Source organism: Myotis myotis, unplaced genomic scaffold, assembly GCF_014108235.1.
Source record: "Myotis myotis isolate mMyoMyo1 unplaced genomic scaffold, mMyoMyo1.p scaffold_m19_p_3, whole genome shotgun sequence".
NCBI lineage: Eukaryota > Metazoa > Chordata > Mammalia > Chiroptera > Vespertilionidae > Myotis > Myotis myotis.
This window is the reverse complement of record NW_023416335.1, coordinates 62,608,141-62,680,229: the sequence shown is the minus strand read 5'-3', so window position 1 is coordinate 62,680,229 and position 72,089 is coordinate 62,608,141. Positions and strand designations below refer to the sequence as shown.

General features: G+C 38.4%; 1 protein-coding gene and 1 pseudogene across 1 annotated transcript; both read left to right on the top strand.

The window, feature by feature from the left end:
* Positions 1–29,816: 29,816 nt before the first annotated feature.
* Positions 29,817–65,575, top strand: LOC118650423 (dnaJ homolog subfamily C member 2-like; the record flags this gene model as incomplete). Its single annotated transcript, XM_036298898.1, is given in 6 exon segments — positions 29,817–30,004; positions 52,067–52,300; positions 52,497–52,769; positions 62,415–62,497; positions 62,500–62,811; positions 65,202–65,575. Coding segments are annotated over 6 exon segments (1,410 nt in total), but the record flags the coding sequence as incomplete, so codon positions are not given.
* Positions 52,437–52,756, top strand: LOC118651149 (annotated as a pseudogene).
* Positions 65,576–72,089: the final 6,514 nt, after the last annotated feature.

Genomic DNA, 72,089 nt, shown 5'->3' with positions numbered 1-72,089 from the left:
TAACATAAATGAAAAGAAATGTTTTATTGTGTAGAACCATAATAAGTGTGTATTTATATAATTCTCTAAGTAAAGTATGTTTTCCTGGTGTGTCATTTCATTCTTTTAGAAAACAGAATAGACCACCAACTTACACCATACACAAAAATAAACTCAAAATGGATAAAGGACTTAAACATAAGACAGGAAACCATAAAAATATTAGAGGGATTCACAGGCAGCAAAATCTCAGACATATGCCGAAGCAATATCTTCACCGATACAATTCCTAAGGCAATGGAAACTAAAGAGAAAATAAACAAATGGGACTACATCAAAATAAAAAGCTTCCGCACAGCAAAAGAAACCATCAACAAAACAACAAGAAGCCCACTGCATGGGAGAACATGTTTGCTAATGGTATCTCCGATAAGGGTTTAATCTCCAACATTTACAGGGAACTTAACAAAAGAAAGATAAACAACCCAATAAAAAATGTGTAACGTACCTAAATAGATATCTTTCAAAAGAGGACATAAGGAAGGCCAAGAGATATGTGAAAACATGCTCAAAGTCACTAATCATCCGAGAGATGCCAATCAAAATGACAATGTGGTACCATCTCACATCTGTAAGAATGGCTATCATTAACAAATCAACAAATGACAAGTGATGGTGAGGATGTGGAGAAAAAGCAACCCTTGTGCACTGCTGGTGGGAATGCAGACTGGTGCAGCCACTGTAGAGAATAGTATGGAGTTTCCTCAAAAAACTAAAAATGGAACTCCCATTTGATCCAGTGATCACACTTCTAGGGATAGATCCCAAGAAACTAGAAACACCAGTTAGAAAGGATATATGCACCCGTATGTTCATGGCAGCATAATTCACCATAGCTAAGAATTGCAAACAGCCTAAGTGCCCATCAGTAGATGAGTGGATTAAAAAACTGTGTTACACCTACACAATGTAATACTACACTGCAGTAAAAAAAAAAAAAAAGAAGGAATTCTTATCATTTGCAACAGCATGGATGGAACTGGAGAGCATTATGCTAAGTGAAATAAGCCAGTCAGAGAAAGATAAATATCACACGATCTCACTCATTTATGGAATATAATGATCACTATAAACTGATATACAAAGACAGATCCAGAGACAGAGAAGCATTGATTAGATGCTCACACCTAAGAGGGAAGGTAGGGGAGGGTGGGAATAATGGGGAGAGATCACCCAAAGGACTTGTATGCATGCATTTAAGCCTAACCAATGGACACGGACAACAGTGGGGTGAGGGCATGAGTGGGGGTTGGGGGGCCTTAGGGGGATAAGGACACATAGGTAATACCTTAATGAATAAAGAAAAAATAGACAAGAAAAAAAGAAAGAAAACAGAATGGGATTAAAAAATGTAAATATTGCTTTCTGATATGATTTTCTAAATAAATGGTTTAATGCTTACAAAGGAGTTAAGTTGGAGGCTTCCAGCCAGAAAATGTAATTCTGAATGCCAAGTGCATGGTATGTAAGCTCTTCTGCTTTAAATGTCAGGGCTGTTCACCTGTATCACGTACTGGACTGATAAAAGCAGACAAGGAAATGGAAAACAAAAATGAAATCAAATATGACATATGGAAGAACAGAGCAGAGTACTGTGAAAACTTACATCCTTCATGGAAAAAAATACTTAAATTTCTGAAAATGGGTTAAATTATTTTTTACATTTTGTATTTATCAGGACATAAAGTTATAGAATTATATTAATAAAATAGATTGTACAAAACTTGATTTTTAAAAAAATGAAATTTAATTCTTTTTATTGTGCAATCAAAAGTTAAAAACAAGTTTTCTAGGAAAGAAATATATAATAATTATTTTGTTTTTTAATTAACTATGATTTTCTTTCTTGCCTTTTTCTCCTCTTTCTTTGAACATGAGAAATAACACTTATTTTATCAAATTTTTATGAGATCAGTACTTATCTGGCATACTGCTGATTGGCAACATATTTCCCTTTAGTAAAAAAGATCAGAGAATGTTTACTCATTATATAGCACCACTTCAAGTGGGATGTATATCTTGTGATATAAACTACAACCTAGCCATTCAATATTTTTTATACATAAATTACGCCTTAGATGTTGGATCACAAAGCTTATTTTTAGTATTTTTTTCATATGTGTTCCTGACAATATAACACGTGAGAAAAATATTGAAGGAGAAGAAATGGAAGACACATTTGAAAGAGTGGTGTAATCCACTCTATGAATATGTGGGTGATAAAACCAGAAAGAAATGGGAACATTTTCATTCACTTAGAAAAATATAAAATCTCAAGTATAATCTCCATACTTACTTTATATCCTATATAAGAAGATATATTATCCTCATCTATCCTATATAATAAAAGGGTAATATGCAAATTGACCCTAACAGCAGAACGACTGGGAATGACTGGTCACTATGACATACACTGACCACCACGGGGCCAGATGCTCAATGCAGGAGCTGCCCCCTGGTTGTCAGTGTGCTCCCACAGGGGGAGCTCGGCTCAGCCACAGCCAGGCTGACGGCTGCCAGCACAGCAGTGGAGGTGGGAGCCTCTCCCACCTCCTCAGCAGCACTAGGGATGTCTAACTGCAGCTTAGGCCCGTTCCCCTGGGAAGCGGACCTAAGCCAGCAGGTGGTCGTCCCCTGAGGGTTCCCAGACTGTGAGGGCACAGACCTGGCTGAGGGAAACCCCCTAGTGCACAAATTTTTGTGCACCAGGCCTCTAGTTATATATAAAAAGCCTGTGGTCATCACGGCCATCACACTGTAATGACCGATCAGCAGGAGGCTGCATGCACAGGGTGGGCGGGGCTGCATGCTAGGCGAGGCCCATGCAGATGGGCGGGTATTTGACTCTGGAGGACTTGACCAGAGGCGTGGGTGGGTTTCTGGGTCTAAGCTGGCAGTCAGACATCCCTCTGGCAGCCCAGCAGCCCTTGGGGGATGTCCACTTGCCAGCGGAGAGCAGACCTAGCTGTAGTCAGACATCCTTAGCGCTGCTGAGGAGGCAGGAGAGGCTCCCACCACCACCACTGTACTGGCATGTTAGCTCTGAGGCTCGGCTCCAGCTCTGAAGCCCGGCTGGCTGAAAGCAGGTTTCTGGGGTTTGTTTAGCTTCTATAATTGCAGCATAGTTGCTTAGAGTGCAGCTCAGAGCTGGGCAGCGGCAGGCTGGGAACCTTGGCTTCCTCCATCACTGGAGCAAGCAAGCCTCCTGTTCGCTTCAGCTGCGTGGCTGCCAGCCGCCATCTTTCTTGGCAGTTAATTTGCATTTCACCCTGATTAGCCAATGGGAAGCATTTTGGAGGTACGGTTAATTACCATGTTTGTCTATTATTAGATAGGATAAGATAGGGAAGGTCCAACTTGAATTAAATATATCTTCAAGTGAGACAAGTTGCTTATTAGACATCCCTATTTTATCCTTTTTGTTTTTTTTCTGGCAGCACAGAGTTCCATATATATGTTATCATGAGGATATTAAATAAGTAAAATTTGTATGCAAGCTTTATTTTTATTTCTTTAACATTAATGATGACCTAGTGAATGTGCATGAAAGTGGAGGATTTAGTAAACTTTACTGCCTCCTTTTTCCTCTCTCTTTACTTCAAACATTTAGTGGTATTTGATTTTTTGTTCACTCTCAAATAATATATTTCTTTTTCCCTCAGGTAGTTCTCTCTTTTCTGTCTTTTCTTTCACTCACTAACAAAAATTAACCTCTCTCTCCCCTCCAACGCCTGCCCCCAATCCAAATGTCTGGAGTTCTAAGTTCTTTTTCTATGCATGTTTTTCTCATAGTAAGACACCTTTCACAGAACTTCCATCCACCTAGGTTTTTGAATGCCAGTTTCTTGTCCTCAACTCAGCAAGTCCACAAAGATCACCTATGCACCCACCTGCACTCCAGAGAGCAGAGCGTCCTTCCTGACAAAAATTGGAGCATTCATAAGGTTCCCTTCATGTGTCCTCCTCTGCTCAGGGTTCACGGCAATTGCTTCTTTTGCGCAATGACTGAAAACTGTTGTTTCATATATTTTGTCCAATTTCTGTTTGTTTAAGATTAAAGGTTACATGTAGTCCCTGTTACTTCATCATGCACAGAGCAAAAGTCCACATTAATTTTTCAAATTTCACCACAGAATTATAATGTATAGTTAGCATTAAGAATCATTCAATAAGTGCACTTTCTTTCCAAATAAAGGAATTTATATTATGCTAAAATATGAGATACATTAATTTTATAGCTATCCCTTCAAATTGTATCCAATTTCATCTTATCTCAAGAGGGTGATTTAGGGATGTTTTTCTTTGTTTATTTTATTTTTTTTAATTTAATTAAACTTTTATTTCTTTTAACTGTGTAGTTTCTTATTTCTTGAAGTTCAGTCATTATGTTAGCAGCATTGGCATTAACTGAGAGCTTATTAGCAATTCAGAATCTCAGATCTGCTGAGTTGGACTCTGAACATTCACTAGATCCTAGGGTGAAACCTGAGCACCTTATTTTCTGAGAATTTGTGATTATATATATGGCAAAACTAATGAAAACTAAGCAAAATTGACATGTGAGAAATTAAGATAATTAATAAGACCTTTAAAAGACTGACTGAAGGGTAAAGTTGTGTGTGTTTTGGCTGTGCTGATGGTGTATGTGCTCCTGCTCTAATGTTCTACGGCTATTTATAGAAAAGTTTCCGCTAAAGTGATAAAGTGGTTATCAAACTAAATATCACATTGTGGGGAGGGAGCTCTAGCTCCTGCATTTTATTTTGAGTCAGTTCCATTGTATAGCCCAACAGAAACATGCTGTCTTTTTTTTTTTTTTAATATATTTTATTGATTTTTCACAGAGAGGAAGGGAGAGAGATAGAGAGAGTTAGAAACATCGATGAGAGAGAAACATCGATCAGCTGCCTCTTGCACATCCCCCACCGGGGATGTGCCCGCAACCCAGGTACATGCCCTTGACCGGAATTGAACCCGGGACCTCTCAGTCCGCAGGCTGACGCTCTATCCATTGAGCCAAACCGGTTTCGGCAACTGTCTTTTTCTAATAATAATTTATTCTGCCATTTAGTTCCATTTAGTGTCAGGTTGTGTTAGAATTGTTAGAGTACACATAAGCCAGTTCAAGGAAAGAATAGTCATTCCTTAGAAATAATTGACAAAAAATAAACCTTCTCCACTTTGCAGGAAGTCAAAACACATCAATAGTTATGTCACTTCTGCAGTGCTTCTGAAATTTTTATGGAATACTGTAAATGAATAGGAGACATCATATTCATTGAAAGAAAAGTAAAATACTTTTAAAAGATGAATGGAAATGTATTCTTTATTGTAAAGGTAAATTTAGCGGGGTTTTTTCGTACATAGTTCTTTCAATTCAACAAATTAAATAGTTAAACATGTTTTAAATATTTATTTGGAGCAAGGTATCTGTTGGGGACTGATATGAAGATATATAGCATAATAACAGTTACTTTATCAAAAAACTAACACATTGGTAGGAGAATATGAGGTATCAACAAGAGAAAATTCAATGCAAAGTAAAGCAAGTGCCATTAAAGAATATAGATGGATTTTTAAAAAGTGTCATTTAGCCTTTTTTAAATGTATATTTTTATTGATTTCAGAGAGGAAGGGAGAGGGAGAGAGAGATAGAAACATCAATGATGAGAGAGAATCATTGATCTGCTACTGCCTGCATTGCCCCCCCCCCCCCCCCCCCCCCCGCCACACTTCATTTAGCCTTGACATTAAAAGGAAATTCATGGAGAAAAGCTAAAATGTGACCAGGTGCTAATGATACCAGGTTGGAATTCCTGGTGGAGAGTATAACATTTGGAAAAGTCTAATGGTAGGAAACCACAGAAATGGTTTACCTGGATGATTATATAGGAACTAGGGGGAAGAAAAATTCTAAATGATATATTGGGTAGGGCTAAATTAGGGGAGGGAGAATTTGTATGCAATGTCATTGGAAACTTTTTGACCAAGGGAGGGACAAAACAGTGACCTGTTCAGTAAGCTAAAACATTATACAGGATGAGTTAAAGAAATATGGAGATATTTAGAAGGCCTGCAGTAATCTTTGAAAGATAATAATTAGAATAGAAAGGAGGAATTATGTATGAGAGCTGTGGTAGAGGTAGATGCTACACCAATTTAAAAATAATTGGATAGAAAGAAATTCTTAAAGCATCAAGAGTCATTCAAAGGAATCTAGTCATTTTTCTTAAGAGAGTTCCATTTGTAGATATTGGAAAGTAAAGAACTGATTGCACTGGAAAAGAAATTTGGGGCATGCTGAATTATGATGCTGCTGGAACATTTAGGGAGAAATTTGGAAGAGGCAGGTGAAATGTATGTCTAGATTTAACAGTAAAATTAAAGATGTGTCAATTTAATTTTGCTTATTTCTGTAATGTGCAAAGTCTGTATGTACATAGAAGAGGTAATAGTTAAAGACATGGGATTGCATGAAACCAAGGAAATGTATGAGAGATAGATGGAACAAAATAAGAAGTAAATTATAAAGCATAGTTTTAAAAATATAAAAATGCAAACAATAGAAGGTAGTAAGGGGAAAAAAGTGTGTTCCAAAAGATAGAAAAGGGTCAGGGAAAAAGCAATGAAACAAAGAAAGAATTGCAATATGTATTAATAGTTTCAAGTATTTCAAAAAGATCAAGGAGAACTAGATAAAAGAGATTATTATTGAATATAGACAAGTGTCAGGCATGTGTTTGGACTTCCCCGATAGTATCTCTGAGATAAAATTCCTAGTATTCAGGATAATCTCCCACTTTACGGTCAGATTATTTCATCAATAACCTTATTTCTCTGTGCAATGTTTGGTTCTAGCAGTACCAAGATTTATGTTTCAGTGAATAACCCAGCTATGGGAATCTAAGGGAAATTATCCTCAGAATTCTGCTTACCACAAGTTAAATATTTTTCTTTCAGGTTTATATAACTTTTTGTGTCCATATTATGTTTCATATTCCATCTCCAGTATTAGGCAATCAATTTCTTATTTCAGATACCTCATTTTCAATATCTAAGTGAACATTTGTTCATGCGGTCTTTCTAAGTCATACTTGGTACTAAAAGACTAAGGAGGACAGCTACTTCTAATAAGTTTACAAAATGCTCTCTGCTTCAAGTTGTAAACCTAAGATTGACTTTCTTAGCATAAGGAGTTCAAAGACATAGTTGTAGTTTCCTACCCCAAACGGGGTCTCCTTTCTCCGTGACCTGTTCAGTGAACTATGGACTTACCACACTCGGCAAAGAGAATTGCCCCAAAGACTTCTTATGAAGTAAACAAAATCTAGTAAAAAAATGTATTTCAAATGCATTAAGAAAGACTCCATGGTTGGTGTTACCTCCCTCCCCAAAAACAAAGAAAACCTTTCAGTAAAAACAGTGCTTCTCTCTAACTGGACCAGCGTGGAGTGAGTTAAGCCTTTACGTTCCCACATCCTTCCCTGAGGCCCCCTGCAGTGTGTGCACCTGCTTAATCAGGGAAGTTCCTTATGGAGGGAAACGTGTCTTAAATTAGGGTCTGAGAGATTCCAGGAGAATGAGGTTGGGAATACAAGGCATGCCTTCCTGGTATAAAAATATCCACATTCTCAGAAAGTTCAGCAGAGAAGAAGTAACATTTCATCATGGGGAAAGTGTAGCTTAGCTACTCTGTCCACAGCAAATTATAGCCTCTACGCCATTTATAGGTCTTGCCCCATTATTAAACAGCAGTTTTCCACATTACGTCCTCTCATACAAATTTGCTGCTCTGCATATCATTTTGCTAAAATCCAGTTTCAGAAAGAGAAGAAAATAAACAGCGTATCCAAAGTTGCCATGACAAACTCTTCTTAATAAACATATAGATGTTCATTTATTCCTCTACTGTGTTCTTGGTCTCACTTACTGCTTCACCCAAAAATTCAACTTCATCTTACTATTCACCATATGGCTATTCCCTCTACCTATCATCTGACAACCTCACATCTTATATGATAAGCAACAGTAGCAGTTCTACTTTATTTCTTTCACAGTGAGAGTAGAAAACCAAGGTTAAGAACATTCTAAATCCATAGAATATCCCCAAAATGAAGCTGAAGTCATAGACCATGAAAGAAAGTGGGGAAAATATTTATTAATAAGTCAGGTATTTTATCTGACATCTATAAGCTAGAACTAAAAAAATGAAGACGTATGGAAAGTATTTTATTTAATGCAACAGCTAATTTTGAGTACTTATTATGTCTACCAGGGGTGGGCAAACTTTTTGACTCGAGGGCCACAATGGGTTCTTAAACTGGACTGGAGGGCCGGAACAAAAACATGGATGGAGTGTTTGTGTGAACTAATATGAATTCAAAGTAAACATCATTACATAAAAGGGTACAGTCTTTTTTTTTTTTTTTTTTTTTTTTTTTTTTAGTTTTATTCATTTCAAACGGGCCGGATCCGGCCCGAGGGCCGTAGTTTGCCCACGGCTGGCGAGACACTGCAGTTTACTAATATCAGGAAAGTTAATCTTTCCAACAAGCAGTTTATAATCTAGCTGTTGAGAAAAGAAAGGAAGATAATTCATAATAACAAATGAGGAGCCAAATAAGGAAAGGAGAAAAAAGTCAAATAATAGTAAATTTGTTGGGAATGACAATGAGAAAAGATGGTTCCAGGATATTTAGAACTGATTCTTCCAAAAAATATATCTTTGAGGATTCTTGCTAAGTGGCCAGTATCCATTCTTGCAGCCTGCTCCTGCAAGTCCTTTTGCAACAATAGAAATTAGACAAGTGCAGCTCTGATTAAAATAGAAATGCTTTATAATTTACATTCTGCCTACTCCTATACAGAATGAAGAACTTTCCAGAGCAGTAAAGAGAGGTTTCAGAGGCTGGCAAAGACATTTAAAACTTTCAAGGGATGTTGTTCATTTTACTTGTCCCAATATCAAGATATTTTCCAATCTAAATTATCGGTCTGTGGTGAAGATCAAAATTAAAAACACAGTCCTCACTTGTGTGCCCTGTGGTTAGAGCATCAGCCCACACACAGAAGGGTCTCCAGTTTGAATCCCAGAAAAGAGTATGTACCTGGGTTGCAGGTTCCATTCCTGGCCCCTGTTGGGGCCAGTGCAGGAAGTAATCAATTGATCTCTCTCTCTCTCTCTCTCTCTCTCTCTCTCTCTCTCTCTCTCTCTCCATCCCTCCCTCCCTTTCACTCTGTAAAAACCAATGGAAAAAATACCCTTGGTTGAGGATTAACTATATACATGTTACAAGGTGCAATGTGATGTCCAGATAGTTTTATTAAGGCATTTCTCCTTTTGTTGAACCTGTAAAGCCTTTACATATAAATTTAAATTGGCAAATTTAAAATTGAGTATCAATTACATATTAAGTAAAATTGCTATGACATAATTCTGGCACACCAGTTTATAAAATTAGGTCTCTTGATAATTTGATGGATGTAATTTTGTTCTCTACATATTGTAATTTATAGAAATCTGACTTAAAATTATTGGATGCAACTGATTAATGTAATTAGACCATGAAAATGAATGAAATCTTCTGATATATTAGGCAGTAACCTACTTAAATGAGGTGCCTAATTTGTTAGCTTCCAGAGTCAGATCAATTTTAGATAAGTAATTTATATTACTGAATTATATTCCAATTTATGAGGACAAAAATATTAAGTGCTATGTAGTCTGTTGAGGGACTGCCAAAGAATCATGGATTTTAGTGCTGAGGTTAAGTTCATAAATGTTTAATGACCTATACCGACAAGCCAAGAATTTTTAATGCAATAAAAATAAATGATATAGGTCAAAGCAGTGACAATTGCTAATTTATGAACTATTAAACCCCACCAGTGGGACTAGGTATTGCCAGGTATATTCTTCTAATGAAGGCGGTCTTTTGCAAGTCAATAATATAGTTGGAAGCTACTTTTAGTAATGTATTCTAATGGATTTGTACCAGGAATTCAAAATGTCATTTTCATTGGTAATGAAAAGAGTGTTCGTTTATAACTGAGCTACAGGGATCTATCTATAACAACTTAACTACTCACTGAGGCTTGTGGATGTGTATATAATATATTTATACAAAAATAAAGATACTCCAAGGGAGAATGATTTGTCACTTAGTCAAGACACTGTCTCTACCTGTACACAGGGCGGAGCATGTATCTCTCATTGTTCATCAAGCGGTAAGCCAACACTTGCTTTGGTACGCAGTTCCATTCTCAGTTGGAATGCAGTCCCTGTGCAGCCTATGAAGCAAAGTGACAATTGCATATAGCTGCAAACTATGCCACCGCAGAGTCTAACACTAAACCAAATGATAGCCCGAGTCTACAGCGAGAACTGCTGATCGCCAAGCTCACCTCTCAATCACACATCCATGGGGGTGAGGAGCCCGCTATCAACTTTTGGTTTGAACGTCAATGACTATTTAAAAATGTATAACTGCCCTGCTGTTCGAGACATCTAACAGAGACTACACATATTTCTGTTTATGTTTTGAAATAATTTTTTAAACTACAGAAACTTCAATTATTAATAGGCAGTTTTCTTGTTATTTAATAGACACTTGGGCTCTTGGACACGTTGAGACAAATATTTTAATGAGTCTACAAAATTTTGCATTTCAACGAAGATAAAAATGCCTTTGTATCTTAAACACTACTTGCTAATTGTTGTTACGTACATTAATTATTGTATTATGTAGTAAACACTAAAACTAAGAGTGATATGTATTATTTGAATATTAAAATACCTTTTCTTAGAATCTATTAATATTTTAATAAAAATATGTTTTACCATGTTATCAGAGCATGCATATCTTTGGGGAGGAGTAATATATAAATTAAACATTTTGTGGATCTTTTAAACTAATACATTTATGTGTCCAAAGCCATGTATATGATTTTCTCATATCATGTGCAAATGATTTAAAGTGAAGATTTGTTCCATATGCTTACTCTCATTCTTTTTAGGGACAGGGATTTAATATGCATTATTTTTTCAAACACTCAAGTCCTTCCATACATGGCAGAAAACACTCCAGTTTACACAAGAGGCGACTGTCCATCCAAGGGCAGAATACTATTGATCACCCTGGGCCAAGTCCAGAATCCTTGCTTTCTAAAGAAGCTGTATTTTATTTTTATATCTTTCAACTGAAATGACATATTTGCAATTTCAAAGAACCATAATAGTTCAAAGAAAATTTTGGGGGGCTAGATATATGAGAATGTTAAATTCTTTTTCAAGGAAAGAGTTTTCATTTTGTTTTGTTTTCTGTTTTAGATTTGGGAAAGCAGGGTAGAAATAAGAGTGAGATTGAAATTAAAAAAAAAAATCACCAGATAATAGCTGCTACCTATGTTTGTAACAGGCACCATGAACAGTATGTTTTAGCTGTCAGACTTGGTACGATAGGAAATGTTTCCAAACTTTGAAGCCAATAAGTGCCAAGATGATTTCTGACTCTGAGGCTGGTCTTTAGAGACATTTTGTTTTCTCTTTTGTATTTTTTTATAGAATTGCACAGAAAGACTCCACAAAACATAAACACATCCATACAACGAGGGACCAAAGATTACTGAAAGAAATAAATTGAAGAATATGATTGGATATTGGTTTTATAATCGAAAAATTAGATTATTAGTTTATATCACTATCAAAATGAGTTTAAATTTCTTGTAATTTAAATTACTTTATGAAAACAATCATTTAAGTACTTATAAAAGCATAATATATATCTATATTGATATCTATATATCCACCCTCATTGGAGATTAAATGCCTACTACATTTATCTCAAATCTTGTCCTATGTTATTAAAATGTTCTAGCTTACAACTATTGAATTAGATGTTTCTAATTTAGGAATAGTAAAAGGTAAAGGGGTCAAATATATAGTGACAGAAGATGATCTCACTTTGGATGGTGGTCACACAATGCGATATACAGATCATGTATCATAGAAATGTACACTTGAAATTGATACCATCTTATTAACCAACTAAAGGCCTGGTGTACTAATTCGTGCACCAGTGGGGTCCCTTGGCCTGGCCTGTGGGATTGGGCTTAAACCAGCTCTCTGACATCACCCAAGGGGTCCCGGATTGCAAGAGGGTGCATCATCAGGGCTAGGAAGGGATATCATTCAGAGAATACTATCAGCAGTATCATCTATAAATTTCTTTCAAAAGAACCAGTGAATAAATAGTATTATTGTTGACTTTGTTTGCTAATGTAATTGAAATATTTTCCTGTGCATTTATTAGCTATTTATCTTTAATCCATCAATTACTTCTCAATTCCCTTGCCTTTAAAATAATTCAATTTTTGGTATTATTATTATAGGTATTTTGCTTTTTAGGTCATAGCTGTTACTTACTAACAAAAATTTGTCAACCTAATTTTACATTCTGTCCTATGTATATTGTTTATTAATCATAGAAGCTCCTTTAATCAATCTGTTTCATCTTGCCAGGTCTTCAGAAGTTGCAGGTGTCAAGTATATGACAGCCTAAAATGTTATTAGGCAACTGATGCATACAATAATAAGTAAGGCATTAGAAAAGTAATTTTAGGTGCTTGTATACAATGTTAAAATATTTCAACAATACTCAAGAATTGAAAATATTTCAAAATTGTAAACCTAATATTGTTTAAAATTTATATATATATATATATATATATATATATATATATATATATATATATATATTGCCAAAACATATAGAGAAGTAAGGCTGTCTAGAAAATTTGGGACTCAAGAAACAACACAAAAACATTGTGGGTTTTTCTTTCCCTCATATACCTTAGACTTAAATCTAAACAAGCTAGTAACCTGAAAATGCCAATAGCCCAGACAAAAGAATCCTCCAGCAAAAGCTATTCTCTCTAGCTGAAGGACAAGGAAAGAGATAGCCTAGCAAGACATATTACTTAATAACAAGTGTTCTAATCTAGTCAAGCAGCACAGGAAAAAAAAAAAAAAAAAAAAGGTTCTATCCTCATCCACACAAGCAGAGGGCAAGCAGGGAGTCTAAATTCCACACTTAAAAAGCTGAACAAAATTCCTCAAGTGAAATTTTTAAAAATACATGAAACAGAATGAAAATGAATATACAACATTTAAAAACTTTGGGGCAGAACAAAGAGCACTATTAACAGGGAAAACAGTTGTAGTAAATACATAAGAAAATAGGAAATGTCTTAAAACAATTACTGAAGTTCCCACCTCGAGTAACTAGAAAAAGGAGAGCACAATAAACATAAATAAAGCAGAATAACTAATAAAGATAACAGCAAAAATCATTAAATTTATAATTGATAAAGTTAATGAAAGAGTTAGTTCTTTGAAAAGATCACTGCAATTGACAACTCCCTAGTAAGACTGATAGGAAAAGAGAAAAGACAAATTACCAATATCAGAATTAAAGAAGTGAATTCACTGTAAACTTTGCAGACATCAAAGAATACTAGTGGAACACTATAAACAACGTTACAAACAAAATTGACAACTTAGACAACATGGTCTAACTCTTTGAAAAAGACAAACTCTTATAACTCTCCCAATATAACATAGATAATCTGAATAGCCTCCTAACACCATGAAAGGGAATTGAATTCATAATTTTAAAATCCCCTCAAAATAAATCCCTAGGCCCACATGGTGTCTTTGGTGAATTATATCTAATTAGAAGCCCAGTACATGAAATTCATGCATGGTGCGGTCCCTAGGCCTGGCTGGCGATTGAAGTACGAACATCTGGCGTGGAAGGGCAGGTCCCAGCTGACCTCAGGGCCCTGAGCAGCACCTGGGCCCCCAGGCCAATGTGCGCCGTGCTCCGCCTGAGTCATTGGGCCCCTGCAAGGCTCCCTCAGCACCTGGGAGCTGAGCTGGGTGGCAGCCCTGCCCCCCCACCCCTGCTGCTCACCATCTGCAGGGTGATTGGTGGAACGATTGGGTCCCACTCACACCCACCTTGGCCTGGTGCATTCGTTCATATGCTCCACCATCTCGCCACTGTACTGCTCTCATCAGGGCTCATTAGGGCCGGCAGCACCTCCACTGCCACCCTCTGCCAGCACCACATCACCTATGCCCACCAAGTTACGCACCGCCCCCTGGTGGTCAGCGTACATATAGCGAGTGGTGGAACTCCTGGATGAGGGGACCATTTGCATATTAGGCTTTTGTTATATAGGATGTTTAAATAAGAATTAACACAAATTCTACATTATTTCTTCCAAAAAGTATATAAAAAAGACTTTCCAATTCACTTTATAAAGCCATTATTACCTGATACCAAAACAAAATAAAGATAGCACAAAAAACAAAAACTATAAATTAATATCTCTCATGAATATAGACACAAAATTCCTTTAAAAATATTAGGTCAACTGTGTTTATCGTGTTGTTTAACTTTTCTAATCCTTATTAATTTTATATTCACTTATTTTATCAATTATTTCAAATTGATAAATCTGAATTAGCAAAATCGCTAATTGCAGGTGTGGATTTGTGTATTTCTCCTTCAGTTCCTTTGGATTTTGTTCCATGTACTTTACAGCTTTGTAATAGGTGCAAGAATCTTGTGGATTATTTTATTACCCTAATGAGCATCCTTGATGCTCCATGAATTCCAGGGCTTTCCACTCTGGCTGGTGGTAACACAGATTATTATCAGTCCTCTCTGAGCTCAAAGGGATTTTTCTTTGCACTTTTTGTGTGATTCATTTTGCCACATCTGGTAGCTTCCTTATATACAGGTTCTGATCAATACCTTGCTGAAGACTCCAGGGAGACCCTTTGTTGATATCTGGTGCAACTTTCTTTCCCCTGGTGCTTTGTCTTGTAAATTCCAGCCACTTTGGCTTTCTGGTTCTCCTAGTTTCATCTCTTCATCTCAGAGAGCTGACTGGGCTCCATCACGATCCTTCTAAGGCAGTGGTTCTCAACCTGTGGGCTGCAACCCCTTTGGGGGTCTAACGACCCTTTCACAGGGGTTGCCTAAGACCATCGGAAAGCACATATATAATTACATATTATTTTTGTGATTAATCACTATGCTTTAATTATGTTCAATTTGTAACAATGAAATTGGGGGGTCACCACAACATGAGGAACTGTATTAAAGGGTCACAGCATTAGGAAGGTTGAGAACCACTGCTCTAAGGCCTAGGTCTTCCTTTAAGCCAGCAATTTTAAACCTTTTTTTTTTTTTATCTCAGAGCACACATAAACTAATTACTAAAATTCGGTGGCACACCAAAATAAAATACCTTAATTTTTGTGATGTGACAAAAAAAAAAAAAGTATAATTTTGATTCACTCATACCAAAAAGCTATTGTTGGGTTGCTTGCTCTCAATTTTTTTTTGTATTTGATAATCTAAGAAAAATGATGTCAGTGCCCCTAACTAAATAGTCAGGTCTTAAAAATTCTGTGGCACACAGGTTGAGAATTGCTGTTTTAGGCAGTAAAATGATGCAAACATGGGGCTTATATTATTACTAGAGGCCTGATGCACAAAAATTCATGCAAGAGTAGACCTTCTTTCCCCCAGCTGCCGGCACCAGATTCCCTCTGGCACCCAAGACCCAGGCTTCGCTCCTCTAGCTGCCAGCAGGCACCCAGGACCTGGGCTGGCTTCCCTCCGGCTGCCCACTGGCAGGTGAGGACTAAAAAGATAAATACATAAATAAATAAATATAGGTGCATCACATCTTCCATTATGATCATTCAACTAATTAATAATTTCCAATAATAGAAGTAAAGCCATTGCATGGCATTTAATTGATGGAGAATTTTTTAGTACAATAACTGTATTTAATTCTATACAAATCAGTTATAATCCAGAGGAACAGCCTCTAACAACTATGATGAAATACATACAGAACATTTCAGTTACATAACAGTGATCCTGTGATATGTGTGTTCCTGTACAGTCAAACACTAAATGTGACATTGCTAAAACAATGAATCTGGACAGTATGAATTAGTGGCTATCAATAGTTTAGCAGAAAGATAGGTAGAACAAAGTTAGAACATTGTTATATCATAAAGAACCATTCATTCCATGCTAACAGATTTGTTTCTCCCATTCTGACAAATTAAAAAAGATCACTATAAGCACAAAAGCATTAACATTCTGGCATGGAAGTTTAGATGAAATTTGGAACATTGCCAGATAGATTAATACATTGTTTGCCAGGTTTTGTACATTATTGTGCCAATTATAACTCATTATATTAAGAATTTATTGACATAGAAAAAAAATACACTCCTAATCTTAAAAATTAATGCATTTGAAATTTCATATAGGTCTATCTCTTATTGAAAATAAATGCATAAATAAATTTAGGAAAATCTTTACGAAAATACAAGTGTCCATATGAGTCTTATGAATATAATTTAAAATTTTGTTTTTTGTAATCTTATTGATTTTATAAAAGATACTTTAAATAATAAAAATCCTGCATTAAAATAAATTATAGGTTCCATATGATGTAAACCTTATTAAAATAAGTTAACTGTAAAAACTCTTAGAGATAATTCCTCTTTAATTATATTTATTACAATTAATTAGAGTCAAACTTTTTAGAGTGTAACATGAAATTGAAAGCTTATTAAGGTGGCATCTCTGCAGTAGTAAGGTGATGATGATAACAAGGAGGAGGATCAATTATTAAGAACTTTGGCACTAAGAGGTTAAAAAAATTTCTTTGTTTTCAGGCCAAATGGGAAGCCGTTGGTTGGCATGTAAACTAATGACCATACTGGCTGGTTTTGAGTCTGATTCGATATCATCTTGTCAGCATTCTCCTCTCCTGACAATATAAGAAACAGAGCAATTCTCTAAAGAAGCAATAACAATGAACAAATTGTTTCCTTGGTCAAATGGTACGTTGTCATCAGGTATCCATGGTCAAAGTGAAATGGACAGCTGATACAAAGCTGTGAAGGACAAAAACGATTTTCTAATAGCTCTTGCCAGTGACATGGATGGCAGAGAGTGCAGCTGTAAAAGATACTGGAGTTTACAAACAAAGTGTTTGCTATATGCATTGTTTGAGTAACAATCCAGCTCCCCCAAACAATCCAGGATATTAAATCTTTCTCCTTCAAAGTAATAAGAAACATTAATAGATCTTTCAAAATCATTCTGTGAGCGAAAATATGACAAGAGAAGGAATGTTCTTTGATTTAGAAATATTCAGCAGGTGACTACCACCAAGGTAATATACCACTTTAAGTAAAGTTGCCCATGTCTGAACTATTCAAAGATCAATTTATTAAGCTATCTAGCTTCATATAACTTTAGCAAGACTGTTACCTAGTATTCTCTCATTAAAGAACATCCTTGGAATTGATATGGGCAAATACAAGTCAAAATAAAATGTCTGCATTACATAGAAATGCTTAGAAATAAGAGAATTTTTAAAATATTCCAGGTAGTAGTTAGGAAAGTTTTTCTGACCTTCTTTCACCTTCTCTATAGATAAAATGACAGGCTTTAAATCCATGCCTAGCCCTAAATTACTTTTCACATTTTTATCATGTACCAGCTGTAGGCTCAGAATAAATTATTTTTTTTCTAATATTTGTGTGTTTTTTTAAATTTTGAATTACAGAAAAGTTGTGAAGAGAGTTACAGTTCCCATATACCCACACTTAATTTCTTGTTATTAATATTTTACATTGGTATGGTACATTTGTCACAACTAATAAACAAATATTGGTGCATGCTTATTAACTAAAGCCCATCCTTTATTTAGGTTCCTTTAGTTATTTTAGCTTTACCTAATGCTCTTTTTTCTTTTTTTTTTTTTTCCTTCAGGGTCTCATCCAGGATACCACATTACATTTAGCCATCGTGTCTCCTCAGCCTCCTTTGTACCTTGGCCCTTTCTCAGACTTTTGTTGTTTTGATGACAAGCTTTGAGGAGTACTGGTCAGATATTTTATGGATATTTCCTCTCTGTATATGTTTCTGTCCTGAGTAGGCTGAGATTATGGGTTTGAGGAACGGCCCAGAGATAAAGTTTCATTCTCATCACATCATATTAAGGGTACATTCTAGTAACACTGATGTTGACCTAATTTCTTGGCTAGTGTTTGTCAGGTCTTTCCACGATAAAGTCATCCTTTCCCCCATCTTTTTATCCTATACTCCTTGGAAAGAAATCCCTATGCAGAGTCTATACTTAAGGAGTAGAGAGTTATGCTTCTTGAAAGCAGAGTAAATGCAGAAATGTCTGGAAATTCTTCTGCACAGGAGATTGCCTCCTCTTCCCCACGCATTCGATCATGTGTATGTATCATTATGAACTCAAGTATATTCATTTTATACTTTTGGTATAAATTCTACCAAATTCTACTTACTTTGTTTTGTTGCACACATTTTTCCAACTTTGGCCATTCAGGGTATTTTGGTTGCCCCCACTGACATATTCCTACTATCACGGGACTTTTTCATTGAACATGTTCTTGCTTCCTGATCTTACAAGATGGAACATCTCTTTACTCCCTGCCCCAGTCCTAGGTTCAGTCATTTCAAAAAGAGCTCGAGTTTCTTTTATTGGACAATGATATTAGTAACCAAGATGTGGCTGCCTGCTGTCAGCACAATTTCTAATATTTTGGATGATTCAAGAGATATATGAGATTTCCATAAAATAAGATAAAAGGAGCAGATTATAGAGGATCTTGTATATTTGGTAAATGATATTGGACAGGATATTATGGCCTATAAAAAGTCAGGGTCTTTTTTAATGAAACAGATAAACGATATAAAAATAATATGGACTAATACAACATGAACATTATGAACATATCAATAAAACTTTATGCATAGATATATATTTAATGGACTCAAACATAGGACTTAGAAGTTTACTCTTCCTTGGTATAGCTTATTGCCTGCTAAAGAGAATGACTGCTTGCACAACCTGATTTTTTAAATTTAATCATTCAAGCAGCATTATTTCATTAATGTATTGATTCAGATTTTTAAAAATTCTTTATTGTTTGAAGTATTACATATGAATCCTTTTCCCCCATTGACCTCTCCTTGCTCGTTCCCACTCTCCCAGAACATGCCTTCACCCCCCCTACTGACTGGGTCCATGGGCTATGCTTATATGAATGCATACAAGTCCTTTGGCTGATCTCTCACACTCCCACTCCCCCCCCCCCCCACACACACACACACTCATTCGCCTTTCCCCTGAGGTTGGATGGTCTGTTGGATGCTTCTATGTCTCTGGATCATTTTAGTTCATCAGTTTATGTTGTTCGCTATATTCCACATTATTCAGATTTCAAAGAACTATTTGTTGGACATTTATTTATTCATTTAACAGTATTCACTAAGAACCTTATGGTTGCTTGGAAATTGCACATGAAATAAAATTTTTAAAAAACTTTCATACTCCTAAAACCATATATTTTATTGAAAAGAAACAAAATAAGACAATAAATAATGGCAGAGAGGATAAAGTTGCATGAAATAAAACAAAAGAAGCATTCTATATGCCAATAACATCTCAATAAAGCTGGGAATCAATGATTGTGCAAAAAAACTCTTTTGGAAAGGATGGACAATCAAGACTTCTCTGATGATGTTATGCTGAAACAGAGGCCTAATGTGCACATGAGTCATGGTTCCTAGCACCTGAAACAAGAACTGCAAAGGCCCTGGTGTAGGTGTCTGTTGGTTGGTTCAAAGACCTTACTGAAGTTGTAAGACATGAACCAGAATAGGAACCAGATCACTGAGAGCTTTATTTATCTTTGAAGTGTGATTGGAGCAGACTAAAAGCATTTGAGGAGAGAAGCAATATGATAGGTTTATATTTTTTAGAGGAACACTGATTTCTGAGAAAATTCTGTAGAGATTGGAAGTCAGAGGGAAGCAGACTATTTAAAGGGCAATCCCAGTAACTCAGGCAGTCCATGGTAAAGGGCTGGATTAGCATGTGTAATGGAAAGGGAGTGAAAAGAACTCAGATTTGTAATTTATAGTGAATATTTTAAGGAAGATCTGCCTGTAATTGCCAACAGTTTGGCTAAAGGGTGAGACACAGAGGAGGCACAGGTTTGGGCCTAATTCTCTGTCCTAAAATGAGGAGAACTGGGCACAGACCAGGTGTTGCGGATAGCATATTCTATGCACCAGCAATTGTATTAGCCCCAATTGCACTAACCACACAAAATAAATAACCAAGCACACGATAATTTTATCAGGATGGAACTCACCATCTGGAGCAGTGGTTCTCAACCTTCCTAATGCCGTGACCCTTTAATACAGTTCCTCATGTTGTGGTGACCCCCAGCCATAAAATTATTTCGTTGCTACTGCATAACTGTAATTTTGCTGCTGTTATGAATCGTAATGTAAATATCTGATATGCAGGATGTATTTTCATTGTTACAAATTGAACATAATTAAAGTATAGTGACTAATCACAAAAACAATATGTAATTATATATGTGTTTTCCGATGGTCTTAGGCGACCCCTGTGAGAGGGTCGTTCGACCCCCAAAGCGACCCACAGGTTGAGAACCGCTGATCTAGAGAGTAAGATGCTGTTTAAGAATAGGCAAATGGAATAAGTAATGGGCAACGATGATAAGAAGGAGGAGGGAAGTTACATAATTTAAATCAGAAAGTCAGATGATGCCTGTCAGGAAATGACTTTGTAGTTGAGCACTAGCAAGGGAAAGATTGGGAAAAGGCTATGAGTGAAGGCTGTGAGGCAGTAAAGGGCATGGCTAGAGGCTGATAAGCAGGAGGATGAGGCTGAAGTGCACTTTTAGTGAAATTAAAAAAAAAACAACACACCTCATTACATCTGATTTTATGTGGGTAAATTTAAGATGGAATGTGTGTATGAGTATGTGTGTTGAGTTATCAATGTAATTGAAATCTTGATGGAAGTAGTGAATCTTTAATTTTTTTTTTCAAAATAACTTTAACAGGGTCTTTGAAAATTAATTTATTCAATCTCCTTATTTAAAACTCAATATTTTTCTTTCATTTTTCTATTAGCCACTAGCTGTCTAACTGTACTAATTAAAATAATAAATGATAATTATCATGATAATTTTTGTGCTCTCTCTCTCTCTCTCTCTCTCTCTCTATATATATATATATATATATATATATATATATATATAAAGCATGAAAGACTAAGTAAATACCCTCACGTGGTCTCCTCTAACCTATATTCAAACAACCAAACATGAGCAAAAGTAACCCAACCAGGAAAACAATAACTAAATGATGATTTATGTATTTTTGGCTTTGTGTATATGCTTCTGAAGTAGGTGTGTTTCACCATGAATAAAAACTGATCCATTAAGCCACTTTATTACTTGCAATATCTCAAATCTAAAGATGTAAAATTTTGCAATGCTTTCTGTAGTGTATAGAAAGATTGCAGTAGGATCAGATCTGAGCAGATAAAAGTGACATGGATCGATTTTTGAAGTCCTCTGGTAAATATGCCTTTAAAATGGATGTGTAAGAAAAGTCATCCCTTATGTAACACCTTTCAATTGCTGACACCTTATGCCCATTTTGCTCAATATATCTTACGTGAATGACCTGCAAGAAAACTCAAATCATAGAAAAGTGTCAGGCAAGTTCCTAATCACTAAAAATATTCCATTTGTGAGAGCCAGTTTCAAGGTATTGCTGAGACTGTAGTTGGGATTGCTTAGGAGTAAAGGGATAATGAAAGCTCCTGAAAAGATGAAATGTTTTCTTCTTATAGGTTTTCCCAATAATTTTCTTGTTTTACTCCACTCCTCGCCTCGAATTATGGAGATTGTGACTTCTGCAGTTTCATAAATAACATTTGTTTTGCAGACAAAGAAAGCAGATTCTTGCCGTTATTCAGGTTCCACATGGAGGTGAGTTATTACTACTGTAATGATTCTTGGAAAGCAGTGGTAATTCAAATTTCCATGTTCATCAGGGCCTGGATAGGGAGAAATACAAGTATAATATATTATATTTATATCTTATTTGTAATATATATATATTTGTATTTCTTCAAGCAGAGCTCACCTCCTTATCAAGGATTCTATGAAAAACTTACCACAAAATTCTGAGTACCTTATACTATAGGAATATCAACCAAACCTAATTTCTGGTAGATTCCAACAAAAGTTAGATTCTAATAGGAAAGTTGTCTTCAAAGATACATCTTCAGGTTTTCCTTTATGCTCAGAGGTTTCCTTTGATTCTGTAATGCAAAACTTCTCAGAGTTCAGGCCATGAGATACAGAACAAAAATAACTAAACATATCCTTTCTTATGTGACAACTTTATTTAAGGAAATCTCTGGGCACTGATTTTGTTAACCTAAACATTGAGCTATTCTTATATTGATACTTTCTGTAAATAGAGATAGATTGATTCTTTTCATTTCTAATTGGTATGCTTTACCCATTACTTATCTTGCTTAATTACATTGATTAGGAATTCCAGTGTGATGTTGAATCCATTATGAGGAAGGAAATTATTATCCTGTTTCCTATCTTATTGAGAAAGCATCCCATTTTTACCACTAAGTATTATATTAAATGGAGAGTTGAGAAAAGATAAACATTTCTGATCATCTCAAAAGATATAATAGTCCTGGCCAATGTTTGCTCAGTGTTTAGAGTGTCAGCTGGAGCACTGAAGGGTCTTGGGTTCTATTCCCAGTCAAGGGCATATACCTGGGTTGCAGGTTTGATCTCTGGCCCTGTTTAGGGCATGTGCAGGAGGCAATCAATGATGTGTCGCTCTCACACTGATCTCTCTCTCTCTCTCTCTCTCTCTCGCTCTCTCTCTCTCTCTCTTTTTCTCAACTTAGCATTTATGTGATAAATTTATACATAAGCACTGTTATAGATGCATCCTGTCAATTTTGATATGGTTTATTTTTATTTTCAATTAGCTCAAAATGGTTGTTTTTTGTTTGTTTGTTTGTTTGTTTTAATTTCCCTTGACACTTCCTTTTTGACCCATGGATTATTTAGAAGTGTGAAGTTGAATTTCCAAATATTTTGGGATTTTCCAGGTATCTGTTATAAATTCCTAGCTTAATTTCATTATTTTCAGAAAATATATTTTGTATACATCTTATTCATTAATATTTTTAAGTATTTTGTTCTTAGAATATGGTATATCTCAGTGGGTGTCTTAGGTGTCCTCAAAAAGGTGTATTCAGTGTGTTCTTGATAATAATGCTGTTGTTGGATGAAGTCCTCTGTATATATTAGTTAGGTTATATTGCCTGATAGTGCTATCTATGTGTTTCATATGTATACCAATTTTCTATCTTCTATTTAATCAATATCTGAAAGAAGAATGTTGAAGTCTAGCTAAAACTGTGTATTTGGCTAGTTTTGCCTTTCAGTTCTAGTGGTACTTCCTTCATGTTATATGATTTTTTAAAAATTTTATTTTATTGATTTTTTACAGAGAAGAAGGAAGAGGTATAGAGAGTTAGAAACATCGATGAGAGAAAAACATTAATCAGCTGCGTCCTGCACAACCCCTACTGGAGATGTTCCCGCAACCAAGGTACATGCCCTTGACCGGAGTCGAACCTGGGACCCTTCAGTCCGCAGGCTGATGCTCTATCCACTGAGCCAATCTGGTTAGAGCATGTTATGTGATATTATGTGATGTTATGGCCTCTCATGTCATGTCATCTCATGATATATTAAAGTTCTATAGTTCTGTTGTTAGGTAAATAAGTGTTTAAGATTTCTATATCTTCTTGGAAATTTGACCCCCCTAAATTGTTGTTTTTTGTTTTTAATCCTCACATGAGGATTTTTTTCATTAATTTTAGAGAGACAGCACTGGAGAGAGAGAAACATCAATGTGAGAAATATCGATTGGTTGCCTCCAGCACATGCCCTGACTGGGATTAAACCCACACCTTGGGTATGTGTCCTGACCAGAAATTGAACCCAAGACCCTTTAGAGCACAGGACAATGCTCCAACCACTAAGCCACACTGACCAGGGTTGGTCCCCTATGTTGTTATTTCATACGTCTTTTCATTCTTAATCCTAATTATTTTCCAGTCAAATATTAATGCAGATACTCTACCCTTTCTTTTGGTTAATGTTAGAATGGTATATATTTCTCTATCTTTTTTTTTTTCTTTTCATGTTTATTGTGGTAATTATATGTAACAAAATTTACCATCTCTACCATTTCGCTGATATTAAATACATTTAATTGAACAATTCATTGATATTAAATGCATTTATAATGTACAGCATATCATCACCATCCACATCTATAATTCTTTTCATCTTATAAATTGGATTACACAATGACTCCATTCCCCCTCCCCCAGGTCCTTGCAACTAGCACTCTATGTTTCTATGATGTTGAATACTTTAATACCTCATTCCATCCTTTTTTCTTTGACTTGTTTTTATATTTAAATCAGGTTTACTTTAGACAACATATAATCCAACCTTGCTTTTTCTTTTTCAATTTAAATCAAATATGACAAAACTATTTTTTAATTGGTGGATTTATACTACTCTAATTAAGTATATGTATAGATATGATTTCATTGAAATCTACAATCTTGCTAGTTGTTTTCCTTTGTTTCCTTTGTGCTTCATATATTTTATTTTCTATTTATGAATTTTTGTAGTTTGATAATTTTCTATAATTCAATTTTATCTCCACTATAGACTTGTTATTTGTACTCTTTTTTTTAAGAAATATTTTCAATTCTAATTGGCTGAGCATTTAGAATATGTGTTTTCATTTAATCAATGTTTATCTTAAAATATCATACCCTTTGACATGGAGTATAAAGACTATATACTGTATATTCCATAAAGACAACACTACATTCCTAATTCCTACCTCCCATGTGTTATGCCATTTTTATCATATATTTTCACTTTCACAAATGCTACAAGCTTACAATAAATTTGTAATGATTTTGTAAAAGTCACTGACCTTTAAGAGTGATTTAAATTTTTAAAATTATCTTTATTTCCAGTGTTTTAATCTCTTCACATTGATCGAAGTTTCTGTTTTGGTTTCATATTGTCTTTTCATGAAAAACTTTTCTATAAACATTCTTGTAGTAGATACTTGCTAGCAATGAGTTCTCTCAAATTTTGTTGGTACAGGACAGTATGAATTTCTCCTTACATTTTGAGGTTTTTTTGCTGGATATTCTGAGCTGACAGGTTTTGTTTTGTTTTGTTTTTGCACACCCCCCCACCCCCCAGCAATTTAAATACATCATGCCACAGTTCATGACTTGCATGTATTTTGATGAGAAGTACATTTACCATTATTACTAGAGGCCCAGTGCACGAAATTTGTGCACTCAGGGGGGCCCTCAGCCTGGCCTGCACCCTCTCACAGTCCGGGAGCCCTCGGGGGATGTTCGACTGATGGCTTAGCAGTGCTGCAGAAGCGGGAAAGGCTCCCGCCACTGCCGATGCACTTGCCAGCCATGAGCCAGGCTTCTGACTGAGTGGCGCTCCTCCTGTGGGAGCACACTGACCACTAGGGGGCAGCTCCTGCGTTGAGCATCTGCCCCCTGGCGGTCAGTGTGGGTCATAGCGACCAGTCATTCCACTGTTCGGTGGATTTGCATATTAGCCTTTTATTACATAGGATCTTTGTTTGGCTATTTGCCATGTGAGATTTTTTTTTTCCCTGTGCACCTTCACTTTTTTTTTTTTTTAAGTATATTTTCATTGAGAAGAAGATAGAGATATAAGCATCAATGATGAGAGATGCCCCCTACTGTGGATCAAGCCCACAACCCAGGCATGTGACCTGACTGGGAATTGAACTGTGACTTCCTGGTTCATAGGTCGACACTCAATCACTGAGCCACACTGGCCTGGCGCACCTTCAATATTTTATTAGTCTTTTCTTTAAAGCACAATGAATATGACATGCCTACATATATTTTGTTGTTACTGATCATCTTTCTTGGTGTTCTTGAGCTTATTTGATTTGTGAGAATTCTCTGTTATTAATTTTGGCAAATATTTAACTACTACAATTCAAATATCTCTGCCTCTTTCTCCCTCTCTTATCCTTCTGGGATCTTTCTTACAATTGACTGATTCTTTTCTAGGCTAGATCAAACCAACGACAGAGTCATTGAAGGCTCTCTTTACCTCTGTTTCTGTGGTTTTTATCTTTTGCATTTGTTAGGATTATCCTTAAAGTTTTCATTTCTCTGCCTAAATTATTCATCTTATCTTCATTTCTTATCTGCCATTTCTATTTGAGACTTTAACATGTTAATCACAGATATTTAAAATTCCCTGTTAGTTCCAAAATGTGTTTCATATATAAGTTGTTGTGCTGAGTACTTTGTTTCTTGAAAGTGTGTTTTCTTGCTTTTGAATATGTTTTGTCTGTTTGTTTTTTAAAGCTGGACATCTTGTGTGGGGGGAAAAAGAGCCTAAGGTGAATAGATTTCATGCTTTAAAAAGGGCACATCATTCCTCCATCAAATCTTAAGTGTGAAGGTTGGGATTCATCTAGTGGGAAATGTGGTTGGGTTTGCTGGGTTTTAGGTTTATGGCTACTATTGTTATCCTCGGGTCAGCCCAGGCTTTAAGTTCCTCTGTTTAGCATTAACACAGAGTATGGGTACATTTGCCAGGTTTTCTCAATCATCTCCATCGCCAGCTGTAAGTCTTTGCCTTGTCCTGTGTGTCAGGGAGATTTGTTCATGCACTTCAACTCTCCTGGCAGTATTGTGTGCTCACCTGTGCTTTGGTGCTTGTTAGCTTAGACAGGGGATGATTCTCTGCTGTTTTGATTAAGACTCAGACTTCCACAGGCACTATAATCCTAGGTGTCAGGATGGTGGCCTTCTCAGCAGCCCTGAGTCTCCTCAGCTAAAGTTCTAGGCCAACATATATTCCTGGTCTGCCTTCAGGACTAAAAGTTTCTTTCATTTACTTCACTCAGCTGTGATAAGGTTTTAGCAGACTCCTTAGGGAAACAAGGTATGTCTCCTTTGCTCTATCGATTACTGATTTTGTTTCTGGGAGATGCATCAAAAACTGAAAAATCTGACATTGTGCCCTACCTAAAACTACCAGATTACATCACCTCCTTTCCTGGATGCTGGCAGGAAATGTGAAAACCCTGGGTCAAAGACAGAGGCTGCTTTACTCACAAAAGAGCAAGCAGCATGACCTTCAGATTCACATTGGCTCCCTTTGCTTCACTCCCCTCCCCTCAACCTCACTCCCCAGTCCCAAGGGACAACACAGTATTAGGCTAGTGTCACAGGTAAGGAACTTGAAACCTAGGAATCTATAGTTATACTAGAGGCCCGGTGCATGAAATTCGTGCACGGTGGGGGGGGGGGCCCCTCAGTGCAGCCTGCACTCTCTCCAATTCTGGACCCCTTGGAGGATGTCCCTGAGATCAGCCCTAAACCAGCAGTCAGACATCCCTCTCACAATCTGGGACTGCTGGCTCCTAACTGCTCACCTGTCTGCCTGCCTGATCACCCCCAACTGCTCCCCCGCTAGCCTGGTCACCCTCAGCTGCCCCCCTGCCAGCCTGGTTGCCCCCAACTGCCCCCCTGCTGGCCTGGTTGCCCCACAGCCTGCTGTTCAGTCATTTGGTCATCCCTCACTAACCCCCCTGCTGGCCTGGTCACTCCACGCAGCCTGCTGTTGGGTCATCCATACTGTTATTTTGGTCATGACAGCCCATGGCTTTTTATATGTTAGGATGAGGTTCTGCAAGCAAACATTCTAATCTTTGCCACAATAGGATCCTCGGCTTCCACTCCTGAGGGAGACACTGTATCTTCTAAGGCTGTTCACTATAGATTTTATTGGAAAGCAGTCCAGAACGAAAGGATATTTGTTATCTGTGCCTCTACTTGCAAGATGTGTAGAAACACAGAGATTCATGAAAAACTTTTCTCAGCAATAGGAAGATAAAGGAGAATGGTTTAGACATAATTTAGCTTCCCTTCCCCAGCAGCTGCTGTTCTCTTAATCCAAGCACCATGAAGGGACTTTCTTAAGGAATCTTGCCAAGGGAGATTTACGGCAAATAAAGCTTGCAAAAAAAAAAAAAAGATAATTTGTACTTGCAGCCCTCAGTCTCCATCGTCTTCCCCTAGCCCACAATCATTGTCCATCAACTTGTGAGCTATTATTCTTGCTGAATTTTCCTTACTGGGTGCAGACTGACCATTTCAGTCCCAAGTAAGAAAATGCTCACACCCTGTATCTCTCTTCAGGCTGCTGTCTCTGATTGCACGCTAGTTGCCTTAGCTCTAGTGGGCTCAAGAAAACCTGTGGGCTTGCAGATTATATTGCTACTTTGTTGTGATTATAAGAGTGGCAACACACTCTTTCTAAGCTCTCTTCATTGACGAGCAAAACCTTCAAGTCTTATTAGTTCAAGCTGTTTTAAAAGCAATTGTTTGATTTAAATTTACATCTATTCTTTCTATCACATTGGCAGAATGAGTTCAAAGAACATTAAAAATGAAAAGCTTCCATTAAGCTTGAACTTTTAAAAAACCTAACGTGTGCTCATATTCTATTATTGTTATATTTTCAGGGGTTTTTAAAACCTCTTATACCTAGACATTACCACATTTGTTTATTATTTAGTAGTAGACAATAATAGTCAGTTGCTTATAACCCAAGCTATACTTTCTCATTTGAACAATTCTATACTATGAGATAAGTCAACAGAAGCCTATTATTTTATTTTCATATCTAGTTAGGGACTAACATTCTGCCTCTCTAGTCGGCTACATCACATGCCAAAGGTTTATGCAGATTTTTATCTTCTACTTCTTCAACTGTTTTCTCAAAGCCTCATTGTTTTCACACACAAAAAAAATAAAAAGCAGTATCTGGGATTCTAGCCAAAGGAATCAGACCGAGCAGAGAGTTTTGGTCCTCTGCCCACCAGGAATACTTGGTAAGACTAGCTTAATTTTTCCTGTGACAGTCCATGTTCAAAACCTGGATCTAGTTGCTTTAAAATACATGTCAAATGTATAATCTTTTTGTTGTATAGCCATGGACAAATGGTTTAATAACTCACTATATAAGAAAATGAAATGTAAATGTATAGAGAAAAAATTAGCCTACTTAACTTGTAACATGTGAACAGCAATAATTTTAAATATGAAAAAATAAACTTGCATATAAATAGCATAACGCATATACCATAGCAAAAGCCCTAGAGCAGCCCTAGTATTTTCTTTATGCTTCTTTCTTAGCTTAGGAATGAATTTTTTTGTTTTATCAGAAGCAACCTATTTCCTATTACTTTTAGAAGGAAAGTACAGTTCTTTAGATTGTCAATTTTTTATGGATTATGTCTAATTGAAGTAGCAATTTATGAGTACCTAGTTTCTGAACTTTGACAGCAGCTATTTCCTGACTTGGGAATATACTTTTAAAATGATTTTCATTAATTTTCTTTGTGAGTATTTTATTATATCTACTTTGATGAACAAAGGAAAAGAGACTTGTAATTTTCAGGAGTGATAATGTACAAGTCATCACCAAGGAGGGCTGAGGAGAGGAGAGGAGGGAAGGGAAGGGAAGGGAAGGGAAGGGAAGGGAAGAGAAGGAGGAGGAGGAGGAGGAGGAGGAGGAGGAGGAGGAGGAGGAGGAGGAGGAGAAGGAGGAGGAGGAGGAGGAGGAGGAGGAGGAGGAGGAGGAGGAGGAGGAGGAGAAGGAGGAGAAGGAGAAGGAGAAGGAGAAGGAGAAGGAGAAGGAGAAGGAGAAGGAGAAGGAGAAGGAGAAGGAGAAGGAGAAGGAGAAGGAGAAGGAGAAGGAGAAGGAGAAGGAGAAGGAGAAGGAGAAGGAGAAGGAGAAGGAGAAGGAGAAGGAGAAGGAGAAGGAGAAGGAGAAGAAGTTTCTTTAAACTGTTGTCACAGACTGGGAAGTTCTACAGAATCGTGTGAGGGACAAAGGTTACTCAGGGCGTTAGCACTCTGCCGTAGCCAATGTTCATTGATCTGGGACGTCTGACAGCAGAAATTTAAAAATCAAATATAATTCTTTCCCAACATTATAATGCTGCCTTTCCTGGTGACTATACATTATTATGGTAAATGTACCAGTAGATGTTATATCCATTTCACTATATGAATGCAAGGTTTACTCGACAATGATAACATTGATTCTTTTATTGAGCACCTAGTTATCTATTTTGCTTGATGCAAGTGACAAAATCTTGTTTTAGAGTAATTTGGACTATTCCGGGCATATTAACAAACGTAATGAGGTGGTGTTACCGATAAAACCATTGGGATTGTTTTAAGCGAGATAGATTTATTTCAAGAAATATTAATTAAATAGTTAGCAAGAATGTCTGTAAGGCAGAAATGCAGATTTAAAGGGCATTTAGGTAAATCTGCATATGATAAGTACACAATGAGCATACATGTTAATATTAAAGTAAATATTGTCCTGGTACAGAGTAGGCATTTAATGATTATTTGATTCAGGTATGCATTTTTTTAAAAATAAAACAGAGAGAAAATACCATAGGGTTTAAGAGTTGAAATTCAACCACTTTTTATGGAGAGGGAGTAACTTAGGTGAACTTTGAAGAATTAAACAAAAGGTGATATTCTAAAGAAGGATGTGGATAGTGGAAATGAGAAATAAAAGTGGAATGAAATGTCAAGAGAAGTGATTAGTCTTGAAGTGATCAAGGAAGGTGGGAGCCAGGATTACAGAAGACACTTAGAAGTGAATGACAGATCTTCCAAGAATAGTGACAAGGAATAGGGTGAAGGCTAAAATCTTGAAAACAGAAGCTGTGTATCGGTCAATCCTTTATTATTAGTAGTATTTGGCCCTGTGCCTAGCACACAATAATAATTCAAAATCATTGTAAGGGCAGATGGAAGGAAGGAAGGAAGGAAGGAAGGAAGGAAGGAAGGAAGGAAGGAAGGAAGGAAGGAAGGAAGGAGAGAAGGAAGGAAGGAAGGAAGGAAGGAAGGAAGGAAGGAAGGAAGGAAGGAAGGAAGGAAGGAAGGGAGAGAAGGAGAGAAGGAAAGAAGGCTATAAAATTCCTTGTGATGCTACAGGTTGTCATGTCATGAAAGATCTTCAAAAGAGAGACTATTTGTGAAGAGGGAGGTGGCAGAACAATTACTGAGATTGAGGAAAGTGTGGGTGACATGGACAATACTAATGTTTCCCTTTGGCAGGAATATTTGAAAAGAATAGCTTACATTAGAGAATGTACAAAGAGACATTCATTTATGCAATTAAGTTTCAGTTATCGAAATGAAGTGAAATAATGTATAACAATTAAATACTAAACATAGATTAATTAACTGTGCCTCTTCTCCACTTGAGCACTCATTCAGCAAAACTATTAGTTACAACTTTCATAGCTTGGCAATATTATTTGAATCCATATTCAGCAAATTGTTAGATCAGTTTTCTCTCTGACCAACAAAATAAATGTTTAAACATCACAATATCCTAATTGATCCTAAGCTGACATTACTGGCTCAGCTGAAAATACAACTTTTTCAAACACACTGTAGGGGAGGTCCCATATAAGTTAGGCTGATGATTCAACTCCTTCAATCATGTGCCTGTGAATTCTTTCCCAAATCCCAGGATGACTTTATTATCAAGTCACAGGTGCTACACCATTTGTTATAAGAACAGTATTTGTAAGTTAAAGAAAATGCTTTGACATTTGGGTACTTTGACATTTAGTACTGATATTAATGATGCTATAAAATTGTCATGCAGAATACTATTTACCCATGGTGTGATGCTTATTAATTACAAACATTATGTCATCTGTTTTAGATGTAAAAGGTTATGTGTTCTTTTTATTTTGCATTCTTAAGAAATATAAATCAGCACAGAAGCAGAACCATTATAAACTCAAATGTGAACTTTAAATAGGATTTTAACCTCAGGGATTTGCATGTCAGAATGAATTTCAAACCCTTGAGAGAATCAGGAATGAGATATATTTTCTGTAAGCAACAGCATTACTTTTGCAAATCTCATATCTCCCCATATATACTAAGGAAAATACAAAGGTGAAAACCTTCAGATTACTGGCATAGGGGATTTTACCTGAATATATGATTTAATTAAATGCAAATAGAAAAAAAATGGTGCAAGAATATGCATATTTAACGAGACAATTTTAAAGGAGAATTATTGACACTGTGTGTTTCAACAGCAGCTGACAAAGGGGCTTCAGCTGCAAAATGATTCCAATCCAAAGTGGACAGAGTCTCAAGACTTGGGAAATACTACTCTATAAGTACTTTGAATTTATGCAAATGAGAACATTATGATGTTTATATTTTCTTTAATGCTCTGTTCTCTGTTATACATAAACATAAAAATATATTTATACACAGTGATTTCCTCACATATAATATATCAGTGTTCATTTTGGATTAGTATACATCACCATGTTGACATGATAAGAGTTCCATTCATAAGGTTGAATAGCATACAGACTCACATATAGACTCCAGACTTGGAGCTTGATTTTTTGGGAGCACATACTCATTATATTTAAAAATCCATGCTTATTTGAACAGGGGAGTCAATGTTTTGGTCTCCCCCCTATGTCTTCCATAAAATAAAGGGTGAAATCTGGTTGTAAAAGTTTTTTATCATTCTGCTTCTGGTATTATTAAAACATAAAATCGTTCCATGTTTAAGTCTAATAAACGTTATATTTAACCTGAAGCATCCCAAATACATGGAGTTATAGAACAGTGGCTTATGAAGGAAATTTTTTTAAAAAAACAACTCATTTTTCTTTTCTTCACTAAAAGGAAAGTGAGGCCCAGCTGTGTTAATTGAAATTTAAAAGATATACTTTTTAATATTCACAGTAACTAGTGGTTTGACTGAAGAATGACATGATATGACCTATATTAGGTGTTACATTTCATATTGATGAATTAGACTATTCCATAGAACTAATTACTAATTGTACTTGCTTACTTTGTTTCCTCCCATCAATATTGTTGAATTTCCTTTTTTATGATTATGTTAAAAGCAAAAGAAATGTAATTGCATACATTACCTCATTTTATCAATTAGAGAGAGAACTAGAGAATCAAAAGAATGTTTCCAAAAGTTGGGGCCATTTACTGCTGCCATTTAATAACATGGTGGTGAAAATGGTAAGGTTCTTCTGTATGTATTTCAAAAATACAGCCATCAGGTTTGATGATGAGCTTGGAGTTGGCAAATAAGAGAGAAAGTAAACAAAGTCAGTATGAATTACTGTGATGAAGAAACTCAGTCAATAGAAATATATGTTGTGTTCTGGCATACATCAAGGAGCAGTTTCCATTGACTAATATGAAGAAAGACGATTTCTACACATCAAGAAACGTTAATAAAGTTTAAAGGGATTTGTAATAAAGCAAAATTATTTAAGCCAAAAATATTTGTATATGAGAAGTTATTAATGCAGAAAATCTCTAGTTTGTATACATCAAAAGGCTATCATCTGGTTAGGTAGATGTGTGAAAGCTAAGAAGGCTATTTATGTGGAGATTAAATATAATTTCTAATGATGATGTTAGGTTCCCGGAAAAATATGAACACAATTATAACATAAATAGAATAAATGTGTGTTTCAAAATGTACTGATAACTTTGCATATGTCACCATACATTGTGATATTGTAACTGAGATTTTTATAAATTAATTTGACTTTTTTCCAGCATTCCAACTTAAAAAAACCCATTTGTAGAATCTCTCCAAAGTTTAGTTATTATTGTAATTAAACATAGAAACTAGCCTAGACTGGATAGACTGTTAAACAAATGTTTTATTTCTCACAGTAAATCTTATTGCAAATTATTGCATTGGGTTATTTGTATATGTAAAAGTGGAGAAAGATGGGATTAACAATTACTGAGCAACTAATACATAACAAAGGTTTCAATATGTGACATTTTAGTTTTCATAATAACCCTATGTTTGTATTTAATAATATCTCCATATTAAGATGAGAAAATTATATATGGAGTTCAGAAATATTTAATTAACTTGTTTTTAGTTTTTTCTTATAATAAATGGTAGAATCAATAGGTAAAGCCAGTTTGGATCCACTATGAAGGCTCCTTTGAGTAATCTTGGCTAATTAAACAAATTAATTTTCCAATCATTCCATTTTTCATATTTCAATTTTTCAGTATTCTGCCATTATAGATAACCAGAAAAAAAATGCTATTTTGATATTCTTCTTCATTGATATATCATTCTTAGAAAGAACAGGTAGCTAAACTGTTAATTAAAAATGAAAATTATCAGTAATTGTTGAATAATTATATTATCTTATTTTGCTCCTTATCCTCTGTTTATGCAGCTTGAAAAAATTAATTTATCCTTACCTATTTTCTCATATTCTGAATGATGTGTCAAGCTGAATGATTTCACCAAGCTGTTGATAACATTATATGCCACCGTACACTTGGGAACTTACTATTGTCTACAATTTAATTACTGAGTTATCACATATTTTCCATGCATATGTTCATAAATTGAATCTATTGTCAATCATTTATTTTTCCTTCTGTGTCAAAAAAAATCTATTTCTACCATATGTTGCTGAAATAATTTTTCTTCTTTGTTGCCTCTAGGATTACAAAACGTTGTCTTTATTGTTTGTCATTGTTTCCAAACACATTTGGAAACATCAGGAAAGCCTTACTGGTTTGATAGCTCTCATTCTGGGAAACAATAATTTAAAATGATGAGGGAAGCTAAAATTAACTTTAACTTCGTTTTCTTGTTCAATGATTTTCATTCATGTCTTTATTAAAGACTTATATTACATTCAATTTAAACCACATTCAATAAGACGCTGGCTGCTGGCTCATCCCCCTCCCCCAGTATAGCTGATGCTGTATTGCCAAGATATTGCTTTCTAACAAGCAGACTCTGGTTAAACTGGATGCAAAGGGGAAGCGGGTCGTCATGAGAGTGGAGTTTAATATTCCTATGAAGAACAACCAGATAACATAACCAGAGGATCAAGGCTGCATCCTAAGCATCGCATTCTACATGGACAATGGAGCCAAGGCATTTCTTATGAGCCACCTGGGAGGCCTGATGTTGACCCCATACCCGACAAGTACTCCTTGGAGCCAGTTGCTGTAGAACTCAAATCTCTGCTGGGCAAGCATGTTTGTTCGTGAGGGACTGTGTGGGCCCCAAAGTGGAGAAAGCGTGAGCTGACCCAGCTGCTGGATCTGTCACCCTGCTAGGGAACATTTGCTTTCATGTGGAGGAAGAAGGGAAGGGAAAGGATGCGTCTGGGAACAAGGTTACAGCCCAGCCAGCCTAACAAGAAGCCTCTGAGCCTCATCTGCCAAGCGAGGGGATGGCTATGTCAAGGATGCTTTTGGCACTGCTCACGGAGCCCACAGCTCCATGGTGGCAGTTAGTCTGGAGACACTTTTTGTGAAGATGGAGCTGAACTACTTTGACAAGGCCTTGGAGAGCCCTCCCTGGCTATCCTGGGTGGAGCTACAGTTACAGACTAGATCCAGCTGAGACCACTAATACGCTGGACAAAGTCAATGAGATGATTCTTGGTGGTGCAATGGCTTCTACCTTCCTTAAGGTGCTCAACAACATGGAGATTGGCACTTCTCTGATGAAGAAGGAGCCAAGATCATAAAAGACCTGATTCCAAAGCTGAGAAGAATGCTGTGAAGATCACCTTGCCTGTTGAACTTTGTCACTGATGACAAGTTTGATGAGAATGCCAAGACTGGCCAAAGGACTGTGACTTCTGACACACCTGCTGGCTGGCGGGGCTTGGACTGTGGTCCTTAGAGCAGCAAGAAATATGCTGAGGCTGTTGCTAGAGCCAAACAGATTATATGGAATGGACCTGAGGGTTTATTTGAAGGGGAAGCTTTTGCCTAAGGGACCACGCCCTCATGAATGAAGTGGTGAAAGCCACTTCCGGGGGCTGCCTCACCATCATAGGGGCTGGAGACACTGCCACTTGCTGTGCCAAATGGAACATGGAGGTTAAAGTCAGCCCTGTGAGCACTGGGGATGGTGCCAATGTAAAGTGTCTGGAGGTAAAGTCCTTCCTGGAGCGGATGCTCTCAGCAATGGTTAGTACTTTCCTGCTTCTGGTTCCTGGGCACATCCCTTAAGTCAACTCTGTGCTTTCCACATCTCCACTTGGTATGAGCTAAAATCTTCCTCCACGTCAAGATCCACCTACTGACCAAGAGATGCAGCCTCAGAAACAGCATCTCAGCTCATCTTTACTGCATCCTGGCCTTGCCTACATTCTGCAAGATCGCACTTGACTCTCTTCGTGCATTCTAAAGTGCATATATTTATATTTTGTCAGTTAAGAGAAAGTGAGCTGTTAACTTAATTCTCTTTTTGGAGTAGCTTATTCTGATGAGCTTGGTCATTGTCTTACTACTCAGCGTGGAAACAAGATGGAATTCTAATTGCAGGGAGATGAAGTTTGTGATTGTTAAATAAATAATAAAATTGTCCATTGAAATTGGGGAGAAATAAGCCATATTTAATCCACTGTGACAAGTTCTGGCCAAATTTTCTAAAAATATAAAACCATCTTTATCAGAAACAGCTTTCATTCTATATTATGATAGGTGAGAGATGTTTTTATTGTATTCAAACCAAAACACCTCATATTTTAGCAATCTGACTCTGGGAGGTAATATATAAAAGTAAAGTGGATTTTTAAAATCAATCTGAATTTTGGAGCATAAATTAGACTTTTTAATTTTTCTCATCGATGAATAACTACCTAATAATATTACACAGTGTTGCGGGTGATAGTATTGTAAGTAGCTGCTCTCCCTTCTCTTTTTGTCTTCTTCTAGATACACAGGAGAACATTAGCCTCTGAGTCCTTGATACAAGACTAAAGAAGCTGCTCAGTCACGTAATTTATGGCTTTTTCAGAGAGTGTATGATGTCATCTTATATTACCTGTTAAATTCTCTAGTCAGGGCTTCTCAGGTTAGTCATTTAATAAAGTTGTATTTTACTTGAAAGTGAGTTTATGAATTCAGTTGTTATTATAAATTGTGTTGCTTTCCTAACAAAATTTGAGAATTCAGGATAAATGAGACTACATTGTTTCAGGTTAAATACAGTATTTTTGACCTTACAATACAGTAAAACTTTCCTCCTGAAAACCAAATGATCAACACATATAACACAAGATCAATGTTAAGTGAAAGTACTAGTATTTCAAGTAGCCTTTTAGAATTGTAATTTATCTGAAATAAGTTAAACATGACAGGTTATAACTAAGGGTAAAACCACCAGTGAAAGAATTCTTTCAACATCTTAAAACTGAAGAAGGAGCTACGGCATGACCGGTTTTGTGATAATCTTATATTTGCCATATAAACCTTTTCAGGGAAATGTGGTCTTATTGCTGTTCTTGTCTCTCACTATATTATACACAAGGTGGGGGACGGGCATTAACTTGAAAGCAGAAATGACTATTTAATCTGAATACTTGAGATTTCTTCTCAGAAAAGATACCTATTTCTTTGGATAATGTCGTTGGAAAGATCACCATATGTTTATGTCTAACCCTCCATTCTAGGCTTGTTCAAATAAGATAATTTAACTAAAACCCCAGTGGTGGCTCAGCATCAGAGAGTTTATTGAGACGACATTATTTTTGTTCCACATAGAACTAACTTCGCTTCCATCCCATCAGCCTATATTGACAGACACTGAATACACATCCCCATGAAAGTCATTATTGAGTTTCCTGTAGAACTGTTGTTGAGGCTGTCGCTCATTAATTGTCCTCTGTGTGGTGACTGAGGACAGACAGTTCTCTCATATTACTGTGATGTATTCCTTGTGAATTCCGTTTTAATCTTCAAGTCATTTCTAGTATGCATTTTTCATATTAAAATTGATATTTATTTGATAAGTGTTATCTTGTTATCCTATTTTCCATATGCTTATTTTCTTGGCACAACTATATACACTAAAATCTTTTGTATACTTTCAACAATTTAATTCAAAATAATCATGAAGCAAATAGCAGCATAATTAATAAATAAATAGCAAAAAGATAGAGAGTTTGTAAAAAGTTAGTTTTTATGCCACTCATGATAAAAATTGAAACCTGTAATTCTTAAACATATAATTATTTTTATGGACAACTCAAATATTGAGTACCCTGGGCATCTTAATTTGTCCAACTTAATAGCTTTTCATGAGATTTCAAATAAATCCCACTAATATTAGTGGGAAATTGAATTTAAATATATTTACCAATTGAATTTATCTTACTTAGGGATTTAGAATGCTTTTTAGTATTCAGATTTTTTTTTTATCTGCAACATATACATAATAATATCTTGCTATCCATGATTGCTGTAGGGACAAGATAAGGTAATAACTTAAAATAAATTTACTAATAGTAAAATAAGATCCAATCAGTAAGTTGAAAGTAATATTTTTGAGTGACCATAGGCTAATCAGTAAACTAGAATATTCTGGATGTACATCAGTGGACAAACAGACATAGTTCTTGTCAACCATTAGTATAGCCAAGGGTACATAACTAAATCATTAAATATGTAATTATAAATTGTGATAAGTCATATGTAAGAAAAAGAAGGTGTTACAAACTAAATAGTTACAGTATGCCTCTGTGAGAAAAATGATGCAAATATTGATACCTGGTATAGGAGAAATAGGTAAAGAGGTGGATATTCTAACCACATGCACAACATTCACAGAGAGAAAAGGAACTTGGCATATGTGAAACATTGCTGAAATGACTACAGTAAGAGAGGCAAAAGGGGGAGTAGGATGAAATTAGATACACAGGCAGAATTCTGTTCCTCAAAAGCCTTACAGTTCATGTTAATGATTTCAGATTTACCTCTGAGAGAATGTAAAGCCAATGAGATTGTTTGTGGTTGACTTATTTTTAAGAGACATTTTAGATTGAGAGGAAGGTACAGAGATTTTCCATATACACCCTTCTCCCACTCATGCATAGCCTCCCTCCATGATCAACATTCCCCGCCAGAATGGAACATTTGTCATCATTGATTAACCTCATTGACACATCACTCAGAGTCGACAGTTTACATTACTGTTCACTCTTGGTGGTGTACATTCCATGGGTTTGGGCAAATGTATAAAAATGTATATCCATCATTATGGTATCATACAAAGTATTTTCACTGCCTTAAACATCCTCTGTGTTCCCCTATTCACCTCTCCACCCCACCAACTCCCAACAATCGCTGGCTTTTTTGCTGTCTCCATAGTTTTGCATTTTTCAGAGCATCATAGGGTTATAATCACAGTATCTAACCTTTTCAGATTGGCTCCTATCACTAAGAAATATACACTTCAGTTTCCACCATCTTTTTATGGTTTGATAGCTCACTTCTTTTTAGCACTGAATAATATTCCATTGTCTGGATGTACTACAGTTTATTTGCCCACTCAGCCACTGAAGGACATCTTGCTTGCTTTCAAGTTTTGGTCGTTATGAATAAAGCTGCTATAAACATCTAGGTGCAGGTTTTTGTGGGGACATAAGTTTCAACTCCTTTGATTACTCAATTACCAAGATGCATGATTGCTGGATCATATGGGAAGCATATGTTTTGCTTTACAAGAAACATAAAAACTATCTTCCAAAGTGGCTGAATCATTTGCATTCCCACCAGCAATGAATGAGTTCCTGTTGCTCCACATCCTCGCCAGCATTTGGTGTTGTCAGTGTTTCTGATTTTGGCCATTCTAATAGGTGTGTACTGGTATCTCATTGTTGCTTTAATATGCGCTTCCTTGATGACATATGGCATGGAGCATCTTTTCATGTGCTTACTTGCTATCTGTATATCTCCTTTGGTGAGGAATCTGTCAAAGTCTTTGGCCCTTTTAATCAGGATGTTTGTTTTCTTAAACGGGAGTTTATGAGTTCCTTGTATATTTTGGATAACAGTTCTTTATCAGATACGTCTTTTGCAAATATTTTTTCCCAGTCTGTAGCCAGTCTTCTCATTATCTTGATATTGTGTGTTGCAGAGCAAAAGTTCTTAATTTTAATGATGTCTAACTTATAAATTATGCCTTTCATGGATTAAACATCCTGGATTTTGCTTTTTGTGTTGTATCTAAAAAGTCATGGTCATGCCCAATGACATCTAAGTATTCTCTTATGCTATTTTCTAGGAGTTTCACTATGTAGATGTTTGAAGTGACATTATCATATTTATATTTATAAATATCATATTGACTAGTGTGCAAGAAAGTTTTGAGAAATGCAAATGTGAATTTAAGTATAATATTAAGGATCTATTGCAACTACCCAGGACAGAAATAATAGTGACTTAACATTAAGGTGATGACATTGGAGACAGTCATATGTATTTACTCTAAATCTAATGAGAGAATGGAAATGGAATTTATAATAATAGAATGAATGTTGGTGACTAAGAAGAATGAATCATCAAAATTGTCATTGTCCTGGTTAATTCCATAAATTATGAAAGGCAGTGGAAGAATAGCCACAGCTGAAATTAAAAACAAAATCATGACATAGTGAGTCACATTTCACCTGATCTTTTTTTACAACTGAAATGTGACTTAAACTTTTAAAGGCAAGTTTACTTTTAGTGTCTTGTTTGAAAATATTGTTTCCCATATTGAGCACTGCCTGCTGAGTTACATCATTGATTTTCTTCTTCATACCTAAATTTATCATAGTGAAGTCTTGTTCCCCTCTCAGTGTCACCTGGAAAAGAGAACTTTTAAATGTGTGAAGCAGCTGCTGCTTTGTGGAGGGGGAAGTTAATGACATGAATTATGACACCTTCAAATTTTTAAATACACCTAATTTTTAAATACACCTGGTGTATTTGTGAGAATCACACCAGGTCTCCAGATAGTCAAGGCCAAGGGGAGAACAGGGGCCTTGTTGTCAATACACCAGAATGGTCAAGGCTGCTCTGAGCATGATCCTAATCGGGGTGCTGAAGGCCAAGATACCATGAGCAGGTTCAAGGACACATGGTACACTTTGCCCTTCTATAACCCAAATGATTGATGTCACTGTTGGCAACTAGCCTTCTTTTTCTCTGGAGTAATATACAGATTATTGACCAGGAGTCTGCTAGCGAGAGCCCAGCTGGGCAGAGCTAATGTGAGAGAACGGGAAGAGACTCTGCTGGAGTGCAGAGAAGCAGAGGTAGTAGACACAGAGAATGTAGCTCCTATGTGTGCAGGAGAGGGGAGAGCTCAGACAGAGCTGGGAGCTGATACTGCTATAAAGAAAGGTTAAGAGCTCAGAGAGCTCAGATATAGCTACCATGTTAACCAGACAGTGTGCTGGGCAAGAGACACAGGAGAAGCTGCTGAGCCAGAGGGCTTAGATACTGCTACATGTGAGGCAGTGAGTCTAGGGGGCAGCATGTGGCTGCTCAGATAACAACTGTGAGTACAGAGATTAATGCTGCTTTGTAGGAAAGAAGTACATGTTAACCAGCTCATGTTTGGCTGCCTGCCTGTATGGATTTTGTTGTAAAAGACTATTTTGTCTAACAGCTATATGGCCACTGGCTTCTGCAATTAAGACTCATCCTATATAATAAAAAGCCTAGCAACTGAACAACAGAATGACCAGAAGACCAGTCATTGTGATGTGCACTGACTACCATAGGGCAGACGCTCAATGCAGGAGCTGCCCCCTGGTGGTCAATGTGCTTCCACAATGGGAGCACCACTCAGCTGACCAACCCATCCTGGCAGCCCACCAGCCCTGTGGCAGCCACTCACTCCCTCAATAGTCCTGCAGGTCCAATCTCCAGAGAATGGGCCAGGCACCAATGGACCAGCGCTGCCAGCACAATCCCAACAGCGCCACCGGCCTCCTGGAAGTTGGCCTCAGGCATCGCAGCCACTTCCCCTCCCTGGATGCTCCCCAAGGAAGAAATGATAGAAAAGCGACTGCCAGGTGGCGTCCAGCAACCGGAGTGAAGTAAGTGGGATGGATCCAGATCCTGGACCGGCAAGGGCATCCCACTGCCTGCCTGGAGGGCCAATTGTGTCCCAGTCCCCTCCAGCCCCCTTGGGATCCCATCCGTGCACAAATTCATGCACTGGGCCTCTAGTATTACATATAAGTTAATGTACATTTTATTATCATAGTCTGGGTTTCTTTCTCACAAACTGGAAAAAGCCTAGCTCCTTTTAAGAAAGGCTGCAAATTAATTTCTAAATGATAGTATCCAAGTAAAATAATCTTTATTTTTAAATATGTTTTTATTTGAGAGGATGGGAAAGGGAGAGAGAGATAGAAACATCACTGATGAGAGAGAATAATTGATTGGCTGCCTCCTGCATACCCCACACTGGGAATCGAGCCCACGACCTGGGCATGTGCCCTGACTAAGAATAAAACTGTGACCTACTGGTCCATAGGTCAGCACTCAAGCACTGAGTCACACTGGCTGGGCAAGTGAAGTAATCTTAAAATATGAGTGAGCGTTAGTTATATTATAATTTTTAAAATCACATGTTTTGTCTTCCACAAGTGTTTAAAAATATTTAGTTAATTCATAATTTTTTTAAAAAAAGCTTATATCATAATGATGTGAAGATAAATACATAATATTATCAAGGCAATTTCATCCACATTAATTTCACTGAAAGAATTATCTTCTATAATTACTGACATTTACCTTAGACTTATTTTCAGAAATAAGCAAGACTAATGAGGCAAGACATACCCTTCCCCCTATACACATGGTGGTGAAATGCATTGGCTTCACAGAGAAGTTGGTTGTACCACAAACCAATTTTATGAAGCAAGACACCTTTGTGATTTCACTATCTGGAATATTATTATGAAGCTTTGCAGGATTATCATATAAAGTAAGCATATATTATTACCTTGGGAAATAGGATTGGTAAGATGATGTAATATAATTGAAAATGCCCAGCAGAAGCGATAAAATACTCCTACATGTCAATTACCTTTTCTTCTTTCTTTCTGCCCTTCCTTTCTTTGAGTGGCAAACTTATAAGTACAGGTTAAGAAGAAGGTATATTTTTTTGGTGCTTCCATAAGGATGCATCTTCAAACTGAAGTTCACCTTTTCTAATTACAATGATGTCAGTATTAATATTATTTGAAAAAGGATGAAATTGATCTAGCACTATCACATAAACATAATGATCAGGTTTCCCAGTGAGTGACCAAAACATACATATATTAACTCTGTAAGATTATAGAAACTTACCTCCTTCCAGAATCCCGTTATTGCTAAGAGTCTCCCATAGTTGCTGGGATCATGGGTCCTTAGTGGGGTTTTTCAGTTTTCTGCTTCAAGACAATTCAGAACTATAATGTTACTGTCTTTTTTGTTGTTATTGATCCTAGTGATATAACTTGTTCATTGACTGAGGAATAATTCTAAAGAGAATGCTGTTAAATCACAAAGTGACAAATAGTAATAATAGGTACATTTTGTGGCAGAATTCTAATGAACCTTACATACAGTCATTATTTCATTTGCTATGCTGACCTATAAAGAAAACTTTTGTGAAATTCCCAAAGCCTATAAGTCTCTAATTTCATATAATGATAAGTGACAGGAACAAAATTAAACAGATTTTTCTGATACTAAAGTGCTTATTAAAACCAACCAACACACGTCAAAACAAAACAATGACAAAACAAAATAACCTGAAACTTGAGGATAACCTTGGAGAATACCAAAGGCTGCTCTAAACATTAGTAACTTGTTTGCATTATGATTCAGAGAAGAAAGAATGCTAGAATAAAACCAAACAAAACAAAAAGGGAAAGGAAAAGAGAAGCTACAAAGTCAGTAATAGACTAAAAGAAAGACATAGGTACTCTCTTATGGAAAGGACTTGGTAGCTACTTTAAACAGTCAGTAAATATGTAGACTCAAGATATGAGAAAGTGAACTTAAGTGGCAAGATGTGGGAACAAATTCATGAGGCGTACTGAAAAAGGTCAAAATCTGTGAAATATCAAGGTGTTTTGCATTTTTCATGCATATTTATGCTAACCTTGAAAAAATAAGTTAAGTCTTTTGGATTAAAAGTAGGTTTAGAGTTAGAGTGGGTCAAAATGGCTTTTCATATTTTTTCTTGATTTAGATATAGTCTTGTATTTAAAAAATTAAAAATCCTTTTTTATTTTAGAACTAGAGGCCCGGTGCACAAAATTCAGCATGGGTAGGGTCCCTAGGCCTGGCTGGCGATCAGGGCCGATCTGTGGGGTGACTGGTAGGGCAATCAGGAGGGACCCCCACTAGCACCCACCTTGGCTGGCCAGGGGTCTGCAGGCTGGAGGCAGCTCCTGCTTTGAGCATCTGCCCTCTAGTGGTTAGTGAGCATCATAGCGACCTGTCATTACACTGGTTGTTGTGCCGTTCAGTTGATTTGCATATTAGGCTTTTATTATATAGGATTACTCTGGAATTTTTATTTTATTTTTGCTGAGGGGGTTTTAGAAAATACCTGGCTATACAGTATTTCATCCACTTTTGTTGACTTTGTCATGATTTAAAATGTAAGTATCCAGAATTATATTTATTTAAGCATTTATTACCAAGAGCTGTCATTGAACATTGAACTCTGCACAAAAGATGCTGAAAAATAATGCTCAGACTCTATGCAGAGTCACACATGATGCTACTTGAAGTTTCAAAAATCTTATGTGCTTATCTTTAAAAGTCTCACATCTAGTTTCCTTTTTAAAAAAATTCTTTAAAAAATTTAACTTCATGTGTACACTATTACCTTTACAATAGGCATTTCAAAATATTCTTCTCTCCCCTGGTCAGTGTGGCTCAGTTGGTTGGGTATTGTCCCAAGCACCCAGAGGTCGCTGGTTAGATTCTTCTTTGGGGTACATGCCAGGGTTTTCGGATCAATCCCTGGTAAAGGGAGTACAGGAGGCAGCTGATCAATGTTATATTGATGTCTGTCTCTCCCTCTCTCTCTACCTCACAAACACTCTCCCTTCCTCTCTCTAAAATACATATATATATATATATATATATATATATATATATATATATGCACACTAGAGGCCTGGTGCACAAAAATTTGTGCACTGGCAGGGGCAGGGAGGATGTCCCTCAGCCCCACTTGTCTCCTCTCACAGTCTGGGACCCCTTGGGAGATAACGACCTGCTGGCTTAGGCCTGCTCCTGGGCGGTAGAGGGCAGGCCCAATCCCTAGGTGCCTGCCCCGCAGCTCCAGGTCGGGCTCAGAGCAGGGCCGATTAGGGAGTTGGGGCGCCGCCCTCTGTCATGCACAGAGCAGGGCAGATCAGGATGTTGCAATGCCACCCTCAGTCACACTCAGGGTAGGGTCGATTGGAGGGTTGGGGTGCCGCCTCCTGTCACACTCAAGGCAGGGTTGATGGGGAGGTTGCGGTGCCACCCCCTGTCACGCACAGAGCAGGGTGGATCAGGGGTTGTGGTGCCACCCCTGTCACATACAGAGCTGGCCAATCTGGGGGTTGGGGCGCTGCCCCCTGTCACACTCAAGGCAGGGTCGATGGGGAGGTTGGGGAGCTGCCCCCTGTCACCCACAGAGCAGGGACAATCAGGGGGTTGGGGCACTCCCCCCTGTCACACTCAGGGCAAGGCCTATGGGGAGGTTGCGGCTCCACCCCGTCACACACAGAGTAGGGCCCATGGGGGGGTTGGGGTGACACATCCTGTCACACACAGAGCAGGGCCCATGGGGGGGTTGGGGTGACACATCCTGTCACACACAGAGCAGGGCCGATCAGGCCGTTGGGGCGCCTTCCCCTTTCACGAACAGAGCAGAGTGGATAGGGAGGTTGTGGCCCCAACCCCTGTCACACACAGAGCCGCAGGGCGATCAGGGGGTTTGGGCGCTGCCCCCATCACGCTGCTCCAGGGGCCAGGAGGCCTCGTGGCTCTGCTGATCCTACTGCTAGGAGGACTTGCTGCTCCGCTGATCCCGGTGCTGGGAGGCCCTGCGGCTCCGCTTGACACAGGGGCAGTGAGGCCTCACTGCTCAGCTGATCCTGGTGCTAGGAGGCCCTGCGGCTCTGCTTGACACAAGGGCAGTGAGGCCTCACTGCTCAGCTGATCCTGGTGCTAGGAGGCCCTGCGGCTCTGCTTGACACAAGGGCAGTGAGGCCTCACTGCTCAGCTGATCCTGGTGCTAGGAAGCCTTGTGGCTCTGCTGATCCCGGTGCCAGGAGGCCTCGCAGCTCCGATGATCCTGGGTACAGGAGGCCTTGTGGCCCCACTGATCCCAGGATGGAGGCCTCACGACTCTGCTGATCCTGGTGCTGGGAGGCCTCACGACTCCGCTGATCTCGGGTTCGGGAGGCCTCTCGGCTCCGCTGATCCTGGTGCTGGGAGGCATATTACCCTTTTACTATATAGGATAGAGGCCTGGTGCATGGGTGGGGCTGGATGGTTTGCCCTGAAGGGTGTCCTGGATCAGGGTAGGGGTCCTGTTTGGGTGCCTGGCCAGCCTGGGTGAGGGGATGATGGCTGTTTGCAGCTGGTCACACCCCCTTCAGAGTGGGGGTCTTTACTGGGGTGCCTGGCCAGTCTGGGTGAGGGGCTAAGGGCTGTTTTTAGTCTGGCGGGTGACTGAAGCTCCCAACCTCTCCTTTTTTCCTTTTTTTTAAAATTCTGCGATTTATTTACCTTCTATAGCTGTCACTGGAGCTGAGAGCCGGCTTTAGCTGTGAGACCTTGGCTGCTGAAAGCAGGTTTCTGGGCTTTGTTTAGTTTCTATATTTGAAACAATGATTCTTAGAGAGCAGCTCAGAGCCCAGTAGCGGCAGGCGGGGAACGTTGGCTTCCTCTGGCACTGGAGCAAGCAAGCCTCCTGTTCGCGTCAGTTGCCTGGCTGCTGGCCGCTATCTCGGTTGGCGGTTAATTTGCATATCGCCCTGATTAGCCAATGGGAAGCGTGTTGGAGCTACGGATAATTACCATGTTTCTCTTTTATTAGATAGGAGATAGATAAATATATATATATATATATATATATATATATATATATATATATATACTAGAGGCCCAGTGCATAAAAACTTGTGCACTCTGAGGGGGGGGGGGTGGTCCCTCAGCCCAGCCTGTGTCCTCTCACAGTCTGGGACCCCTCGGGGGATGACCACCTGATGGCTTAGGCCCGCTCCCCGGGGGATATGGCCTAAACTGGCAGTCAGACATCCCTCTGGCAGCCCAGGAGCCCTCAGGGGATGTCCACTTGCCAGCAGGCAGCAGGCCTAAGCTGCAGTTGGACATCCTTAGCACTGCTGAGGAGGCGGGAGAGGCTCCCGCCACCACCATTGTGCTGGCAGCCATCAGCCTGGCTTGTGGCTGAGCAGAGCTACCCCTGTGGGAGCACACTGACCACCAGGAGCAGCTCCTGCATTGAGCATCTGCCCCCTGGTGGTCAGTGTGTGCCATAGTGACTAGTCATTCCCAGTCATTATCCTGTTAGGGTCAATTTGCATATTACCCTTTTATTATATTGGATAGAGGCCTGGTGCATGGGTGGGGGCCAGCTGGTTTGCCTGAAGGGTGTCCAAGATCAGGGTGGGGGTCACACTTGTGTGCCTGGGTGAGGGGCTTAGGGCCATTTTCAGGCTGCCCCCAGCCCCTTTAGGGTGAGGTAGTCCCACTGGGGTGCCTGGCCAGCCTGGGTGAGGGGCTGATGGCCGTTTACAGGCTGGCCATGCCCCCCGCAACCCAAGCTCCCAGCCTCTCCTTTTTTTTTTTTCTATTTTTTCTGGGATTTATTTATCTTCTATAATTGAAACTTTGTAGCCTTGAGTGTAGCCGAGGGGCTGCCAGGGCAGGCAGGAAGCTTGGTTTCCTCCATCGCCGGGGCAACCCAAGCCTCCTGCTCCCTCCAGCTCAGTGGCCACTGCCATCTTAGTTTGGTTAATTTGCATACTTGCTCCTGATTTGCTGATGGGCGTGACTTGTGGGCATGGCTTTAGAGTAGCAGAGGGATGGTTAGTTTGCATGTTTCTCTTTTATTATATAGGATATATATATATATATATATATATATTTCTCTTTACAATTGCTGAGAAATGTTAAAGAGAGAAAGGGATAAAAGCTAACTCTAGAAAACCAGTAAATTTTTTAATGGTTTATTCATTTATTTTTGTTAATAAAGATAAGTTCAGAGCCCTGGCTGGTATGGCTCATATGGCTGAGCATCCTCCCATGTACCTAAAGTTCATGGGGTTACATTCCAGGTCAGAGCACATACCTGGGTTGCAGGAGGCAGCTGATTGATGTGACATTGATGCTTCTCTCTCCCTCTCCCTTCCTCCTTCTCTAAAATTATTAAAAACATATTAAAAATAAAATACAATAAAACATATCACTGTCAAATCTTAAAAAAATAGTTCAAAATCATAAAACTTTAGAACTGCAAGAGAGTCTTTAGAAAGAGGAGGTCATTGTGGATTAAAAGTACAATCCTATATAATAAAAGCCTAACATGCTAAGTGTTTGGTTGACCAGTTGGCCGTTCAACCAATCAAAGTGTAATATGCTAAGGCCACTCAACCGCTCGCTATGACGTGCACTGACCACCAGGGGGCAGACAGTCGACTGGTCAACCAGTCACTATGATGTGCACTGACCACCAGGGAGTGTCTGCTCTGACTGGTAGGTTAGCTTGCTGTGGGGTCCGGCTGATCTGGACTGAGCAAGATAGGCTGGGCAGACCCTGCAGCCTTCCTCTTGTCCCTCCCCAGCTGCCCATTGCCCTGGCCTGCTCCTTCTTGAAATCCAGGACCCCTCACAGGATGTTGGAGAGCCGGTTTCAGCCCAATCCTGCAGGCCAGGCTGAGGGACCCCACTGGTGCATGAATTGGTGCACCAGGCCTCTAGTTGGTATTATAAAAAAACATGTTTTTAGCAAGTAAAAGACAAACTGTTTGACACTTTGTGGCCATTTTTCTCCCTTGATTTGAACTTTAAAAAAATTTCCCTTTTTAAAAATGAAGTTCTATTACAGTTAATGGTATGAATGTAAGCAAGTTTTTTATATAAACTCTTCACAACTTGTTCATTCCTATTTTAGAAAATAACCCCAAAGTCACATAATAGTAAACAAAAAGGAGAGTACACCTCTATCTCACTTGAGCTTTTTCTCCCTTTTATTTATAATACTTTCTATCCCCAAACGCAATTTTCCTAGGTCCATGGATGTATTTTTTTCTTCTAAGAATAAAGAACACAAGTAAAATGTCAAGTTTTGTCTATTTCCGTAAATTTCCTTATTTTAAAAATTATTTCAAAGTCTTTCTGGCTTCTGTAATACCACAGCAGATGTTGCAGGCTAATATTTAAATGAAATCAACCAGAGCTCATTTTTCTCAAAGTGTTCTATTTTTTTTTCCACCTCTCTATTTAAGGTACTAATGGGCACTATATTAATTATTTTGAGGGGAAAAATGTGTTCATTAAAAAGAAAAAGAAGGAAGAAAGAAAGGAAGGAAAGAAGGAAGGAAGAAAAGAAAGAAGGGAGAAAAGGAGGGAGGGAGGAATGGAGGAAGGATGAGAGACAGGGAAGGACGAAGAGAGGGAAAGAGGGAGGAAAATGAGGAAAGGGGAAGAAAGGAGTGTAGGGCAGAAATGAGAAATGGGAGGTCTTTAAGGGGATTATGATAGATATTCGATGTCAGAAGAGATGGAAAGGAGATGAAAACAACAAAATTAGTTGATTTTCATAAAATTTTCTTCACCTTGGAAAAATTCTGTAAAAGCAGCAAGCCACCCTCTACATGCCTATCCCCCAAAAAATAAATCTTTGTAATGACACCATCTACAGGACTCTGTCAATTGGCCAGAAAGGTCGCTTGCAAATGAGCTACTCTTTTCTTAAAGATTTATCCCATCTGGACAGTTAACAGAGTTTTAATAATGAAAAAGTTCCAAAGTGGCCAACGAAAAGAATAACAACAGTTTTTAATCACGAATATTAGAGTACTATTTTAGACTATAAATCAGTTTTCATAGTCAGTGCATTGATTGACCTTGAAGCCCTGAATGTCGTAAACAGATATCTGCAAATGCATGGCTTACTTTAGGGAATGCATGGCACTTTACTCTGAGTGCTCTGATTTTGACTAATTCTTAGGGATGTCATCTGGTAGGTCCCATAAAGGTACATCTTTGGTTCTAACAATTTTTATAAGAAAGATTACCATTAGAAATTATATATTTTTCAATTAAGGAGACAACCTCTCTTGGTGAAATAGATTTATTTTTCCTTTTAAAGTAAGGAACAATTCCTAACTTGCAAAATGTTTAATCTTTCTGTTGCAATTTCTGAACTAAATGATAATTTTAAAAAAGAATGTTTCATGGTTAGCTTTTGGAAGAAAGAACACGGTTAGCTTTTGTTACAAGAAGTGAAATTTGTATATGTGATTAATGCCTTTCAGTTGTTTAAAAATAAAAAAGAAAGAAATTTTTTTTAAATATATTTTTATTGATTTCTTACAGAGAGAAAGGGAGAGAGAGAGAGAGAGAGAGAGAGAGTTAGAAACATTGATGAGAGAGAAACATCGATCAGCTGCCTCCTGCACACCCCCAACTGGGGATGTGCGCAACCCAGGTACATGCCCTTGACCAGAATCGAACCTGGGACCTTTCAGTCCGCAGGCCGACTCTCTATCCACTGAGCCAAACCAGTTTCAGCAAGAAAGAAATTTTTAAAAGATAGTTAATCCAATGTCAAATATAAAATTCTGAAAATTATTTTCAGCTTCTTGAGCTATAATTGACAAATAAAATTTAAGATCTTAAAATGTATATATAACATGATGATTTGATATATGTATATCTCTGATAGTAAAATCTTGCAGACTGAGTCAGAAGATATTATATTACATTTCTCTGATCCTGTGTCACATGCCTTTTTTTTCATACTTTAAGATCACAAACAGATGCACCAGTCAATGGCATACTTGAATTTTTTTTTGTCTCATGCATAAGTCATGAAATAATTACCAGTTATTGCACACATTCTCATAGCAGCTAGCATCAAGACTTAGAGAATAAATGTTAGTGGTTTTGAGCAAAATCTTAAAGACAATAAGGAAAAAATAGTATGAATAGAAAGGGTTGGAAGTGGTGATTTAGAAATGTGTTTAGAAATATTCCTAAAGCAGAAATCAAGTTATCTTGCTTATCAGTGCAAATGAGGAAAGAACTTAGAATCAATGGCTACTAGTTCTTTATGGATTCCTTAAAATGTTGTAACACTAATGTTTTGATGGTACAGTATTATGTGGGGGGGAAAATACATCAATAACTCTGAGTAGTAAAGGATTCCAGAAGCATTTGACTCTAAATGTGAAAAGATTTTGGAAATATCTTATTCAATTTATTATGCTTGTGTTGTCTTGTTTTTATGTTTGTATTCAAGTGATATAAGAGAAAATCTGCATTTAAGTAAATACAGCATAGCTTATCTATCTGTATCTATATCTATATATCTATATATCAAATAGAGAAATGTGCAAATTAGGCTGGGATGCCATAACGGGCCACAACCGATCAGGAGGAGGTTGTGCAGGCAGCATCGGGGGAGGGTGGAACTGCCGACTGGCTCCCTCAGTAGTCCTGCGGGGTCAATCTCAAGAGGACAGACCAGGCACCAACGAACCAGGACCAGCGCTGCTGGCACTTGAACATGAGCAGACAGAAGGAGAAAAACCTTCAAGGCCTGTCCAAGGCGGGTTTGCGTTTAAAACCAAGTGGGGTGGTCCGGAGCTGCGGGGCACTGAGAACCATGGCAGTGTCCGCATTGGTGGCACGGCTGCAGCTCAGTGTGGGGAGTGAGGGCCATGGAAGCCGGAGGCTTTGGCTGCAAATGGTTGGCAAATTTCAGCTCCCAGGCGGCGCGATCAGGGAAGCCGGTGGGACGTTCGCAAAAAAATGAGAAGGCTGAAGAGGAACGATACTTCCGAGAGTGGAGTAAAGAACAGCTGGCAGCCTTGAAGAAACAACATGAAGAAGAGATCACTCATCATAAAAAGGAGATTGAGTGTCTGCAGAAAGAAATTGAGCAGCCCCAGCAGAACATCAAGACACTGAAAGATCATGATACTGCGGTGGTGTCAGGGTTAGGGGCAGCCAGATTTGCCTGTGTGGCCTGAGCTGTCAACAACCAAAAGTGCTCGGGAGCTCAGACTCCAGGCCTGCCTCGCGCTCTCCGTTGCCTCCTGGGGCCTGTGCCCCGCCGCCAGGGGGCGATCTCTTACAAACCGAACCTGACTGCACACATGCCCGCTGCCTCCCTCAATACTGCCTTCCACCAGCATGGCAACGTCCTCCCAGTACCGCCAGCTGCTGAGTGACTATGGACCACCATCTCTAGGCTACACGCAGGGAACAGGGAACAGCCAGGTGCTCCAGAGCAAATACGCTGAGCTGCTGGCCATCATCGAAGAGCTGGGGAAGGAGATCCGATCCCCACTATGTGGGCAGCAAGAGCTTGATGGAGAAATGAGGCAACATTCATGTGAGAGGGCTGGTTCAGGAGTGCTTGGCCCAAATGGAGCAGAACAGCAGGTCCTAGCCTCCGAGTCAACGTGAAAGGCTTTCCATACTCTTTCAAGAAGCGACAGCTCATGCTTCCCCCCCCCCCCCCATGCCCCCTTCAGATGAAACTTGGTTTGAAAATGGTAACAGCTTGGTTTCTCCTCCCCGTGCCCCTCCCGGGGCTCCTCAGGCTCCAAACATCCCGTCGCTGAGATGGAGAAGAGATTTTTGCAGTCATTAGGTTTACATATTAGTTAGGAACTACCCAGGGCGCTTTGTGTTTTTTTTTTAAAGCATTGATTTATCAGGGGTCCTCAAACTACAGCCCGCGGGCCACATTCAAATACAAATATTGTATTTGTTCCCGTTGTTTTTTTACTTCAAAATAAGATATATGCAGTGTGCATAGCAATTTGTTCATAGTGTGTTTTTTTTTTAAACTATAGTCCGGCCCTCCAAAGGTCTGAGGGGCAGTGAACTGGCCCCCTGTTTAAAAAGTTTGAGGACCCCTGATTTACATGTTGCATGTCAGTTACCTATCACAGAAAACTGTAGTTGGCCTCCCAGATACCGTGTTTCTCTTCTGGATACATTTCTGTTACTCACAATGTTCTTTGTTTCTCTTCTGAGCTGATCCAACTCTGAGGGTTTGTTTCAGCAAGTCCCGAGGCAGTGCTTTAGTAGTCAGTGCCTGTTTGCCACACAGTAGAAATTCTGCTCAATGTAACTTTTTTTTTTTTTTTTTGCTTAAGCATTTGCATGACTATTAGTACTTTGAAGTTGATCTTTAAAATGCGCAAGTTATAAATACAGAAGAAAGAGCAACTTATCGAACCTCACCCGACAAGGACCCCTGAAATTTCCCCTAAGGATGTATGTAGATTTCAGTTCCGCCTTTCCCATCAGTGCATCCAAGCATCTGGAAGAAAGTGACTAATAGTGTTTGTATCTTTGTATGTATTTATTACTTGATGTAATAAAGCCTATTTTCATTGACAACAGCAACAAAAAAAAAACTGAAAGATCATGTTGTTGATTAAGTGCACACAGTTCCCCATAGAATGGCCACATACTGTCCACTTCTATGAAGACATAGTTCTGGTAACTAATATCTCTCTATGCTGCCAACAGATTATAATAAATTGTGATCAATGGGGAAAAAAAAAAAAAAAAAAAAACAACAAAACCAAGTGGGATGACATTGGAATTACCCAAGCATGCCCTGAACCCCTTCACCTGCCCAGACGCCTAGGGTCTCTTTACAGCTGGGCTGAGCCCAGTGCTGCCCAGTGGCCTGGACGCCAGACCTGACTGCCTCTCTGGTTTGGCCCAAACATCTGAAGTTTTCAGTAGTTTCCAATTTAACAAATTGGAGCGTTCACGTAAAATCAGGACTCCACACTTCTCTTTCCAAAGTGGCCGATTGGGCTACCAACCAAGGGTGGTCAGAGTCACTTCAACCCTAAGAGGAACCCCAAGCTTGGGGGTGTGGTGAGGAGGAAGCTATCCATGCAGACAGTTCAGTTGTGTAAACTCCCGTTGACTGTGGCACAGCCCAACAGTGTGGCTGCTCAACTGCGAGGCAGCACAGCCATGAAACAGTGCAGCTGTTAAACGAGGCCCCTCTCCAGCTTTCAGGGGGCTCCATATGCTCCAACCCAGTGCACCCACTCTGCCCTGAGCTGCCCAGTGCACCCCACTCTGCCCCAGTAAGACAGCTTCAGTGTTTTAGCTCCAGCAGACAGAATACGTCCCAGTGGAAAGGGAAAGTGTAGCCCTGGCTGGTGTTGCTCAGTGGATAGAGCCTCCGCCTGAGGACTGAAGGGCCCAGAGTTCAATTCCCGATCAGGGCACATGCCTGGATTGTGGGCTGGAACCCCAGTGTGGGGCATGCAGGAGGCAGCCAATCAATGATTCTCTCTCATCATTGATGTTTCTATCTCCCTCCCTCTCTGAAATCAATCTATACTAATAAAAGGGTAATATGCTAATTAGACCGAACAACTTCCAGACGACTTTCCGGACATCCTTTCAGACAAAACCGTGGTGGCAGGGCCAAGGCAGAGGTGGTTAGGGGCAAGCAGGCCGGCAGGGTTAAGGGGATCAGGCCAGCAGGCAGGTGAACAGTTAGGAGCAAGTAGTCCCAGATTGCGAGAGGGATGTCCAACTGCTGGTTTAGGCCCAATCCCGATTGGACAGGGTGCAGGTTGGGCTGAGAGTAACCTGCTCCCCTATGCATGAATTTCATGCACTGGGCCACTAGTTTGATAAGAATAAAATAAAATTATAAGCAATTAAAAAGCATTGCATCTATTTATTTTTCCAATTCTTAGTAATATATCAGTTATGGATCTTCCTAGAGTTAATTGTGCCTTAAATTTGATGAAATATTATAATATGTATTTATATGTAAGACAGAGATATATCAATATAAGCATTCCTCTGTGAACAATTATACTATTTGCTAATACATAAGTAGTCAATACATTTTAATAAAGTAGCCTTGCTAGTCTTCTTTAATTTTTTTGTTATAGTAACACTACACATGAAATACTTTAATTCTTACTAATTTTAAGTAAATCTGCAGCTACTGAAAACTAAGCATATTTTATCAGTTTAACCAGAGCTTCTTTTGCCTAACTGCATATTGATTTATTAACAAATATTGATGCAAAAAACAATCCATTAAAATAAGAACCAAGTAAGTATTTGCTATACTTGGCATTGTGCTAAGGGTTAAGAATACACAGATGATTATGTTAACACATAGTTCCTGATTTACTAAAAAACAAATTGAAAATGGAAATAGTGTGAATCTCTGGTATCTTAGGGTCATGAATGACGTAATAACTAGTTGTGAATAAGGTGCAGTTCAATATCAGATACAGAACTATAACATTTGTCTCAGAAAGAGACTTAGTGAAAACCCTGAAGGAAATGTTACAATAAAGTTGAATTTCACTAGGTAGTGACAAGAAAAATGCCGTTCCTGCAAAGAATATGATTCAAGGCAAGCCTGTGTGTTGAAGGACCAATTCATGTAACTGGCACACAGGATACAAATCAAGGATTTTGTACCTGAAGCTGGAAAAGTACTCATGTTTTTAAAGGACCAGAATTATTTTCCTCAAGTCCTTAGTGGAAATTTTTATTAAACATGCATTCTTTTTAGATGATTTAAATTTTTTTAAAAATATATATTTTCTTCCCAAATTGGAATTCTTTATATTTCTACTAATTAGGCACCTTATTTTAAAACTAGAGACCCAGTGCATGAAATTCGTGCATGGGGGTGTGTCCCCTCAGCTCAACCTGCACCCTCTCCAATCCTGGACCCTTTAGGGGATGACTGGCTGCCAGTTTAGGCCTGATCCTAAATCAGCAATCGAACATCCCACTCTCAATCCAGGACTGCTGGCTCTTAACTGCTCACCTGCCTGCTTGCCTGATCACCCCTAATTGGCCCACCTGCCAACCTGGTTGCTCCCAACGGCCCCCCCATTGGCTTAGTCAGCCCTAACTGCCCCCCTCGCCAGCATGGTCACCCCCAACTTCCCCCCGCTGATGGCCTGGTCACCCCTCACAGCCCCCTCTGCCTGCCTGGTCACCCCCAACAGCCCCCCGCTGCTGGCCTGGTCACTCCTCACTGCTCCCCCTGCCAGCCTGGTGGCCCCACTCAGCCTGCTGCTCAGTCGTTTTGTCATCCCTCACTAACTTTCTCAGGCCTGATTGCCCCACTCATCCTGTTTGGTCATTCGTTTGGTTGTTTTGGATGTGACGGCCCCAAAACAAAATGATATCCTATATAATGAAAGAGAAACATGCAAATTAACCATCCCTCCGCTATGCTCAAACCACGCCCACCAGCCAAACAGAGTGACTATGCAAATTAACCTGACAAAGATGGCTGTTAATTTGCATATGCTGGTGTCAAGCGTCCCAGGAGGCGACGGCAGCCGTGGCCGTGGGCTCCCAGGACCTTGAGGGTGGAGAGCAGGGCGGGAGAGGAGCAGGCAGAGAGCAGAAGGTTTGGAGGACTTGGCAGAGCACAAGACCACTGGACAGAGAGCAGATCGAGAGAGAGGGCAGCTGGGAGGGTGTGGCTTCCTCTGTCACCCTAGCTTCCTCTTCACAGCTGTGGAAACTGACAGCAGGGAGGAGGAACTCCCACCCTCACAGAATCAGCCAGAATCAGCCTTTGGTCAGACAGCTCTGAGCAGCCTGATAACCAGGAATCTCATCCACCTGTATCTCAGACCATGACAGTAGAGAGGTGGGACTATGTCTAAAGAACAACTGTTGATACAACATAGCTCTGCAGCAGAAAGATGCCGGCATTATCAACAGAAAATGTCTGCAGAGCAGCATGTGTCTGATCTTGAAAGAAGGCAACGTTTGTGACAGAATGTATCTGAAGACCAGCTATTGGAAAAATATCACTCTGATGCTGAAAAACACCAGCGTTATCGACAAAAAATGTCTAAAGACCAATGTGCCTTTGAAGTTGAAAGAAGGCAGTGGCAATGACAGAATATGTCTAGAGAACAGTCATCAACAAGTACTACCAATACTGGTAGGAACTGCCTTTTCAGCGAGATTGGAGTACATGAGGATGCAATTCTTGAACATAGTTGTGGTGGAATGACTGTTCGATATGAATTTTGCCATCACTAAATTTCTCTGATGAAAAAATCATCTGATGGGAAATTTACTTGACGTAGCAAAGAGAAAGTCTGTCCAAATGATATACATTTTCCAGATTATCTGGCAAATTTAAAAAGACTAATGGCAAATGAAGATTCTGACAGTAAAAATTTCATGGAAAATATTTGTTCTATAATAGTTCTTTTGCTTTTGCTTCCATGGGTGCTAATATTGCATCGCCGTCAGGATATGGGCCATACTGTTTTAGAATACAAGGACGAGTTTACCACCGTACTGGAACTTTAATCCTTCCGATGGTGTTTCTCAGAAGTTTGCTCAACTCTCTATTTTGGATACAGCCAGAGCTACAAGTAAAAGATTAGCAATTCCAGAAAACCAGGGATGCTTAGAAAGACTCATGATCAACATCAACAACCTCATGCATGAAATAAGTGAATTAACAAAATCGTACAAGATGCTAAATGAGGTAGAAAAGGAAGCCCAATCTGAAGCAGCAGCAAAAGATATTGCTCCCACAGAAGTAACAATGGCGGTTAAATACAATAGTAACAGTGATCCAGATAGATACAATTCTCCCCATGTAACCAAGGTTGCTGTCATATTCAGAAATGAAGATGGAGAACCTCCTTTTGAAAGGGACTTGGTCATTCATTGTAAACCAGATCCCAGTAATCCAAATGCCACTAAAATGAAACAAATCAATATCCTGTTTCCTACATTAGATGCAATGACATATCCTATTCTTTTTCCACACGGTGAAAAAGGCTGGGGACCAGATATTGCATTAAGACTCAGAGACAACAGTGTAATCAACAATAATACAAACAAAATGTAAGGACACAAGTCACACAAAAGCAGTAATATGGATTTCATCTCTGTGTGGGACATGTTTAATCCTATTTTAAATACAGGAAAATTAACAGTTTATCATGGATTCATATTAAAAAATGGAGACCAATTGGATAAATTTCATCAAAGCAGACCAATCTAAGTTGAGAGTTGAAAAATATAGTGGTTTGATGGATTATCTCAAATCTATATCTGAAAATGACAATGTGCCGATTGGTAAAATGATAATACTTCCATCATCTGCTGAGGGTAGTCCCAGAAATATGCAGTAGTGATATCAGGATGCTATGGCAATTGTAACGAAGTATGGTAAGCCTGATTTATTCATAACCATGATGTGCAACTCCAAATGGGCAGACATTGCAAACAATTTACAACGCTGGCAAAAAGTTGAAAACAGACCTGACTTGGTAGCCAGAGTTTTTAATATTAAGCTGAATGCTCTTTTAAATGATATCTGTAAATTCCATTTATTTAGCAAAGTAATAGCTAAAATTCATGTCATTGAATTTCAGAAACGCAGACTGCCTCATGCTCACATATTATTGATATTAGATAGTGAGTCCAAATTACATTCCTCTAATTAATTCCCTTTCAATGTGCATGAATTTTGTGCACCGGGCTACTAGTATAGATTATAAAACTTCATTGTACATTCATTAAATCAAATATTAGACAGGCTATAATACTTGATACAGTGAAGTATGTGGAACACAGAAATATGCAAGCACTGCCACTGGTTAGGTAAGTAGCTATTTTGGAATTTTTTTGAAGTAAGATAGTGAAATTAAAGGTACACGTATTTTTTAAATTATTGTTGTTTAAGAGCACTTTCTAAATAATGACATCTTACACATACTCTGAGGATGAATAAGAAGAGAGCTGGTCCAGAGTTTGGAAATCCAGTTAGAAGTTTTGAAGCAGTTCACATAAGAGAACCTTGGGCCAGCAGAGAATTACAATGAATTTGAAGAAGGGTTATTTATGTTAGCTATCAGAATCAACAGACATTTAGAAGATTGGAAACAAATGGTGATTGATGGCTTATGCAAGATTAAAATAAATTCCCCACCATAAATTTTGAAAATCATGTTTCTACATCCATATATTTCCATACCTATAACAATATGTAAAAACGGATTAGGGAAACAGGAAGTAATAGATAACTACTAGTTAAAAATCCATTGATTTCATAGTTCTTTAAGGAATTCAGAAGTTATATTTTAATATGAACCACCTGAATGATTATCAGTAGTCTCAACTTCATTTTCCATGTCTGTAAGAAATCTTGGAGTGTTTTCAATTTATTTAATTGATTTTACAAAATAAATTTAGAGAAGGGAATGACATTTTATGTATGGTTCCTTCATCTGTATTATGGGGGTGTGTGGAATTAGGCAATACATAATCTAATTTTAATTATAAGTGTATTTGAACAAATACAGAGTACTTTTGATCAACATAGTAGCTGAATTTTTATAGAACTTTTCTTTTTCCAGGTACCAACATCGCTATATTTTCAGATAAGGCAGCTGTTACTCGACTATTTTTCAGTGGCTAAGGAACATAATTCCCCTAGAGTAAATGAATGAACAATGGTCTCAGAGAGCCAGTAAGTGGTAGATCTTAGAACTAGAATTTAGTTTTAAAAGCTACTATAAAGCATCTGTTCCCCTAACTTGTATATACAATAATGTTAACAGTACATATCTTTCTTGTAGGCCACAACTGACTTTCATAAAGGTTTTGAAAATATGTATGAAAGATAGCTCTCTCTCTCTCTCTCTCTCTCTCTCTCTCTATATATATATATATATATATATCTATATATACATATACATGTATGTATAGGTGTATATATATACATATATGTGTGTGTATTGTTATTTTATGAATAAATGAATGCATATATTTCATTTTTCATATGAATAAAAAAGGTCATATATTAGGCCTTGGCCAATAAGATGTGTCATTTTGCAATGCATTCACATATAGCAGTTGTTATTATATTTCATGTTTAAAACATAATTTCATTTTAATGTGTTTTAATAAAACTGCTATTGCAAGATACCAAATTTTCTTGAACAACAGCTAATTAAACTTATGTATAATATAGTATTCAGTTTCTAGTGTATTTATTTCTGAATCCCTTGGAGCCTCTACTTTCATTTCTTAAGACATAATTTTTTCATCATATATGGAAATTTTATTTGATGCAGCAAAGTGTGTCTTTACTACAGTTACTGTTTTCCCATTGGTGATTCTGGTCTAGTATCATGGAGCCTGCAATTGTTTTTGTCCCTCTGAGTAAATAAGGAAAGCACTCCATCTCAAGAAAACTCATAAACCTGACTCCTTTTAAAGTGAGCTCATCCTATAAATCTCTTCTAGTCCATTGCAATTTTCTACACTGTTCTTTTACATTGATAACAGTACACCCTCAACATGAGGGGGAGGGCGGAAATTGCAATGTGTACTTCTAAGAAAGGGTGTTTCTGAGAAATTTAGTTCTAAATTTGTATTCACCTCATATTGTTCAAAACATAAATGCCATGAGAAGTATCATTTCTATCATTACAAGCACATGGGAGAGTCCTTAATAAAGTCAAAGTAAGTACAGGAAATGCTTTGTCCTTTATGGTTTTGCTAGAGGAAAAATGCTTTAAACTGTTTCCTCCATCCTTATATTTAGATTAAATAACAGTTAAATAGATTTTACAGGCTATGAGCTGCAACAATCCCTATGAAGGAAAGCTGGTTGTGAACTCAATCTCTACTGGAGGCGAGCTGTGACTCACATGGATTAGTGATCCCAGGAAAACAACCTCGGCTCAACTGATGCAGACACTTCCAACATTAGTGTGCTAATGAGATCACCTCTATTGCCTTCGGGCATATGGATTTGGATTTTCAATTATAATGACAATAGGAAAGAAATTATTGGGTCCGGTTGACCCCGAAATCTATAGTCATTGCTGAAGCCATTGCTCAAACTGATTATAAGAAAAAAATGGGTAGTCCCTTCTGGGGATCCTAAGGCATTGCTGTTAGTGATTTAAAAGACATGTACAACCTACCCAAGACATAGGATAGATTCTCAAAGATGTCTAATAGAAGTTGGTGCTATGATCTATCTGAAATGAGTATAGGAATTATTCCCAGAACAGATAACTTACTCTCAGGTAAGTCTCTGCAACTTGATTTCCTCCCTTTAAAACTGAAATATGAATCTTCACTAAGACTTTTTTAGATTTATTTATTGCAACTTAAGAGGTAGAAATTTTAATACTATTTAAAAGTTAACCTGAGAATATTACTCAAACATTTAATGAATGTATTATTGAATGAATTAATTAATGAAAGATGAATGAATTAATGTGTGTGTGTGTGTGTGTTTGAGGGAAAATGTGTATATGTGTGTTTGTAAGATAGTTAACCTGCATCTTTGGATATCCACTCTTTGGAGTCCTACATATTCTATTTAAATTATGTTTATAAATCTATTCCAATTAAATGATGTCTCCTAAATATAAGAATATAAATATATAGCTATATAGACATATATTGACATATGTATATATCTATCTGTATATATTTAATTTTTGTAGCACTAGCACTTGGAATTGTTTGTTGCAAATTTCAGAAACTGCAAAATGTTGATCAGGATTAATAAATTATATCCAATTATAGTATGTATGTACTAGAGGCCCGGTGCACAAAATTCATGCATGGGGGGCCGGTCCCTCAGCCTGGCCTGCATCCTCTCCAATCTGGGACCCCTTAGCAGATGTCTGACCCCTCGGGGGATGCCCACAGGGATCAGGCCTAAACCAGCAGTCAGACATCCTTCTCACAATCCGGGACCTCTGTCTCCTAACCACTCACCTGCCTGATCGCCCCTAACCCCTCTGCCTGCCTGCCTAAGCATCCCTAACCGCCCTCCTCTGACAGCCTGATCACCCCTAACTGCCCTCCCCTGCTGGCCTGATTGCCCCTAACCGCCTCTGCCTTGGCCTCTACCACTGTGGCTTTGTCCGGAAGATGGACTGTACAACTGGAAGATGTCTGGTCAACCTGGTCTAATTAGCATATTACCCTTTTATTAGTGTAGATGTTTTGAAAAGTTCCTTTTACATGAAAAGTTTTGGTAAAGAATGCAGTTCTTACTTACAGACTTTGTGATTGCCTGAATTAGCAAGTTTATAGTGCTTGAATGAAACACTCACATCATCTACAAAAGAAGTAGGAAAGGCTGCTCAGGAAAAACAGAAGAAATAAATGAGCAAATCAGAAAGGAGAAAGAGGAAGCTGAGGCTCGTATGCGACAAGCAGCTACGAATGCAGAGAAGTCAGCTGGTGGAGGTGGAAATGGCAGTAAAAACTGGTCAGAGGATGGTCTGCAGTTACTAATTAAAGCTGTGAACCTCTTTCCTGCTGGAACAAATTCAAGATGGGAAGTTATTGCTAATTACATGAACATACATTCTTCTTCTGGAGTCAAGAGAACCGCCAAAGATGTTATCAGCAAAGCAAAAAGCCTTCAAAAACTTGACCCTCATCAAAAAGATGACATAAACTGCCCGGAGCCGGTCCATCCTTGCTCTTTCAAGGGACCTGGCATATATGGCATACTGTTCTTATTATGTTTGCTCACCTTCTTGGCACTATGTGTTTTAACCAAGGTCTCCTCTCTGAGAAAGGTTGTTTCCCCAGGTAGGGATTTTCCCCTGAAGTTAGGGAGGGAATAAAACCTCTTAACTAAGTGCCAGGCGGGTAATTAATCACTTTAACTATGAACAATCATGCTTAAGCTACATAATCTTTACTCCCTGGAATGGAGATAAGAAACGCCCTAACCTTTGGAATAGAGATTGATAGGATTGGAATCAACTGGTATAAATACAGATGTAACAACACAGAACTTAGAAGACAGAACTTAGAACACAGAACTTAGAACACAGAACTTAGAACACAGAACCTACAAAGAACCTAGAGACAGAAGAACTTCGCTGGAGAGAACATGGCAAAAGATCCTGGACAGAAACTGGCAACAGAACCTAGAGACAGAATCTAGCGAGAGAACCTGGCTACAGAACCTGGATAGAACATGCCAAGAGAACCTGACTAGAACCTGGTGACTGAACCTGGCTGGAGAACCTGGACAGAACCTGGCTGGAAAACCTAGCGATGGAACATGGCTACAGAACCTGACTGGAGAACCTGGAGAACCTAGCAAGACAACTGGACACAGAACCTGGCTGGAGATCCTGAACCAGAACTTCGCTGGAGATCCAGACCAGAACTTGGCTGGAGATCCTGGCTAGAGATCCTGGCTAGGCTGCTGATCAACTGAACGCTGTCTCCTTGTCATTCCTTCTTTGCCGACTCCGTCCACACCTTTGGGGACCCTTGGACCTGCTGGGGCTGGACCCCAGCATCTGGCACCTGAACAGGGACCCCTAGGTAAGCGCCCCGCACTCGGGATGGATAGGACTCCACCGTAGGAAGAGGGTGGATAGTCTTTGCCCCACAATCAGGACGGATCGGACTCCACCATAGGAAGAGGGTGGATAGTCTTCGCCGACTCCGTCCACACCTTTGGGAACCCCTGGAACAGGATTCCCCTGGGTAAGCCCCCCACCCCCATTGAGAACCCCCACACTCGGGACTGATAGGACTCCACCAGGGTACTGCAGACCCCCCTATAGAGGATAAGTAGGGTAAGAAGGTGGATAGTACAGAACTTAGATTGAGAAGATGTGCCATACTGAGTCCAAAGAAAGAAGACTCTGTATTGATCTTTAGATTAAGAAGATGTGCCATACTGAGTCTAAAGAAAAAAGACTCCGTATTTATCTTTTAACACATATGCTTGCTAGCAGAGGAGTTAAGGTTACGCCCAGTCAGATGGAATGTTTTATACAAGAAGTATGTCCATGCTTTTCTGAGGAAGGAAAGGTGCCGGAAAGGTAAATGTAAAGGCATGGGAGAAGGTAGGCCCAAGGAGCCTATCCTTAACCCCACTGCAGCCTTTCTACCTAGGGAAAGTGCAGGATTGGCAAGCTCTCCCTGGGGTGATAGATCAGGACTCAGGTAATAGCGGAAAGCGCCAATCCTATTCTTAAAATGGATACAAGAGAGCATTTCAGGTTTTTCTTTTTAATGCCTGCTTTTAAAAAATAAAAAAGGGGGAATTTGCCAGGAGCCGGTCCATGCTTGCTGTTTCAAGGGACCTGGCATATATGGCATACTGTTCTTAATATGTTTGCTCACCTTCTTGGCACTATGTGTTTTAACCAAGGTCTCTGAGAAAGGTTGTTTCCCCCGGTAGGGATTTTCCCCTGAAGTTAGGGAGGGAATAAAACCCCTCAACTAAGTGCCAGGCGGGTAATTAATCACTTTAACTATGAACAATCATGCTTAAGCTACATAATCTTTACTCCCTGGAATGGAGATAAGAAACGCCCTAACCTTTGGAATAGAGATTGTTAGGATTGGAATCAACTGGTATAAATACAGATGTAACAAGACAGCAAGACACAGAACTTAGAAGACAGAACTTAGAAGACAGAACCTACACAGAACCTAGAGAAAGAAGAACTTCACTGGAGAGAACATGGCAAAAGATCCTGGACTGAACCTGACTACAGAAATTGGCAAGAGAACCTGATTAGAACCTGGTGACTGAACCTGGCTGGAGAACCTGGACAGAACCTGGCTGGAGAACCTAGCTAGGGAACATGGCTACAGAACCTGGCTGGAGAACCTGGAGAACCTAGCAAGAGAACATGGACACAGAACCTAGCTGGAGATCCTAACCAGAACTTCGCTGGAGATCCAGACCAGAACTTGGCTGGAGATCCTGGATAGGCTGCTGATCAACTGAACGCTGTCCCTGTGTCATTCCTTCTTCGCCGACTCCGTCCACACCTTTGGGGATCCCTGGACCTGCTGGGGTTGGACACCAGCAATAAACAAAAAGGCTTTTAATAAATTTAAAGAAGAACATGGAGTAGTGCCTCAAGCAGACAATGCAACACCTTCAGAACGATTTGAAGGTCCATGCACAGATTTCACCCCTTGGACAACAGAAGAGCAGAAACTTTTGGAACAAGCCTTGAAAACATACCCAGTAAATACACCTGAAAGATGGGAAAAAATAGCAGAAGCAGTGCCTGGCAGGACAAAGAAGGACTACATGAAACGACATAAGGAACTTGCCGAGATGGTAAAAGCAAAGAAAGCTGCTCAAGAACAAGTACTAAATGCAAGTAGAACCAAGAAATGACTTAAGACAATCTTTGTTGTGTGTGCATTTTTATAATAAAACTGAAAATACTTTCCAAGTTTTCATTCTTATAATTGTACTTATGGAGATAATTTGCAAGTGTGCTGTTCCAACATAGTTTCTCCAGAGAGATACCATTCACTGTGGTAGCATTATCCGTTGAAAGTTTGATGCAGTATTTCATTCAAATTTCCAAGTGCGTATGTTCTTTTTTTATGTTTTCCTTTGGAGACTGATAGCTTAAAACTTGCCAGTCTCTATTAGTTTTATAAATATGTATGTTCAAAATAAAGACTTAAAAGAATTGAGGCAAATTCCAAACAGATGTGAGGTCACTGCCTCTGAGTGGCCTTTGGCTCTTTGTAAGTCACCTCCTGGAGCAATAAATTTTATCACATCTCTTTATTTTAGATATAAAATTTACACATTAAAAATTTTGCTTGATAGTCTGATAATCTTTTCACTGATTTGCAAAATTTTTAAAGTGTACAAATAAATTGTTATTTTTTATTGAAAAAAAAAACATGAAGATTTAAATAAAATCAATTAGCCATACCAAAAATATTTGGAGAGTATAGCTAGTGTGGAATGGACAATTACCCAGCAATAAATGATTGGCAAATGTTTTCTGAGTCCTTATACTTTAGGTACTCAGAGGATCTGACTTTCATTGTCCATTTTAGCAAGTATCACAAATATATTTCAATTGTCATATAATCTCACTATCAAGGTCCATTGTCAAAAACATATTTCTTTGCTCCAGAAAATTTAATTCTATATTTCTTTTAAAAGCATATTCTTCCCACAGTCTGTTCTATCCCTCTATATCTCTGATCTCTGTTACGGATCTCAGAGGGAAGGCGGGGGAGGGTGGGTGGATGGCACGTGACCAACTAAAAACTAAAGAATCATTACCTAAACAATATCTATTATTCAAAAGGCATTACCTAAATAATAAGTATATAATGTATTTTATAATTATTTTATTCCTTTTCCCCAAAAACTAAAGGCCTTAATCTATAATTTGCAAATATGATGAGATGAGATAGGTTTCTCTGGACAAGCTTCTGCATAGCTCAGTTACCATGCCAACGGACACATTCATTTTTGACATAATATGGAAGAGTGGTTGTGATTTGGCAATCTAAAATGTGATAATTAAAAAAGCACTAGGGACTCAATTTTATATTTATTAATTTAAAAATTAAAGATGTAATAAATAGATTTTATCTCAATGGTTAGAGGGTGTGACTTCCTTGGGAAGTTTTAAAGTTATATTCCTAAACTGTGTTTAGGGAGAGAAAGCCAGGAAGATCATGGTTCATTGGCCTCAAAGTATATATTTTGTAATTTATATTATTTTTTACTTCCTCATTCCCACTATTCATCTATTAAAAAGAATAAAGTATGGCCCAGCCAGAGTAGCTCATCGGTTGAAAGTCTACCTATGAACCAGGAGGTCATGGTTGGATTCCCAGATAGGGCACATGCCCGGGTTTCAGGCTTGATCCCCAGTAAGGGGCATGCAGGAGGCAGCTAATCAATGATTCTCTCTCATCATTGATGTTTCTATCTCTCCCTCTCCCTTCCTCTCTTAAATCAACAAAGATATATGTAATTTTAAAATAATAAAGTATGGAAGCAAAAATTGTAACAAAATATGAGTTTTCTGTAAATATTTCTCAGTATTTCCAGCAGAACTAAACCAACTTGCTTCCAGGGTGCACCCCTTGGTCCTTTGTTTTTCCTAAGAATGAAAGGTGCATATCATTTTCTCTTCATGCTTGAGAATAAGGCTTTGATGCTTATTTTATTTTGATTGCATATTCATAAAATAATCCAAGGACTGGAGAGTAAGCCAGGAAAAATCCACATGCAAAATGTTCCAGATATTGCTAGCAGGTCTTTGCACATTGTAGGAGAACCACGTGCATTGTTCTCTCTGATTGCCTCACTGACTAAATAACCAGGTGATTAAACTTATAGTTCTAGTTGAGTGTGCCTCTTTCCCCCCTGGATTAAGTGAATATGATCATAACTAATTACATAACTCAGGGGAGAAATATGGCCTCAAATTTCTTAGCCCTATATAAGTAAATATGACATTTTCAGGTGACAAACAAGGTGGAGACTGCTGGTGGCATAGAGAGATGATGAGCAACTATAATCAGTGTGTTTGTACATCAATAGCAATGCTGTAACTATCACAGCAAGCTGAGCTATAAAGTACAATCCATTTTGGGATTGATTTTCCATTGTCTATAATGAGTTTGTTTGGGGAAAGCAATTTTTCTTCTGTTAGTTTTAATCTTAAAGTTATGTATCCCTAGCTTCAAAGGGTGTACTTGAGAGGCATATAGCTATAATAAACATAAAGTAACATAAAGTTCTTTACACAGGTAGGGCAAATGGTAAGTATAACAAGGTCAGTATCTTCACTTCTTTGCTACTGTCTGGTTGGATTATGCACCTTTGAAATGTTAAATATCTAGGCTTCGGATTTGTATTTGGGGCCAATCTGGCAGGGCAGGGGGAGGGGCTGCAGGTAGTTGGCTGGCCAGCCCCACCCCCCTAGTCTAACTCCCGGTTGAATTCTTGGTCTAACTCCTGGTCGGAGGGACAATTTTCATATTAGCCTTTTATTATATAAGATGATTTAATGTTAATTACCCAGTTTTAATTAAATACACTTAGTTTCATTAAATTGTATATAGGTACACAAATTATAAATTATACATTTGTAGCAATAACATTATTATCTGGCAACCTCTCCTCATGATATCAGACCCGTAACTGAGAATGACTCGTTGTTCTTTTTCCAAACTTTCTTCTCACTGACCACTGCTACACTATGAATCTCATAAAATCATTGCCCAACACCTTCCCTCACCAGAATGTATATTTCCTAAATAGAGAGATTTTGCATGATTCTGTACACTTCTATATCCCTTGCTTGTATAATATTGCTCTGTCAATGCTAATTTCTCAATAAATATGTATTATGATTTATATCTGACATATGTTTAGGCTGTTGATGAATTTACACTGCCCATTCCTTTGCATCAGTGTTGTTAAAATAGAGAGAGTTTTATTCCTTTCAAATTATTCAATAAGAAATATTTAAAATAATATGCCAGGAACCTATTGTTCCACTTCTCTTCCTTCTTACCAGTGTATGTAATGATAAAAATTCAGGAACTTTCTTAGGTGATGTTGAAGTGAGAACAAACCCTGTCAAACCAGGGAAGAATGCCTTCCCTGGGGTCTTCTTCAGAGTATGGATTTTATGTCTGATGCAACTTTAGATGGAAGACAAAAAAATTCTATATGAAGGAATGTTTTGACAATTGTACCCTACTCCTTAGTAGTCTTTTTAGTCTTTTTATTAGACTATTTTTTCTGCCTCCATATCAAAATTCACTTCCACATGTTTTTGCTACTAGGGAACAGTTAAGAAATATGATCCCCTGACTGGCTGGGGTTTTGATACTGAACTGGGTCACACTTTCTCTTTTTCTTAGTAGCATCTCCCACCTCTTCAGAACACTCTTCCTTAATACAGTGCTGTCAGCCTGCCTATCTGCAAATGCTTCTCAGTCTTAGCCTGGTTTGTCAGGACAATTCACTGAGTCATTAATAGGTGTTTTCTGTTTCTTTGTTTTTAATTCCTAGTGCTGGATAATCATGGGCACGTCAGAGGTGTTTTTGCTGCTCTTCACCCAAAAAATGGAATTTGTCATTGTGAATCCTAAATCCAAGATCTCTTGCCTTACATGGGATGGCATGAGCAGCTTTTCTTTTGCAGCATTGGAAACAAACATTGTCCCACACCACTGAGAAAAACATTAGATCTTTCTCTGGTTTTGGTGGGAAAGGGTGGTCCATTCAAGTGATAGGAGAAAGGCTCAGACATCCAGAGAAGGCATAAATAAGCAAACATTTCATGAAAAAATGAGCTTCCCTGAGAATTGGCCATGATGTTGGCTTGTAAGGTGCAAAGTTCACAAGAATGATAGAGATGTTGACTCTTCATGTAGTTCTGCTACTTTTGTATGTTTGTGTGGGAGCGTACCTGGGGAAGAGGGAGTTTTACCTGATATGCTGAAGTAAAATAAGAGCCTGGATACTCTGACTAGAAGCCTTGAATAAATTTCCCCTTACCCTAATTTGCCTGGAAGTAAATGATCCATTTCCCTCAAGTTGTTACAGGAGAGTGAGATGCTAGGAAAATCCCTAAGCAAGTGGAATAGAGAAACTAAGTCGAGAAAATTAAACCAAGTCAAACAGTTTGGACAGCTAGTGGCTAGCTTGTGGCTAGCTTGTAAATAACAGGCTATTACCTTCCCCAAACCAAGGACACTTGAGAGTAAATGGTTAATGCCTTTCTAACTAAAAAATGCAAGAAAGGAGGGGTGGGGAGGGAAAGGGAAAAATAAAAATAAATAAAAGGGCAGTTATATGTCATTCCCTAAACAGAGAAGCCAGCAGTCTCAGGGTTTGGCAAGATGAAATTGCCATGTGCTTCTCATGAATTCTGGAAAAGCCATAACTAAGTAAAAGGGGAACTTTTTCATCTATAGCAGGATATCTGGCAGAGGAATTTTAAAACCTATAGATAGAAGAAGATATAACCTCTTGAACCCCCACCGCACTTGCTTCCTAAATTAGTTGGAAAATCTATCTACAGCTCATAGGATAGGTGTATTTTGGTAAATTTGCTTACCTTGCTTCTTTAATAAATATACTTGTTTTACCTTTTTTTTTAAAAAAACACACATATGTTTACTAATTTCAGAGAAGAAGGAAGAGGGAGAGAGAGAGAGAGAGAGAGAGAGAAATACCAATGATGAGAGAGAATCATTGATCCACTGCCTCCTGACGCCCCACACTGGAGATCGAGCCCACACCTGGGCATGTGCCCTGACCGGGAATCGAACTGTGACCTCCTCATTCAGAGGTCAATTCTCAACCACTGAGCCACGCTGGCTGGGCTTGCTTTACCTTTTAATAAATTAGCTTTATTACAATGTTGCTGTCCTCATATGAATTCATTCCTATGAGACTGACAAAAACCGAGGAGGGGACAAGTCTTCTCCCTCTGACTCAGGGGGCTGTTCTGTAGCACCTTTTCTGGTGTCTGTGGGGTGCCTGTAACAAAATCACCTTCCAACATCGAAATATGGACAAATATAAGTCGAAATTGGAGAGCTCTTCACAAATATTATGAGACTGATTAGTCTTTAAGGAACTGGTGTAAGTAACTCCAATAAAAATAAAATTGTCACTACCACTTTATCTGTTTCCCAAAGTCTGCAACTGAACTATCTGCTACTTTGCCTGATAAATACAAGCTTAGAGTTATATCTGTTTATTTGGGACAATGTGGCATTTTTGGTGAATGCTTTGGAGCACTTTCATGTCTTTCACACTCATTTTTGGGGGGTAAACCTCTACTAACTTGCAAATTGTCCTTTTTCATTCTTAGTTATGTTATTCATTTTTTTATAAGTTCACACACTCAAACTTACTTATAGACATGCTCACTGTTTGCCAACCCTTATTCTGATCTGGTTCCTGTGAAACATTAGCACAACTCAATTATTAACAGGTAGGTGTGCTAATACTTAAGACTAATGTCTGTTCTAATGTCATAATAATATTTTATTGTAATCTCTTATCCTAATTTGATTCTGAACTTTAATTTAACCACCATTAAAACTGGATTGTAGCAGATCACAATTTGGTAATATCACCTATTTCTTTACATCTCACAGCCTCTCCAAATCATATCTCTTGCCCTCTAGGGTCCAAAAGACAATTCATTGGGACAACTTTGAGAACGCCCTTTGTTGTGTGTTTGAAGAGAGAAAATAGGGGATCAATAGATAGAAACTTGAAAGGGTAGGAATGGTGTACATATACAGAATTTCATGAGTATCAGGGGAATAAAATATATGTTTGAAACATAATAGGTATTCAAAAAGGTATCCCCATTTTTGGCAGCAGAATGAGGTCAAGAAGCCTTGTTAGGTAGGAAGTTAAACATGAGGGTCTAGGGTGAGGCCTGCTCTGGGGTCCTGACAGGGGTCAGACCAACATTGCCTTCAAACCACCTCTCTGTGAGCAGATCACCAGCCAGTTCTTGGTGCAAGCTCAGAGGAAAATGACATGACCTCAATGCGACCTTAGTAGGGCCCTGGACTAATTAAATAAAATTTGCATTACGGTTTTGACCCTGGTGGGTTTTTCAGTATGCATATAGGTAAGGGCATGCACAGAAGAAAAACAGTTACATAACCCTTTCCTGTCAATCATCCCTGAATGCAATTGAAAGTGTCCACCCAGAAGATCCCTCATGTGAACCATATAATCCCAGAGTCTGGGGCATGGCCTCTCTCCACTGGCCTGCTCCTTGCTTGGAGTGTATCTTTAATAAATCACACTTTGCTTTACTTTCATTTTTGTTGACCTGAAAACCTTTTCTGTGTAAATGAGAAGAACTGAGGTCCAAGAAGGTAGCCCCAATTGGTGGCAGCCTCAATTACTACAAAAAATTGAAAGAGTATTT